At 35.4% G+C, this 72,089-nt stretch overlaps 5 protein-coding genes across 9 annotated transcripts; 3 read left to right on the plus strand and 2 right to left on the minus strand.

Moving 5' to 3' along the window:
- Positions 1-7,605: 7,605 nt before the first annotated feature.
- On the minus strand, positions 7,606-24,205 carry LOC120626918 (beta-1,3-galactosyltransferase 5-like). The gene is made up of 3 exons (XM_039894724.1): positions 23,977-24,205; positions 9,616-9,899; positions 7,606-8,749 (listed from the first exon to the last, which is right to left on the minus strand). The coding sequence occupies exons 2-3, from the start codon at positions 9,847-9,849 to the stop codon at positions 7,832-7,834; spliced, it is 1,152 nt and encodes a 383-aa protein (XP_039750658.1). The 5' UTR covers positions 9,850-9,899; positions 23,977-24,205; the 3' UTR covers positions 7,606-7,831.
- A 525-nt stretch (positions 24,206-24,730) lies between these two features.
- LOC120626895 (chromaffin granule amine transporter-like) lies at positions 24,731-32,347 on the plus strand. Of its 4 annotated transcripts, none has more exons than XM_039894701.1 (11): positions 24,731-24,748; positions 25,747-26,174; positions 26,422-26,538; positions 26,697-26,858; positions 27,662-27,835; positions 28,262-28,485; positions 28,607-28,774; positions 29,030-29,191; positions 29,854-30,007; positions 31,113-31,243; positions 31,816-32,347. In XM_039894701.1, exons 2-11 carry the CDS (start codon positions 25,910-25,912, stop codon positions 31,930-31,932), a joined length of 1,674 nt encoding a protein of 557 aa, XP_039750635.1. In that variant the 5' UTR covers positions 24,731-24,748; positions 25,747-25,909; the 3' UTR covers positions 31,933-32,347. The 4 variants fall into 4 exon arrangements, with proteins under 4 accessions (XP_039750635.1, XP_039750627.1, XP_039750619.1 ...); XM_039894693.1 differs by having other exon boundaries at positions 24,734-24,975; XM_039894685.1 differs by lacking the exon at positions 24,731-24,748 and adding an exon at positions 25,476-25,641.
- A 429-nt stretch (positions 32,348-32,776) lies between these two features.
- On the plus strand, positions 32,777-38,642 carry LOC120626925 (outer dense fiber protein 3-like). The gene is made up of 5 exons (XM_039894736.1): positions 32,777-33,004; positions 33,938-34,139; positions 34,883-35,161; positions 36,772-36,874; positions 38,293-38,642. The coding sequence occupies exons 1-5, from the start codon at positions 32,983-32,985 to the stop codon at positions 38,377-38,379; spliced, it is 693 nt and encodes a 230-aa protein (XP_039750670.1). The 5' UTR covers positions 32,777-32,982; the 3' UTR covers positions 38,380-38,642.
- On the minus strand, positions 38,639-40,773 carry LOC120626934 (39S ribosomal protein L54, mitochondrial). Its single transcript, XM_039894748.1, has 3 exons — positions 40,408-40,773; positions 39,730-39,875; positions 38,639-39,241 (listed from the first exon to the last, which is right to left on the minus strand). The coding sequence occupies exons 1-3, from the start codon at positions 40,562-40,564 to the stop codon at positions 39,080-39,082; spliced, it is 465 nt and encodes a 154-aa protein (XP_039750682.1). The 5' UTR covers positions 40,565-40,773; the 3' UTR covers positions 38,639-39,079.
- Positions 40,774-44,528: 3,755 nt separating this feature from the next.
- Positions 44,529-57,177, plus strand: LOC120626714 (classical arabinogalactan protein 7). Of its 2 annotated transcripts, none has more exons than XM_039894355.1 (5): positions 44,529-44,882; positions 50,305-50,437; positions 50,980-51,045; positions 54,492-54,734; positions 56,937-57,177. In XM_039894355.1, the coding sequence occupies exons 1-5, from the start codon at positions 44,829-44,831 to the stop codon at positions 57,005-57,007; spliced, it is 567 nt and encodes a 188-aa protein (XP_039750289.1). In that variant the 5' UTR covers positions 44,529-44,828; the 3' UTR covers positions 57,008-57,177. The 2 variants fall into 2 exon arrangements, with proteins under 2 accessions (XP_039750289.1, XP_039750298.1); XM_039894364.1 differs by lacking the exon at positions 44,529-44,882 and adding an exon at positions 48,017-48,113.
- Positions 57,178-72,089: the final 14,912 nt, after the last annotated feature.

Consider the following 72,089-nt stretch of genomic DNA (forward strand, 5'->3'; position numbering starts at 1 on the left):
GCAGTCTGAGAACGTGTTCTTAGCTCAATGACGATTTTATGCAGGCCCTAGACTAAGGACATTGCACCCATTTAAGATAGGTTATTTCACCAGCATCGCTATGTTATGTATATCAGTTTGATGTATAATATTTTAAAATGGAAATGAAGTTAAAAAGTTGGCCTAGGTTTAATAATTCATTTATGTTAATCTTTTGTATATATAGAAAATTCGATACTACCTATTTCGTGTTTTTTTTTTTTTAATCCGACAGTTTTATTTGATTTTTTAAACAGATTTGTTATAAATTTATTCGATTTAGGGCATGTTTCACAATCTCCCGGTAAGATCGAACAGATTAAAAATATGAGTTTTTTTTTTTATTTTAGCATTTGAAATCTGCAATTATGTCAGATACATACATCATTTAATTTTTTTTGGTGAATGCTAAACAAGCTCTTAGATTATTTTATATCCTGTATGTACTCGTAGATATTAACAAAACACGTAAGGAAATGTATAAAAAAAAATAGACACAACAAACCCATATTATTTAAAATATATTTAATACAAAACCGAATTAAGGTTGAAAGTTTTATTCAGCTCATACAATCTGAATTGTCTATTAAACAAAAATTTGTTAAATTTATTCTGTAATGTCATAATATTCCAACAGCTGCTTTTCGTTATACAAAATATCCTAAAATCCAATGTCGAGTTATATAATTAACTTGTAATTTACATTGTAATAAGCTGAAGATTTTCTACTGTCTGTAATCTATTGTAAAATAAAAAGCAACCACGTGGCTTTTTGGGTTTTGACGTATATTCCCAAGAATATTTATTGTATACAAGTAACAATTTATTATTCGAATAAGTAGAAAATCTTTTGTCACTTATACTAAAATCCTAGTATTATAATAATCAAGTCTTGTTACTTTATATGTAACTTAAGTTTGTAAAAGACATTATTTGAGTATGTTTATAAATCGATTGTATCGTAATTTGAGATTTTCGATTTTTCATCCAATTCTTTTTTATTGTCACTCCATCATTCTTATTCTTTATTTCCTTGAGAGTTTCTAGACAGATTTGCTCACTCGCATTGAACGATCAATCCAAGGATCAACTTCATACCGCTCAGTAAAAATAACTATGCCTTAAGAAAACAAGGTTGAGCTTTTGAGGAAATATGAATATTAATGTTTGACAAATTCACAAGCAATTTTCAATAGTCGCAGCGCTTAGAAACACTGATAAAACCCCGAGATGATACTGCGTTGCGATGTCGATTAACCCTATGAAATCGCTTCGATAAATTAAAATTGTATCACTATTTCGGTATATCGCTGTCGGGAGTAGGTAAATTATGTAAATACTTATTTAAAATTTATCATTTGTCACAAAGTTAAATATTGTTGAATAATTAAATTTTCTAGTGCTGTTATCTGACTAAACGCCAGGTTGATCTTGAGGCGGATTAGATATTGTTGTGGCCACAGGACTGTAAAAAAGGCACATTTGCTTTTATCAGAATATGTTACAAGCTTTCCATTGTAACCATTTTAATGGCGTAGTGTACCTATGAAATCGTTAGCAATAAATATAATATCCTATTTTGCAATAAATTTTAAAAACTGTTTATGTGTCAAACTTGTCAATTATTGTTTCATTCATTCTAAATTATATTTATTATACTTCAATCTCAATCTTACCCAATTACAAGTTTAAAACATTTTATTTAATTTAAAAATTTAAAACGCTCCTGAGCACAATATGTGACGCAGATATGGACTCCGTGTAAAAATAGTGTCAAAATTGACGGCACAAAATATATATTACAGTTAAAATTTCAAGGCTTAGTTGGTAGGTACATACATAAGGAAAAGTGGGAATAAGCTATGCTACGTGACTGGGCCATTGAAAGACAACTGACGACAGAGCAATCAAGAAGTTTTATGCATAAATATATGCCGTCTTAAAACTGAAGCGTATGCAAGAGAAGAGCACGGGAACCCCAGACCCCTGTTGTTTTCTAAAAGGTGAAATTGTCGCAGCGCATGCTTCCAACACACTTAGCACGATGGACAATCATGACGTTAGGGTTATTGTGGTAGGTAATATCAATAATTAACATTGATGAAATTCTGTTGGTATTTTACATAATAGTCCGTTCAATCTAGACCAAAAAATTAGAGGAAAGATACATAAAATCTCAATAAGCTGAAAATCATTAAAATTGTTCAAAACGTAATTATAAATAATATTTCCATCATTCCCGTCTATGATTTTTTTTTTAATTTAAGGTCAAAGGTCAAGAAAAAGTTTTTCGCGATTTTTAGCAAAACGGTAAGTTTTATAATAAAAGTACATTAAAAAAGACCATAAAATTATCAATAAAAAATGTATCAATACCTTTTTTTATTATAGTCATAATATGCACACGTTTCCACTCCACCTATGAGGTAGTGTACTTAGCGAACTATAACTTTTTGAATCGTTATATCTCAGAAACGGTGGCTTGTAGGAAAGTAATAGTATATACAGTCTTTACAGAAATGACGCTTAAATTCCTCCTATAATCTATTCTTTTTATTTTCCTAATTTTTGCACGACTCATGATGCGAAGCATCAGAGAGTGCTTTACGATCGAAAAATTTTTTCGCCTCATTTCGGCGGCTATTTTTATTATTATAGCCTTGTTAGTTCACGGAATCAAGATATTTTGCATACTATTGTCGAGATAATTTAATGGAGATTAATTCCATACTTTTAAAAAATTGATTTACTGCAATAGAATTGGAAAAAAACACCAAAATAGGTCAAAAAAAATTCCTTTCCGTCATGTGTGAAACCCGAAAACACTCTAACTTGTGAAAAAATCCCTTATTTGAGTTAAATTTAAAAAAAAATAATTCTAATCGACGCTTGTAGGTCACTGAATGCGAATGATTAATTAATTCAGTGTAGTTTCATTGCAATTAATAAAAAACGAAAACTGCAAGACTGTATATCTATATATATCCATGTAAAATTAACATGGATATATATATTTTATTCCACCAGGGGCGCCTGTGCATCACTTTCCTAGTACAGCTGTTTTAAATTTTTTTTTTTTTCTTTTCAATATTTGATAATTAAATGAGCATTATGAGTCGTGCACTTTTGGATTTATTTTTAAACTGCTAGCAACATTTTCCTTGGTGGATGGTCCATTTTGTAAAGGACACTACTAAGATGCTATCAGCGTTCACCCAGCGTCCCATCATCAAACGATCGAGTTAAGAAATAAAAATGCTTTCAGAAATTTATGCAAGAGTATATTTTACGCAGATAGTTTTTACATTTCAGACATGAAACAAAAAATATAAATGTGTACAACCGTTACAAGATCATTTTATGTCTGCTTACAATATAGTACTCTAGATTAAATTTATCTACTTATGATTTGGAAAGTCACGCCGCAACCTTACATACATAATGTAGCTTAAAAATTCCAAACTCTTACCGGTTCCTGCCGTATTAAAAGAGCTGTCGATATGCCTTTGTAAGCGTGTAAGCGAAAATATCTAGAACAATCGTCCAGGCCTTGTCCACTTTGGTAGTTCATTTTTATTTCAAATATAATCAATACTTCGTATAGTATGAACCCATATGCAACGGAAGCCGTTGAGAGTTACCAGCTGCCGTAATTTGTCCTTCACATCACACTTTTAAGTAATCGAGCGACGATCCCTTCCAAAAGTAAAATATGTACACTGTCACTCAATGCGCGAAACATTCCCCGCGCGAATAAAGAATAGTACAGGTGCGAACCTTTCTAATCGAATATGTTAACATCGACAATGGTATTAGAATTAATCGCAAAACCTTTAAAATTTCTTTGCTATGGGGCGCTGTTTATTTTCTCATACATAAATTGTATCTAATTAACTACTCTTTTTTTTAGTTTTTGACTTAGTTCATTTTATTCCAATAAATAAAATTATAGATGAAGTTCTCTATCTATTCTCTGTAATATATTATCTAGCTTCAAAAGTTCGCTAGGTTTAAAGGACATTATGCACCCGTTTAATTTCTTATGTACACGACCACAAGATTATTTATTTTAGCAGTCTAAGTATTTTATCCACCCCTCCGATGTTAATAAATGGCTCGGTGGCTTTGTTTTACCGTTCCGTGGTATAGATTAAATAAGCATTTAGTGAAGATAAATAAATAGAGGCACGTACCGAAATATCAAAAAAAAAAAAAACTAAATACTCTAGCCAAATTTAAACAATACCTCAAGTTAAATAAGAAAAGGTTACATTTCTTCAAATTATTCTATTCGCGGATTTTTATTGGACTTTAGTATGATACTTATACAATTCTTTATCCGTGCGGTGCAAGCCCATTCGCACAAAGAGCAAGGCGACCGCGAGCCTCATCTTGTCTACAACAGCTCTGACGTTTATAGAACATATTATTTCTCTCGGCACCAAAGACAGGATGAGGCTCAAATTAAACTAAACACAAGGCTCTGTTCAAACTGAAGTCTAAACAATACATATCGAGCCCCGTGTGACTTAAAAATCTCTGTACTTTTAAAAGTACACTGTAAGTTACAATGTCGCATATGCTGTTTTTATTACAATCGTACGTGCACTGAGGCTTAATTTTCTACATTGATTTGTCTATGTCGATAAACATTATTAATTTGTCTAACGGTGTTCAAAGTTACTTAATAAAACCATATAAGTTGTCTAAAAGTTTCAAAATGGCGGTTTGCGCAGTTTCAGATGTCTGCGGTCCCGCTAGGTTTCAATTTTGTACACCGCGCAATGCGCACGCGTTTTCAGATTTGACTTATGTTTGCGATCACTATAGCTGCATGTATAGAATAACCTTTGGACGGGTTAAGCAGATCTATGACATCGTACATTCATTACGGTAGAATTAAAAGTGACTCAGTTTTTCATCCACCTTGTGGATAGGAGTTTCATAGTTTCTTAAGTAATTTTGTACAACTCTTTATGGCTATCCTATTTGTATCATCGGTTGTGAAATATACAAGAAAAGTGCAAAACTGTTATATAAACCTGGATTACTCTCATTCCAATAACACTTCTTCGGAACTATTAAGCTAAATGGTATCCTGCGTCATAAAAAATATAAAAAATCATCTTTAATGCAATTATATCCCGGTTTGATGAAATTCAAAAATTAACTATTATATTACTTTTATCTCACAAGACGCGCACTACGCGTATAGTTACAGTACACATTTGTTCATTTGGAACAAATGTGCGTAGTACGTAGACACGTCGACGCCTGTTTCTCGCGTGGTACTGAGAACTCTTGTACTAACACACCCATTTACATTGTTTGGTTACAAACCAGTTAATCATGCGTCGCTAAGTTATATAAAAGTACTTTAGTAGGAGTTACTTTGGGTTCTCTTGCGCCGTAATTATGGGTATACATATTTTCAATCTCCAGATTCTACCCCATAAAGGCTACACAAAACGGAACCTAATAAGAAAAAATAATTGCGGCCCGATGCGAGAGTCCAAAATTAATCAAAAACAATTTTGCGCGAGTGTTTTACATAGTTTATATAAGTGCAAACCACCAAAAAATTAAAATATATTGACCAATTTTTACCAGTCTTATTATAAATGTCTAAAATTTAAACAAAAAAGAGTCATACTTTTTTGTTTCTAAAATAAAAACCAAAACATACATTCAGTACCTACCTAATTGTAAAAACAAAAGGAAATTATTCAGCAAACATCACAAGACACATTACACAGACCAAAAACGGTCATTTTCCCTTAACAAAGTAATACAAAAATATAATTTGTAATAAAAGTACAAAAATAATATCAGGTAATTCTGGTAATGCCGCATTTGAAACCATACCAACCAACCATCTTAGGCACGTCACACCAAGTTTTCGGGGTTTGCCTCACTCCATAAACAACAAAAATATACTTATTATTCTAATATAATATTTGTAACTACAAAAGGTTTGTCCGTTAGACTACGTCCCCACCCTTATCTAAGCGTGACGTAATCCACGGGTCCTAACTTAGCTGCTAAACTGCATACCTAATAGAATTTGATGATATTATGATATTTCTAGACTATGAATACAGACAAAGAAAGTATACTATAGTCGTAAAAATATAATAGGCCCGTTTTGACATTTGTCATCGCGACGTAACTAGTTATGGAACCATAAGACTCTGTACTCGATACTCACGATAAATCAATTCAAGTTTGTATCAGTACTGGATTGATATTATTATGTATTGTAAAGTGTTCGTTCGTTCAAAGTATTCCTTTAACTTCACAACCAATACGCGTAACTGGCTGTTGATTATACGTCCACTTTTCAACATGTTGAAACAGAGTTAGTACTATATAAAAACAAACACAAAAATTGAGTCAAATCACTATGTTTAAATTAATGTCCAAAATAGAAGAGCCATAGTCAACGTAAAAGTAAACAATATATATCAATATTGTTTACTTAAACGAGCGCACAGTCAACTTTACAAGATGAGGAACGAAAAACTGCGCAGTGCGCGCGGGGACGCTTCAGTCATGTGCCGCTTGGTCAGATACATCAACTCAGACTCATTATTTAGAACCCATTTTGAGAACCAAGCTCATTCGTTGCAGTAAAATAACTACACAATATATCATTTCGATATTCAGTAAAAAAAATGGTTACAGCTCTAGTATACAAAAAAAAAAGACTGAGAACGTAACTGTTTTCGGAACGTTTCGCAACAATTTTAAATTGCATGCTACTATGAAGTAAGCGCAAAAAGAATACTCGCGATATATTCTTTCGTATTATTTAACTTCCCAAAAAAATTTACGTATTTTTTAAAACACTGTATGTAATTGATTTTTATTTTTTTGTTTCTTTCAGTTTCGTTCCAAGTTACATTCTATGGTCTTGCACAAATGTCAAAACGGGCCTATTACATTTTTACGACTATAGTTACTTAACTAATATCATTGATTGAGTAGGTAATTGTATCATTGATTAAATAGAAAATATTTCGGTCCGGTAAGGAGCCTTTGTTTATAATTTTAATATCTTTACAAACTTTTCGAGCCAAATTAATGGATCGTTGGTTTAGCTACGTGAAAAATCGGTAGAAAATGATGTAGCCTGTCGATTTTGGAGCTAAGTTTTAAGTCTGTCAATCCCCATTTCCTGGAAATGAGATCCAATTTCATTTGCAAGCAAAAGTTCATAAACCAACATGTCAGTAATAACTTTTGGGTACTTATTTGCGTCTGTTTGCTGCTATCAGTTCTCTATTTCACTCTACCATATTTCTATTCTTACAATAAAAAGCAGATCTTTAAGAGAGCTCAAAAATTGTAAAGTAAATATAAAAAATAATTAAACACGGAGTAGGTATAACGAGATGCACAGATAATGTATGAACTTTTGTTCTGTTTCGTTCAGATATTCCTTCAGTTGCATCCTCCTATCGGTCTAGTAATATCGCACACGTTTGACCGGAGCCACAGAAAGTTATTTGCTTATTACAGAACGCATAGTTATTAATTCAAAGTATATATTTCATTTAATAATGTCAAACCTTTTCGCTTTTCTCATTGCTTTCACTGTTTAACGCATGCTAAACGGTAATCAAATCAAATAAGGATTTGTGATGATATGTACCTATGTACATATATCGCACGGGTGCGATATTTTCGAGCTAACTTAATAAATACTAAGGGTATCATTTACATTAAAGTCAAGTTGCTTCTCGGAGATTCCAAATGATTAGACGTGAACTCCCACGTCACACTGAGCAAGATCTCACGGACGAGATCGGCGCTAGCTAGCACATTTCGTTTTTCCGTCCAACAGCTTACGCCAAAGGTCGAATTGCTCATGGTATTGCACCATGTGTATGGCAATCCCGCGTTGCACGGCACACGGGTGGGCAGCTACTTTCTTATTATAAAATTCTGCTACGTGTTGTCGCTTCATACCCAACCGTGCCCCAAGTACGCCCGTTATAAAAACATCTTCGAGTCTCAGGTAAGGTTCGTTTGGGGCAGCCTCTAAAAGCGGTCTTATTGCGTCTGACGTTAGCAAGTATGCGGGACCTGTCGCAAAATCCGGAAACACTTTTCCGGGAAATTGCAGTGGAGAGACATAATACTTTGATTTCATTGTACGCTTTGGCAACGACTTTCGCACTACTTTGCCCCAAATAGTGCGCGTAACGTTTTCGTGCGTTGACACAAAGCGTAAGAGACGCGGAACGTTGATGAACATATCGTCGTCGGTTTTCAACAGCCGCGGAACACGCGGACAGTAAGTATCGGCCCACTCTAGCATCGACAATGTTTTGAGCGTCAGATTGGAATATGAATCGAATGAGCGTCCGATGACAAGATCACCGTACAATGCATCTTCAGCTTCGAGAGCGGCACGCATGGATTCCTGCGGAGAACCGAGGACGAACGCCAAAGCGACGTCGCGCCGCGCGGCGTAGTGCCCCCATGTGAGTCGAACAGCATCACGGGCTATTGAATGGGACGGCGCTGATGTGACCAAGATTAACAAGCGCAAATGTGCACCGAGCGCGGGACACAGCTCGGGGTGGGGTTGCTCGTGTCCTGCCACGTACAAGTCACGCGTGAGAACAACGCGCGGGTCGCGGCGTGGCGTTGCAGCTGTGGGGGCGGCGGAGGGCGCTGCCGTAACGTTGCGTACTGATGTGCCTGCGTGCGGAACAATGCGTACCTGGAATGAAATAAATAAAAGTATAGTAATAGTAATCATCAAGTTAAACTGTATATGCTTATTAATTAAAACTTGCGACGTTTTATTTTCATCCATACAATATACAAAGTAAATGAGACATAATAGACTGATATGCCAATTGGTATCAGTGCGGGGCAGTTTTTCGTCTTCAGTGAGTCCCAAGGAAAACAAAATCTTGGTCAAACTGCTGTGCCTCTCAAAGACGCAAGAGGGATAAGTAAGGAAACCGATCTCTCGGATTAGCCTCAAGAGCTTGGTGGATACCCGGGCACCGGTGCGTTTTCAGGATATCCAGTGACTCTAAACATACGGCTATCTATCAATCATCTAATCCAAAATCTCCAGATCAATTAGTAACAGCTAAGTATAAAGTAAGAAGTTAATAGAGCTGTCCTTATTGATAGGGAAAAGTGGGAAAAGTATAGATACTAATGTGTTTAGTGTGCGCCGAAGAACTAAGAATCAAATACCAAGTATCCCGATCTCTTGACCCCCCGGCAGTCATTTTCTGGAGGTTATTATAAATATATATCATCATATCAACAAAATGATGCTTAATGCCGATATAGGTCATTTGTAGAGGGTTCAAATTACTCGCTATACAGCTGTGTCTAGTGGCTGCAAAGCTTTCGGCGCGGGATCACCATTACAGCCAACACTTAGGGTCTCCAGCATCAGGCTTTGTCAGGAATTCAGGTTCTTACTCTCGTTACTACACTTCTCTAGACTTGATAACGTCAATATACGCCCTATTATGGGCAAACCCTCCCTGTGGGTCCCTGGTTCAGTCCAGCAGTGGATTGTCATAGGATATTGATGATCATGAATCATTTATCGAGACTTACCGTAGACTCAATCTTGGAGGGTTCTATCTTAGATGCTTCTAGTTTCGTCGTGTCAGCGAGCGGCTGCGACGGTGGCATAACATCTGCAGCGACGGGTACTGCTAGTGCGGGTCGGGGGCGAGGCGGCGGCGCGGGCGCTTGTCTTGCCAGCAGAAGCAGCAGCAACGCCGCGAGGGCGGTTAGCGCGGCGGCGTGCGAGCGCCGCAAAGTACCGCCCGCGCCTATAGCGCCCATCGCGATCAACCAGTCGACCCAACCGGAAACAGCATTTCACACGATCGCGTCTGAAAAATACAGATATATTTGTGCTATATCGATCAACGTAATAATGCTGAACGACTTATTTTTACACGTTTGTATTAGCTTCACCTGTATGTTTGTTTGAATGTTTATGTTTGTAACCGACTCCTTTGGACTTGATTTTAAGCCTCTTTCCAATTTGCAAAATAAGATTTTTATTAATTTACATAGTTTTCATCCATAGTCGATAAGGCAGGAATGATGTTTATTTCAATTTCCAACCATTATCTTAAGCCGATTTCTCTAATACCTAATAATAAATTTGATGGTGAATGGATGACTAGTTAATTTTGCTTTTCAGTTAAAAACGCCTACCGATCGCCGTGATCAATAACACCCGTCCTTATCCTTGAATAATGGATAGCATATATGCAATATTTTTTCTCAATATCCTATGACAATCATTTCGTAATTCATTGAGAACTCAAAACCTTCACAGCGTTTATATTATTTGTTTGGTAAATAAAAATATAAGACGTTAGGCACGAGTTTCTTAACATACGTTCATTTATTTAATAAAAACGCAAACGTGACCATATTACAGTGTAATAGGTATTATCACATTCCGTAGGTATGCGTGTCAAGGATACCATTATACAGGATACAGAGATATCTCCATTTTCTTCCTGTCAATATCACCATAGAGGTAGACGCTGGGGTTGAACATTGATATCTAATTTCTTCACTGTTAAATCTTCTTGGTCGTTGGTAGCCTTTACGGCCTATGCCTACCCTGTTAAAAATCCATTTGAATACTTATTCAACAGCAAGGTGAATAGGGTGGTACGGAATGGAAAATAAAGAAATTTAGAGAACTAGGCTATCACCGCTTTTCACTATCGTAGTAATGTAGATTAATATAACTAGCGTTAGCGACGCAGCAAATTTACACTTAACACTTAACGCCGCGGTATTTGAGTATATATCTAATTTTCATTCTGTATAAGCAAATAAAACTTTTCACACCTACCTAACCTTCGTCTATTAATTTCCATCGAGAATTTTAAAAAAAACCGGAGTTTCTTTTCTTGTATTTCCTCTTGCACCGAGCACAAGGTTCATCTGATCATGACATTACTCGGTCACGATCAGCCTAAACATACCCTTGTTTAGCAAGATGCTGAACACGGAATCCTCATTAGTTGTTTTAGTAAATTAATTGATTTTATAGAGGCCGCAACAAGGTTTCGCAAAAACAACAAATTCAACAAACCTGTTGCAAGTTCAAAAAATAATCTGGGTATTTAGTATAATTAATCTTAAAAACTACTTGCCCTGGTTGAGTTTTTATATTCCTTTCAAATCACGTATAAAAAAACGTAAAAAGAAAATTAGCAGTGGCAGAACGCAATTTTGAAATATTATCGTCGCAAGATTGCCTCTCTCTACAAGACCCATTTCGGAGAGCAAAGGTACTCAATTACTATTTAATTCAGTACCTCCCACACCTTCTAACATCGAACTGCGAAGCGTCGTAAGGGTAACAAAATATATCCTTAACCCGCCACGTTTAGTATCTAGAAACTTCAATCACATTGCAGTCAGAAACGTTGGAGATAAATAAATCAACAAAAAAACATGAAATTTAACAAAAACAATTAAGTAGTTACCTACAAGGTCTTGCTTAAATGCACGAAAAACCAGAACCAGTACTATTTTTAGGATTAAAATATTACCTATATACATAAGTAACGATGAACGGACAAGCAACGCAAGTACCGATTCAGACATCAATTTGTTTTTTTGTATAATAATGATAACAATCATTGATACAGGATTATCTCAGAATTGATGCATATCCACTCATATTTTTTTGTCTATCAAATTAATGAATAAATCTCGAACTTACGATAAATAATACGAACATATGGATAAAGTTTAAAAGATTTTATAATTACGTTAAGAGTTTTAACAGAAAAGCCATGAGATGAAACTTAAAATGAATTTGAATACGCTTTAATTTTTGTGGAATTTAAGTGACCGGAAATATCTGTAATGTCTTCACTGGTCTGGTCCCTTGAGATTCTAAGCTTTGCGCGACAAAACATTAGGTACCATACATTTTACCTAAAGAGATATATTAACTCATATATTAATCAGATGAATATATATTTACCATAAATAATAATAGATTCCGATATAGAGCTAAATAGCCTCGAAGGTTTAGAAAAAAGACTGAAATCAGAAAAATTTTAGGCTCTAAATAAGTCTCATAAATGGTTTACTTTTGTACAACTTTTGTCTTGATTAAATGGAAATAAAGGGATAACAGATATATAAGTTAGATGACTAATGTTTGTTATTGGAAGCCAATCAATTCCAAGAAAGCAATCATGAATATGAAAGTGAAACAAAAAACGCTGGGCTGATAATAATTCATCATTCAAATCATGAATCAGGCATTTAAACGAAGACCAATACATAACAATATCTATTTCGTAAGGTTTGTTGGAAACAAATTTTACCCCATGGCGATAAAAAAGATATGTGCATAATAATATGATTGAACGGAAATTTTAATTGTAACATTTAACAGCGATGTTACATCGTCAATGTTAAACATGTTATCAGATAGTTTCGCATTTCAGCTAACACAGATGCCCGCAGGGGTTTTTGAGTCATTCTCATAATAAACGGTTTTAAACAGTTATCACTTAGTGAAACTAACGAAATTTTTTGCGATTTCCTAGAATATTACAGTTAAGAGTTAAAACCATTAACAAGGTTTAAAAATATTAAATTACATTTTTCACTCGCTTTTAGCACATACAACGTGTAACCGAATTACGAAATAATGTTGAAGGATGCATAAGTATATTTTATAAGGAATCACCCTGTAAAAATATTAAATCAAAAGAAGCATATTAATTATTTTTGCATGCAAGCTAATTCCAATCATTCTTATTGTTTGCTTATGACAACCCTATTGAAAATAAAAGACCCACACGCGCGCTTAGTACCTATCCTACGCGACGCTTATCCATTAAAGTGACAGGAGTCACACGACTTTAATTTTGCATGTGATGCATGTGTTTTGATTAATTACCCGCCCTAAGGCTGTATCTGATTTCTTTCAGTAAAAATTATGGCAATGGTTTATTCAAAAAACTATTAGGTTTTCGGTTTCTCAGATAAGTCTCAGAGACAGTACATAATGTACCTCTAAGTCAGCCTGTGAAGTATTATTTCGGTTTTCATTTAAACGTTGTATAGTATATATAACACCCTCCTTGACGCAGCGGTGAGCGCTGTGGTTTTAAGTGGGATTGGTTGGTGGAGATGGTTCGATCGATTTTCACTGGTCTGGTCCCTTGGGATTCTTTAGCCGTGGGTTACCACCTGGGTTCGATTCCTGGCAGTGCAATTTGGATATTTATAATTTCTTAATTTTCTTTGGTCTGGGCTGGGCAGCTTCAAACATAGCTAGTCCCGACGCTCCGTTTAGCGTTCCGGTACGATTTCGCGTAGATACCTTTGAGGGGTGTGATGGTTTTAATATAACTGGCATACCCTCAAACGAAATATTACCAACCGAAACCATGAATAGGGTCTACGAAACCAATCTAGATTTTATGAACAATTATTGTATGAACTTGCCGTCGAGGGGTTCCAATCCTTAATCACCGAAAATCTTCATACAGAACTTCAACGAGCGAACGAGCTTGTGATAAGTTAAGAATTGACTGGACATGGAGTAATATCGCCAAAAATCGTTTCAAACTAATTGCCCCTATTTTAACATGTAACAAGTAGATACTGTTACAACGGAGAAAGGGAGTGAAGGTGGGGGATAAGTAATGCAAACTAGTTGACGTAATCAGAATAAGCTCCATTCTAACTTTATCAATTATTACGATGGTTCATTATCCGAAAAAATAAGAATTACTTGAAATAAAAGCGCACTTTCCTTTATATGAATGCCTCGTTGGTCTAGTAGTCGCCAATTTTGACTTTGGAATACGTTCCTTTGTTCGATTGTGGTTTTTTCTCTTAAAATCTTACCGTGACTGCCCTGGGTTAGGAAAAAGCGTGGCACATGCCTGTACCTCCAAAAGCAAGTTAAGCGTTCGTTCCCAGTTATCACCATAAACATGCGACAATGATCGTTACGCCCACAACCCCGTAGTGGAGCCACATAGTGGCTATATAGTCTAAAATCCTTTACCCTATGAGATATAGTTGGACATTTAAAGGACAATGTTGATGATAAAAACATCGAACCTGCTATAAGAATTTTGGTTTACTGATACTAAAGATAGCTAATGTGTACATGTGTGTAGTAAAGGTGTGTAGTATTGTATTAACCTTGGGTTAAAGTTCCCATTTCTTTCACTACACATACAACGCCGCTTGTATAAATTGTGTACAAAATATCTGCAGACATAAATTTAGTGTGGGCGATGTGAACAATGAAGCCGAACTGTAATAAGTACTAAATTGAGTATCGTAATAGCTGATTGTTAACTCATATTTGACTGGTTGTACTGGTATTAGATAGCTGGTAGGTAGGTACTCTATTTTTTCTTTGGAATATACAGGTTACTTGGTTACTTGTATTCAAGCAATAGTACTCACATTTTTTATTTCAGACATGCTCGTATCACTTGACCTGAGTATGAATGAGCGCCTGGTTATGAAAAACGTTAAGAATTCGACTCATAATCGTTGTTATGCCATGTGGTGACGACGGATCAAAATACATCTGTCACCACCCCATTTCTTGCCGCGGGTGTCGTACGAGGTGACTAAGGGAACATAACCGAGAACGGGCAGCAGCGCCCTCTGTAGTATCTACTGCAATCACCAACCAGCTTTCGCTTTACGCTTTTCTCACCAACGTGTTTTTTAAACGGTTTATAGTTATGGCAGGTTGAACAGAAAATTTTTTAAAGTAATAATTAACCAAGCAGATTGCCCACCCGATGGTAAGTGGAAAACCATCGCCTATAAACAGAGCTTTTCTAAACAGTGCATGCAAGGAACACGTCCTGCAACGTATCGCCCTGTGTCTATCAACTTGAGGCGTAAGTAGGTGTTAAGCCGCACTTGCTTGTTATTGAACCGGCAGACGCGCCCTTCAATTAATACTTTCCCAGAGGAGAGTTCTGCCACTAAAGCTCTGCCACTATTAATTGGGTTTGTTTGCAGGCAACAGCTATTTTGTAGTGGAATTTAAAGAGCCCATCCCAAACGATTCACTGATAAGGCGAAATAACTGGATGAACCACAAGACATAAGTCAGAGAACGCAACTGTAAGAACTGATCAATATCACGATAAAATTGATAATTAATCCCCTTTCCGATTCGAGCACGCCACATCTTATTGTAATTTACCTTGCCATAAACAATAGAAAATTGCAAAACATTGTCGTACAATACGACTTTTTAGATAATTAATTCCAACGAACAAAGGAAAAACATGATAAGAGGAAAGTGTGAATTTTTATTATACTCAACTCGTCCGGAAATTCTAGAAATTAGTAACAGAGGCTCTGGCGGTTTTGTGACACATATACAGAGATAGCCTAGTAAGTAGTAAGGAAAACAACCTGCACGGCTTGATTTCTCCATAGGTTTCGCAAAGGCTTGCGAAGTCTAGTGATCCGCACTTAGCTAGCATCCCATCAGATCAGCACAATAGTGGACACCATGATAGGTTGATAATGATTATCAACCTATCATGATCAATCATTTACATTGTTTACCAAGTCGTTCTAGCGAAGAAACTAATAGTTTTTATTTGGTTGAACTCAAATACGAAACTAAACTGACAGACTTCAAAGCAATACACAAATATAAAAGTTGTCAATATTTCTTAAGTTGGACACACATCTTTAAATAAGATTTGTGAACCTCGTTTAAGTAACTAAATATTTTGTGTTGTTTAAAGTTTTAGTTTATACAATCTTCTTTGGCGAGGACTAAGCTGTCACGATCGCTGTTGGTAATTTTATTAAATTACGTAAGAAACCTTAATTTTAACAATTTTCTTTGTCGGCATTAACAAAGCTAGTAAATGAGAATTTGCGTCGTTACAATCTTAATTCTTAAACATATTTAATGTTATGCGTCCCATATCATACGTCATTATTATATGATATTCAATAGTTCAAGTCACGAAGCGCATGTACTCATATCAAGGTTACGGAGTGGTATTGCTACTATAAAAATGATACAAATTATACAAGTTTAGTAATCAAATTAAAAAGTTAATTTTCACTTTGTAGCTTGATTCCAAACACCAGTATTGACAATCGTACATATATATTATAATACAGACCGGAACGGCTTGAAAAGCTTTAAGACCGGAAAATGTATACGTAAATACCATTGGGCCTGGAAAGCTCCAGGAACTTATAATATACAAGTGTGACAGTCAACGTGTTTGCATCTCAGCTAGGAAGCCATGCTATAAATGTACAGATGCAGGTAGTTGGTGAGTCAGTGGTGGTCAGAGAGGTCAAGGCCCTACCACTCGCTCCTAACGGCAACCACACACATGCATAGAATACCTGCGCGGCCATCAACGCCCGCGAGCAATAACAAGCAATGGCAATGCTGAGTGAATAATTGCGACGATTCATGTTACATAGATTTTTTACACTTTTTACAACATCAACTCTTTATGGAGCTCTAAATATGTAGCCCAGTAGCTTTAGTTGAGGCAGTGGTATGGTTTCTTCTTAATACTCTTTTAAAATGAAAATTCATGTTATGTCGACTTTGACACTTGTAAGTTAAAGCCTATTTACAGCTCTATATCCTCGAGCTTTGCATTGGGTCCCACATTTTCTTTATGTTTTACTACTTTCGAATCATAAAAACCAACAAATATAAACACAAATTCACTTACGCATTTGTTAAATGAATTTTGAATGTGGATTAACACGCAATTATTCAAGTCGGACGTAACAAGCATCAAACACGTTTGTTGAACAACTTCAAGGCTCAATCCAATTATGTATTGGTACAAATTCGGTCGTTGAACATCGTCACAGTTCATATGAAATCGATACAAAGCATACCACACTTACTACAATACCCAAAGGTATTATCCTATTCTAAGTTTGAAATTCTATCATGATCTTTACTACGTCCGTAACAAGATTAGTGGTAAATAATGGTGACAAAGTGGTGTCACGTTTTTCCGTAGTAATTGTGTGGTTATTCCAGTGCTCAATAATAATTATTGACTGATCAGAAGAGTGAATTCTCTAAAAGGGCGCAATAATTGACACTTGGCAGCGTGCTATATCAATTTTTTATATGTTTCCGTTCATTCTCCCTAACTTCGTCCATTATCTTAACTTCATTCTACCATAAAGGGATGTCTGTAGGAGATCGCTTAAAGCGATGAGACCGCCTTTGCGCATTATATATATATATATTGCTATGTATTTTTTTTTGTTTTTGTTAGTTCTTGTTTTCACTTTTAATTTGTGCAATAAAGGCTTTATCCATCAATCTATCTATCTATCTTCCCCTGATGATGTACTCAAGAAATAATCATGTTTGGACTACAAACCTCGAGGTGTTCCTTCGAATTCCGGGGCGCACAACGAACATGACTTGCTATACTCCTCGTGCGCGAAAATGAACTTTTATCGAGGAGTATAACAAATTAAGCTTCATGCTCATTGTACTCGTATATCATGGAATACCTCAAAGTTACGCCTGCTTTCATCCAATACCGGGGCGTAAAACATATTGTTAGGTATTGGGATTGTCTGTCGGTAGGGTTTATTGAGGAATTGGCGATATGTCACCCTCGTGCCTCGGAGAGGTTAAGCCGTCTGTTCCAGTTATTATGACTAACATGTGAGAATAAACAGCAAAGCCCGACAGCCCGCATTGGAGTATGTGACCAGCGGAACACTATACGTTAAGAATGATTATGATTATAAACTCGACTCTCCAGAACTAGCTTCTTAGTGGAAGTTGAATAGTATCCTCACAATTCAAGTCACGCGAAACCGCCTAGCTTTATATATATATACAAAATGCATTTGAAAAGTATTAAGTTTTCTGGATGGCAAACTCGCGACCGACTTAATCGCTCAAGCAAAAACACTTCAGGGTTGAAATACTGACTCTACATTTTTTCACAAGGCGGATATCTATCTCGTTAGTAGGCTCAAAGCTATAATGTAAGATATTTTTGCAGTACTATGAGCTACTATTACTACTAATGAGCTAAACAAAAACTATTCTCACCACCAGGCAGCGGTCGCTGTTGATTTGAATACGAGTTAATTAACTAACTCAAATGAGGAGGATCAATTCGACACGTCTTTTTAATGTCATTTCAATGATTTCTTTGAGCTTTGTTTGACTTTGATTACGTAACTCTTTTGTATAGGAACAATATTGACTTCACATAAAAAAAAAAATAGTGAATTAAAATACTGAAATGGTTTAAAAAAAACTAAATCAACCTTACAGCAGTTATAAATTCAAAATTCATTTATTTCAAGCAGGCCTAATATAAGAACTTTTTAAACGTCAAGTGTTTCTAGTGACTCTACCACCGGTTCGAAAGGCAGATTCTTCCGAGAAGAAGCCGGCAAGAAACTCAGCAGTTGCTCTTTACAATCATCATTTTACAATTTAACAATCATTGTTCTATCTATGTGTGTGAGATGAAAGCGGAGTGGCTTGCGTTGTCATAAAGAAATTCATGCAAGGCAACCTTGTCATTAAGAAATTCATCAATAGTATAGTAACCTCAATGTATTAAATGTGTTTTTATACATTCTTTAAACTTATGTAACGATAAATCTAATATTACCTTCGGTATCATGTTATAAAAGCATATACTGAGCCCCACAAAGGTTGTCTGCACTTTTCTAGTCTCCCGCAGTCAATGAAATACTGAAAGTTTACGTTTGAACTTGGTGGAAAGTCTGAGTATGATCTCCAAAACTGACGAAATTTATTTTATTTTCATTAACATTACAAATTCATTAAACTTAAATGAAACTACAAATAACAATTACTACAAATATTAAATAATACAACTAATAAAATTTCAAATGAAACAGATATCATAAAAATCGACGGAGATTGATTGCTATTAAAAAATAATTTATCGGCATCGGAAAGTTATTTATTTTGCAAAGGATTGCAGACGAATTTTATAAGGATAAACTACCTACGTATATCTCTTTTTTTAAATTGGATCGATCATTTTTTATTCAATTTCCTATTAGTCAACGGCACCGTCTCACATCTCCGGGCTAGTTTTTGCTACTGCATTTACAAGTACAACTACTCGCCGCCTTCTCCAATACACGTACCTACATGACATTGCCACTGCAGAGGTAGACGACCATCCACTACGTCAGTCAATCCAAACAGGTTTACTGCGACGCTAAACAGACCGGTGAGACATAACTAACTGAATGGTAAATATTACTAAGTTATTTATACACCAATCGCTTTTGTCCGCGACTTCATCTGGATTAAATTTCTGTTTCTGATACAAGAACCAACACATAACTATTTGGAATCAAAAGTTTTCTATTCCCCGGCTCTGTAACGTGAAACCAGGAGGGGCAGGAGGTCATAAAGTTAGTTAAATGAAGTTTCCTCAGGTCCCCCTGAGGGTACTTCATTCATTGAACATGAAAAAATATTCCTCATTTATTATTTCAGTATCATTATTATTTTTAATATGACTTTTAGTGAAAATGCAACCGTTGCACCCTAACACTATGCACTGTCTTTGTTTTCTTGTATTGTTTGTTTGACTTTTGTTGCAATTAAATTATTCTATCTATCTACCCTATCTACTTATCTCAAATATCTACGTATCTACACCCTCATGTACTTGATATTCTATGGCAACCTCCCGTCAGATGTGATTGCATTTAAGCACTGGTGTAATAAAAAAATATACCATCATCCTCCAACTTTTAATGCCTAACTCTATTGCTTTCAATACTTAGTCTAAATAAAAGAGATGGCTTCTTCTTTTAAAAAGGGTTTAGCCTAAGCTAATCTAAAAGCCTAAGCTAAATCATTTATTGTTCTTCCCTTGTTTGACTATCTAGACTGATCAAAGCAATAGCAGTATGTTAAATATTAATAAACCAATAGTATTTTTTGGGCTTCAAGAAACTTTTGGTTTTAATTATCCAAAGTTACTCTTCCGGAGTTCGCTACACTTTTTAAGAGTTGAGTAAGTCAGAGGGGAGTCGATAAGCAAGAGATCGAACCTAAAGGCGCCTCCTGCGAGGCCAAACAGGGGAAAACAAACAGATAGGACTGAAATTTTGTATCTATAATTCTATTAAATCAACACGAAGTGCCACATAAACAAAATTACCAGCGCGCGTCGGCTCTCCGTAACCCGGCCATTCTTCCTGATTGACCCACCCTCTCGTATGATATCCTTTCAAAAAAATCACATAAATCCATTAGGTACTTCATGAATTAAGGATATTAAAACATATCGACCAGCAAAGAGGGAGTGTAGTTCAATACTAATATAGTGATAAAAGGATCGCGTGAGTAAATATTTTACCTAAATTTGGCAAAAAATGTTGTCCTTATAATGAAACATTAGCATGTAAGTATGAGTTATTAGTTACCTACTGGGTATTGTAAAGGTTTTCACGAAGGAACAAGAAATATTTAATAGGCAAAGTATAAATAGCAATTGCTTACAGGGCGCAGTGATGTGTTATCAGATTCGATCGCACAAGTTATTTTGCACTTGCTTATAGTCTGTAAATGAACGTGTCTCAGTGTCTCGATCATCGAAAGCCGATAAAGTTTCGTAACCGAAAGTATACGTACTATTTACTAATTTGAAGACAATAGTTAAAAAGGCTAGAGGCTGTACCTTTCTATAACATTTATGCATTTCATGTTTTATTTTTTTTTGGTTTTTGAACTTTCGTAACATTTTTGATGCTCCCAGGACACGGAGAGCACATTAAGCCGTCGGTCCAGGTAATTATTCCTTGCATGTAATGAATCGTTACAGCATAAACTTAGTCTTTCTGTCCTTTGGAGAGTGATGATAAATAGGTATGTATGTTATTTAATTGCTATACGTAAGTTAACGGGGGTTGCCCCTTTCTCGCTGCTACTCAAGTCCTTCGCAACATAGTTGCTTGACAGAGATCGTTTAGCAGCGAAAAAGCCGCCAATTCTGTTCTGCCAATTGATTCTGTTCGTTGGTCACATCTTTAAAATTACAAATAACATGATAAACAGACGATCTTTTAAAGCTACAGGCTGCATTTGACTCGAGAATATAAACTCTGCTTTTCTGACTGTCAAGATGCTCACCAACTTTTAACTGATCTGGAGTTTATTATTAATGAAAAGTTACTTAATATTAATATTGATCGTTCTGCTTTGGCAGTATTCTTGTTTTTCCGTATGTTTGAGCAGAACCGGTATTAGTTATTTAAATTTCGAAGCGGTGAATAATGTTCCTAGCCCACATATCATGGACAACCGGAAATGTACTGTCATGTGCCGGTTTTTACAACTAGAATACGGGCAAACCTCTAACCTTTGAAATGTCACACATATTATTATGAATATTATCAATTTCTAGTTATTTACTTGGAATCATAAGACCTTGGAATTTTTTTTAGAATTTTGGCTTAGTTAAACATACTTGGAATTGGGAAAGAGGAGAAGCAACTTACTAAGAGAGTTAGTTGGGATAGTTTGATCGGCTACTCTGCGGAAAAATAAGGCTCGTAAGATTTTTATCGCAGGAATTTATTTGCACTTGTTGGCGAAAACGTCGCCTATTGCTTGAGAAGATACACTTTTATGAACAAAGAATATGTGAGTAGTGTGATTCTTTATTGAATATCAATTAACTTAACAATTTCTTTGCGTTCCCGTGTTGTTATAACAGATCAGAAAACCACCCCTCCTCTTCCTTTGAGTATCAAATGAGGAGACTAGGCTAAAGGCCTTTAGCCCAGCAGTGGTCAGTGGACTATTATAGGCTATTGATGATTAAAATATTCTTAGAAAATGCAAGAATGAGCTTAATTATGAAACCCAGAAACTTAATTAAAATAATAATTATAACTTTTTTTACATAATTAATATGCAATCGATCTCATATCGAAGGCTCACTTTACTGACGGTCATTATTATTTTTAATAAGTACCTAGGTGCTTTTAAAACGTATAATTGTAATAAGCGATAAAGCTAATTAACGAATAGCTACTTTCGATTTGGTTTAATAATAAATTCTAGCTATATTATATTATTTAATGTTTTTATCAAAGAACAAAATATATATTTAATTTTTACACGCATTAGTACTAAGGCATACCTACTGATTTATTTATTAGATTTATATAAATATTATTGAATACTCCAATTTACGTAAGTAATACATATAGTTTGTGGGCTCAAATGGTTTGCGCGTTTGGAAAGTGGCCGCCGCTTCATGCCGAAAGATAGGGTTCGAAAACTCGACAAGTACTGTACACCCTTAGTGTACCTATATACTCGTATGTGTACCTACCAATATTGATGTGTAGTGATTCGGTTTAAAAAAGCACTTCTTCTTGGGGCAGTCACTGAGCAGGGCACAAACTACCAATGTCACGTTGACTGTTGCCAATAATTTATTGCGATCGCCACTATGAGTTCCCTACCAATACCTACCTGTTGCTGTTCAACAATGAGTTCAAGTAGAGCTTGGACAGAGATTAATTTCTGCTCAATTAAGCGTTTTGAAAGTTATACATATAAAGCAATATTGGAGTAGGATAAGGGATATAGTTCAAGAACCAGATGACCAGATCACTCCTAGATTAGCACTTTTACCTCCGTCTTAGACTGCATCATTAACCAGCTGCCCAAGTAGATTACAGACAATTTACTCAAAGTAATGGTGAAACACTTACTCAACTGTTTACAATGAAGTTTGAGTAAAATGCGTATGTCCTCTTTAAGTGTGGTCCGTGCAAAATATCTTCATCTTCAAAATTATAAATAAACTTTTAAAACAAGACCACTGAAATCGAAGTTGGTAATTTTTTTTGTATTGTACATTTGGCACATGAATGAGTTCAGTATAAATGTTATGTTAAGTATGTTTTTTATAAAAAAAAGTTGTAGAGGTTAAATAAGCCTATAAGAAAGTCAACAACAACATTTATCTACATCTATGTCAAGGTTATTTCACGAATTAACACTGACTTCATAAAGGGGAATCTGTGGGACATGCCTTTTAATAAATTTAATACACATGCGATTAAGACTTAGTAAAAATATTGTTAGCTCTCCTAGAAAGTTTTGTGCTGTGGATCATGAGGTGTAAGTCATATGAGAAGATTATGTATTATTCTATGTTTTACTTAATAGTGAAGCGTAACACAGTGATTCTCAAATTATCCATGTAGTGGTAACAAAAATAAGTTAATGTGAGTGTCAAACCAAATCCTCTAAGCAAAGGCCTTGAATGATACAAAACAAAGGCTTCAATGAAGCATGACCTGTCCCAAGAATTAGGACCATTGTTAGGGACTATACAAAATGAGAATTGATGACCATGTTTTATAATTTGTTCTTACAGAGAAATATAAATCTTTATAAACCTCACAAAAACAAAAACTAAAGATAATTTCATACTGTTAACTGATGCTCAACTAACCCTTAATTTTGTTTATTAATGAAAAATTACGTCAACAGTTACGAATGGGTAGGCAGCTTTAATTGAAGATATATAAACATACATAAAAAAATTGCACACAAAGTATGTCTATGCCAACATACTAACGTAATATTATAATCGCTATGTTGAATAAATCTATTATCAGATTCGAATAAGATTGAATATAGATTTAACTTATTACCTAGCAACAAAACAAGCAGCAGGTGGTCCACTAGGAGCTTTTTTTGGAATCGTAAATAAAAATGTGAATGAACTTGAGTCCTAACGAAAGCCCTACTAACATGCAACTTAAAATTATAATTTGAGTTAACAACCTTCCCAAGAGTAATAAAGGCTAAGCATGTATAATGTTATTTAATTAAGTATACTAATTATAATTAAAATTGCAGAAGCTTACCATAATTTCGTAAGGAAGCAGTAATCAGTGCATGGGGCCAGGCAGGACGTGAGATTCGTAGACAGCGACTGATTTTGAACAATCCACAGGCTACGGTTACCTATATATATGTAAATTATTTTGGGAATCTACATTCCCCTGTTATAAGGTTATGGCGCAGATGCAAGTACCGCTTTATTAAATAAAATAAATATCACAGATTCGCGGACAAGTAATACCGAGTAAATGAACCGCGCTCACTGACTGACTGGTGAATATTTTGCATTTTTTACGTTGAAGACATTGACAATGACAAATGCATGTGACAACTGACAATCACTTGACATTGACGTTTAAGATTATAGCTTGTTGCGTTTAATTTTTACTTTCAAAAATTAGTTGATATTGATGTGAAACATCTAATGCGGACAGCAATAATCATAATAGTTGGTGTGTGCGCCGCACACATGACACAACGCACCAGCTATTGAGTATTGCGTCGGCAACACACAGTGTACGGAAAGTTGACGTGCCTTTTCAAAGTTTATTTATCTTAAAAAAAAAGATTAGGTTCATTTTATTTACTTACCTATTAAACAGCTCTTTGAAGGCGTATTTTCAATACAAATTAGTTTTGATATTACACATTTGCCAGGCGTAGCGTAGCTCAGTTATTTTAATCAAACATTCCAGTTATATATATTGTTCTTAAATATTCATAGATTATACTATATCGTGACAATTATTTAATTTTATCCCTTTAATATAAATACAAAATTGTAACGATGTATTCGTAAGTCTATAATTCCTTATGATTATTTCATTAAAATGGGCAAAATAATAATATGTAAACTAATCAATAGCTTTTATCAGTCTACTGCTGAACTAAAGGCCTTAAAGAGAATTTGCGCGGACTGGTTGTTGATCGTAGTAGACGTTAGTAGACATATAGTAGAATGTATTAGTAGCAGACATGTAGTAATGGTAGTAGCAGACGCTTCTCCGTTAAATCATAATAAGGTAAGAAATGAAAATATTGCTTTTTAGATCGGTTTTAGTAAATATTGAATCCGCAATAGACAAATGGCATTTTCCTTGCTTATAGCATTTCTATACCCGACCTAACTTTTAATTAATATATATATAGGTCCAATTTGAATAATTTAAACAAAAAATTGCAAGTACGTAGTCAATCTTAATTATAAAACTATTTATTTGGATAAGGATTAATATTATGATAGTAATGTCACCATATTTTAATTGTACCCGTTTTTTCATTGACAAATTAAAACAAAAACGGTTATTGTGACTTGAGCATAATAGTTAGACATAAAGCCTCGCGGACTTCTTTGTAGATAATAATGATAACATTAAAATGTAGTTGATTATTTTTATGTATCATAAATCATTATCGCGGCGTAACCGTATGAAAATCCGTTCGGTAGTTTTTCAGTTTTTCGCGCCCAAACAGTCAGACAGACAGACGCGGCGTGGGACTTTGTTTTATAATATGTAAAGAAGATAAAGATAAAATAGAATAGAATTGGATTTGTTTATTTACTACAGAACACAAACAGATTTAAATACGGAGTAACTTAAAATTTCATACCAATTAATTATTAATAGTTTAAGTCTGTGTCGTGCCAATAAAAAGTTTCTGACTCAGAAAGGGTCTGATACTACAGTGTAAGACATATGGTTTAGCTAAATCCTCTTTGGTATAGGCTAGGGTATTAAGTATGAAGACACAATGCATAAGATTAATTTAATATTATTGTTTGTGCCTTTTAGAAACCCAAAAGCAAGTTATATTACTGGAAATGGAATCTAATACCCATAGAACTAAGCGACAGCACACAATTGCACCAGAACATCGTCAGGTTTATTGAAATTGGTTTAAAAGTAAAATCCATCAATCCATCAATTTCCCCAGTTATCTTGTAAGTCGCATCCGATGGCGTTAAATTGTAATAAAGCGGCGCACACGCGCGAACGAGCACTGATTGAAAACAAATTGGTTCTTATCGTCGAGACACACGCGACACAGGGACACAGATGGGACTATGGATGGAACAGTTTCGCGTCCCCGCAGTCGTTTCCCAACCCTCAACGCATCGAGTGCCTAAGGATGCAGGAATACACGCAGACTTCGGGACTAGTTGCCTTTGCCTTGGTCTACCTGACATTTTTTCTGGACAATGTTCTTTTGACTGTCCTTGGTTAGTGGTTTGTTATAGTCCTATTTCTATCAAATAACTATGAAACGGCGGTAGCCTAGTGCTTAAAGCACCGGTCTTCTATGTTTTTTTGTTTAATTTAAATAAATATTCTAAGCGTCAATTAGAAAAGGAATTAAGAAACCAAATAACAATAATGTTGTTCTGGACAGAGATGAAGAAGAATCAGTATCTAAGTATAATTTAACAGAATTGTACTTACTAAAAGTTTCGATGCAACCATTGACAGTGCCCATAATCCCGGATTGGGTGCAAGGAGAGTCGTTGGCGCTGTGGACGGAGCACGGCGCACCGCTTGCCAAGCTTCTGAACACCACTGTGCATCAGATCACTCACCAAGATTCTGGTAATAATATAGCTTTGTGTTTTTGCCGAAATTCATCTGGAACAAATATCTTTATTTCTCTTGAATACCTACATGTTGTAAAGTTTCGTGTTTTCCATGTTTTCATTCTTATGTGAATTTAATATTCAATCAAGATTTTCTCTTGGCTACCCATTCAGGGAGAGGCGTAGGGACATCACAGGCAATAGTGGGCGCGGTGCTGGGTGCAAAGGCGGCCACACAGCTCATCGTGACTCCTGCCGCCGCCACCCTAACAGCCTGCCGCGGCCCAGCCACTGGATTGCGGCTGGCCACAGCATTGCTAGCTACTGCTGCTCTCGGTTTGATTATTTTCTTCTTCTTCGTTCTTTAGGTAATTTTCCTCAGGTAAGTTATAAGTTGAATAATAGGCGATGTACCGGGGTTCCTTTTAAAGCTAAATCTTTCAATTTCATGTTTTGCTATTTGAAAATGTTATTTCTTAATCTTCGCTTATACCTCTTTGCTATCAGTGTGTATATCATCAAAGCTCTACAAGCTTGGACGGGGCTTGGCTTGGTCAAGCAAATTTTTCCACCGCAGTTGGTTAAAATTCTTATAAGTAGCCTTCTTCCAACACTACACTCTAAATTCCCAAAACCCTCTGGCCTGCATAAATCAACCTGCGCCTAGGATTTCCAAGGCCTCAGTGAACTCATTAACCTTCATAGTTGGTAACTAGTCCAACAACTAGATCAGTAGTGTCATCAGTGGGTATAATATAATTATTATATACACAAACATACAGCTACTTATTGTTTCGTAAAACTGCGTTTACATTTAATTGGGTCACATTTTTCTTTCTGACATTCGCAAGCCGTGAGACCACAATTGAGACCAAAAATCGGAATGTTGGCGTTCGCAACAAAAATGTCTCAATTAAAATAAAATATGGATTGTAATCATACCTTAGATACCTGACCTGCGAATACATTGTATAACGTTTATGTTTAAAATATAACCTAACCAATACGTAATCTAAATATGGAAGAACCATGTCCCGCAGATAAATATTAATCAGCTCATCAGTGTGGTAAACATTTGCATGCTCGTTCGTCACCGTGAAATTCTAAATTAAAAGGTAAATCTATTTATACGTTTGCAGTATTTGGTTGCTGCGCGGGTCGAGGTGGTGCCGTATGCGCTGGAATTGGGCGAGCATCACAAGGAGCTGGGGCGGCTCTAGGTGGTGTGGCAGGGCTCGCTCTGGTTGCACGAGCTCTTCCACCTCATCGCCGTCACCGAGCACTCGCGGCGCTGCTTGGAGCTGTTGCACTTGGTAAAGTTCTAGAAAAATTTAACAAGTGCCAGGCCGATTCCATCTTTAGCATTTTAGTCAAACTGCACTAGCCAAACACATAGCTTATCCAAGGGGAAAATAAATTACCTTCTATCAAACAACAATTATGTCGATCAAAAGTGCCAGTTTAAGAAACGATGGACCTTAAAACAATAAAACGACGCTAAGTTTTTTACTGGTTCTCATATACCAGGACCGCTTGCAAAAAACTTTTTGTTGAGAATTTGAATTCTCGATTTCCCTCAAATGTGGCTATATCTGTTTCACATATGACGACGTGTTTTAAAACTGGTTACATGAATTTACTTCCAAATCTCACCTTTTATAAATTCCTACTATTAAAACGTGGAAATTAACATTAAAATTGAGTGATCATAGAACTGTTATTTTTATTGTTATTTGCAGGAGTTTTGGTTGGATACCCATTTGGTGGTGCAGCATACAAGCTATGGAGCCCGGCTGCACCGTTCCAACTTATCGCGACTGCATTGTTGATTAACCTTGGTAATATTAGGATATTATGGAAATATTTATGTGAGTTTTCAAAAACGGTGACATGCCACATGTTATTCACATTTATCGTTTTAGTAATGCAGTACATCTTCCTGAGTAAAGAGGAATACAATACGGTGAGTTTACGATGTCTCTTGTTACAGAACATTAATAACCTAAGTACTATTATGATATTGCTGAGTAATTCATTACCAACATAATGGTTTCTCGTTGTCGAGCATCAGAGATGTTTTTAAGGGTACGAACGAATGCAGCGATGCCGGTGTCGGCACGAAGGTCATGTGGGCAGAAGCACGTCGAGGTGCAACAGGTGCTTGCGCTGGTGCCGTTCTACTTACTACGTGTGTGATGGCAGCTCTCGAACCGTGCTTGCCTCTCTGGATCATGCACAAATTTCATCCCGAGGTAACCTTTCTTTACTAAACGTGATTAAATAAATATAAAACTTACTATCCTCGTTTTAAAGTTGCAAAGTCCATAAAACAGATATTTATTTTTAAAATGTTTTGCTAAAAAATTGACCTTTAAAACGGTATATATATGCCCCATTTTACTCTGATGTTCAAGTATTTTCATCCTCGAAAACGAGTCCTCTATTGCGAGTAAGCAAATTTTCTACTAAGGCTACTGACCAGTTTAATGATCCATTGGTTCGTGCAGCGTTGGGCCTTAGGGGCAGTGTTCTTGCCGGACAGCGCGGGTTACCTTGTGGCTGCGAGCGGGCTGGGTTCGCCTGCACAGCGCTTGGGGCCGGAACGCGTTGCCATCGCTGCTGTGCTTTGTGTCGGCTGCTCAGCGCTGATTGTACCGCACGCTCCTTCGGTTTGTATACCTGTTCAAGCTTTTGCCCGCGACTTCATTCACGTTACTTACCTACAGTATTTTACAAGTCGCATCCAGTTCTCCCGGGGTTTGTTTAAAAAAATAGTTATAGCATATGTTACTTCGTGATAATTTAGCTTTCTTTTAGAAAAAAAATGCTTAAATGGTTAATGGTTAGGGTCTTGTGGTTTTGGAGCCTACTGGGTAAAAACTGAGTATAGATTAACAGGTTCTTATCTTTGATTGTTCCGAGATAAGCGATAAGACAGTTAATGAATTATGACGGGTTACTAATGCTAAGTTGCTCAGCGTTGCCCAGGCAGGGTCAGGTCCACAATATTTAGACATCACCATGATCAACCCATTACCGGCCCACTAAAAGGCACGGTCCCCTCTCAGAATGAGAAAGATTTATGGCATGGTCCTCCATGCTGGTCAAGTTTGGATTGGTAGACTTCACAAACCTTTAAGATCGTTATGGAGAACTCTCAGGCAAAGTTTCCTCACATAGTTTTCGTTCGCCGTTAAAGCATGTTCATCGGTCAGTCCAAGCCTTGCCCACTTGGTTATCACCGCTTAGATCTTTACGTTTAAGTTTTATGACCAGTTGTTGGATTACGGTGTTGGAATGTAGGTAAAGAATAATTACCTCCTGCACGTAGGTGGGCTGGTTGATGTTCCCGCAAGCAGCATTAGGCGGAGGCCTAGGCGCGGCGGATGCGGCACTGGTTCCCGCATTGCTGGCAAAAAGATCGCGCGCTCTACCGCACCGCGCCGCTTTACTCCAAGCCGCTTCCAGTGCGGCGTATGCAATTGGTAAGCTACTGTTTATTACTTCCAACTGCCCGTTAGTCTAGTGGTTCGCATGTTCGAATGCAGATCATGATCGATCGGTTCAATCCCCGGGTCGGGTCATTCAATATTGGGTTATTCTACCAAGAAATTCTCAGTACCAGCCAGGAGTTTGGAAGTTGGCGGTGCCTCACCCACGTACCGTGGAGAGCACGTAAAGCTCCAGACGAACGGTGCCCCAGACGAACGGCGCCTGATGCTTTTCGTGTTGGAGCTGCCGTTCCAGTTCAAGAATAGAGTGGTTACGCACACAATTTTGTGCACTATACTCTCTGAGTAATGAAAATATCTGGTGACTGACCACTATGACAAAATCGGTCTGGGAAACTGTGATTTCGTTGTTTTTTTTTAAATTAAAATAATTGCACCAACCGCCCTACCACTTGAATGCAATAGAAACAAACAAAACTCACCGATGCGCTATTTAGGCCAACACAGTTCTTCCAAATTACTAGTAGTAACTTATAATTATACTGACGTACTCATTTATAAATGCGAAAGTTTGGAGGAATGTTTGGTACTCCATCACGCTAGAATGGATCTGGCTGCAATTAAGCACAGAGATAGATAATAATGCACACTTACTTACTCACACTTACTAACCGCATACTTTTATCCCGGAGAAATCAAAGCTTCCCTAAAAATCAAATACTTATATTTGATTTAGTTTTTTTTCAGAGCAAGAGATCGGCAGGTTTGTTGTATACTGGTAATTCGGGGTTCGCAGAGTAACACGCAGCAAAATTTTACACTCCAACAAAGTCGATCGCCAACCTTTTATATTAAGTACCAACGGTTAGCAACTGCCAATAAAGTTACTGAATAAGGAGCAGGTGGGGCAAAGGTATTGTTATGTGAGTTCGTCTCTCATCAGAATGCTACTTCGTCGGAGTGTATCGTGCATAGAAAGTGTTTTTTGGATGACATTTGGAAGATATGTGCATTTCGTTTGCTTATATTGCACCTATGTTAGTAAAAAAGTCGGTTTGCTACACAATTCAATCTGGTCTATGTAAATCTCAATGCAATAGTTTCAAACAAATATCATAATATTATTGCCAACCCGCAGGTCCAGTGTTGGGAGGTATAATATCGTGGTGCGCGGGATTTGAGACGGCGCTCCGATTCCTAGGCGTCGCGAATATTTTATACGCTGTCTACCTCTACCGAGTACTATCTGAATATCCGCTATCAGAAAAGGTAACGAACCAGCCTCTAAATAGGTAGTAAATCCAAACTCAGATACCATCTTATTAAACCAGATACCAATAAGCCATACAACGTGAAGTGGAACCATGGGCATGTCCAGTTCTGTTAGAGTTTTTTTTTGGGCCAGATCGTCCGCGGACATTTTGTGAAATTGTTTTTAATGGGCCCTCTTTAATCGATACTGAAGCCAAAACTGTATTTTTTTCATTTCTGACGACTGTCTGTGTACCCATAACATTTTAAAATGTGCTCACACATAACTAGGGAAGCAGCGCTAATTCTATAGTCCTAGACAATATTATTACAATAATTTACACACAATACATGTCATACGAACACACATACACGTGTTAATGCGACTTCAAGTCACTAAAATTTGTTAAAGAGTTTAAAAAGTACTATTACTACTTTTTTAACTACATAAACGTTCTTTTGGAAAAATACATACCATGTAAATACTCGCTCGCTCTTTTGTTGGTGACTTTGTATTCTGTTCAGCGTTTACTTTAATAAATCACGTAATAATAAATCATTAAGGAAACTAAAATTTATGTTATCGATAGTGGGGAACATGCATCACACCTGAAGAAGAAAGTGACGAAGAATCTGACGAGCTAACGCCGCTTGGGATCACTGCACAGCCACCGGCAAAGCAACGCAACACCAAATGTCCGCCATAATGGCAGCCCCCGACTCCTAGTTAAATCAACCATTCTTATATAATGTATGCAATAAGTTTGTCAGTAATCAAAGAGAATAAGGTGCATTTTACTCTGACTTTTTACAGATAGATATCGAAAAATCATTGAGAGTTGATCTTATTCTAAGGATACAATCATACAACTCATGGTTAAGGTTAAGTCCTTACCGGAGAGTTCACATTACAAAGTACCTTGCTAGGGAAGTTATTATTGTGTAGAAGCTATCGTTATCTATATTCTAGAGGTCTTATTTATAACCGTGGCATAAAGACGAAATAGTTATACAGTATTTTTTCCTGAGGTTTTCGTTCTCTGATAACTTGTTCCGACGTTAGATATGCCAAGATCGTACCTATATGTATAAAGGAAATAAAACTGAAGTGTCTGTCTTTGATTTCAAATTTATTTTCTGACTCTTGTAATAAAAACCTAGGTAAGTATTTAAAATGTGTATTTCAGTGTGACGCGGTGTACCTAAATGCGCAAAAGCACTGCGTGCGCTAAAATGTTTGTATAATACATATAGGAGGTATTTTCCATTTTATGGCCATTCCTTCTTTGTGCACGACACTGGTACGAGCCTTTGACTCTCAATATTTTTAAAAATATTCTGAATATCCAGAATAGTATAGCCAGCAGTATGACAGCTATATAAAATCAATACCCATCTTTTTCTATGAGACATCGCGGAATGAAAAACGCACTTAGCGGCTCTAGGCACGCCCGAAGTTTAAGATTTAAGTGCCACACAAATCGGCAAAAAGAACAAAAACGGAGTGCTTCAAAGTCCTTTATCGGTATCGATAAAGGGACAGTAGAGGTGCAGTAATGTGTAGCGTAATATCACCTGTATGAGGTTTATATCCTATTTAATAGTGGCCAGTAGCTAACATGTTTCAAAAATGCATGTTCGATGACAGTACACATCAAATTTACAACAAACAGGCTGAGGAATGTGAACAATATGCTTAATTCAAATTAACGAAATTTTTGTGTTTCATACTCTTATGGTCTTTCTTCCAAATTATAATGGCATGCAAAAAACCCCTGGGTAAGTTATTATTGTTAATCAGCACAAATAGAACAGCGGTACAGAAGTCTTTGCCTATTCGTGGGACAGTAGGTTACTTCAGCTTCCATCAGTTCCATCCAATAATCTGATCGAAGTATTTGCCAGATGTAATAGAAAACATAGAAGTTAATTGAATATACTTTCAAAAAAAACCGAAATATACTCTAATAATTCCGAATAGCGAAATTTTTTTTGGAGGTTATTTTTTTTTAGGTTTTTTACTCAGTAGTTGATTATATATAAGTATAGTAGGTATACATGCGAAATTATGTATGGTTATATGTTCTTGAACTGTGTTTTACGCCATTAGTTGGGTGGAACAGATCGCTATGTAGCAATAAGGCCGTCAAATTGTATACTCTGTGTTAAATTTCTATTTACAGTTTTTCTGTATGTTTATGTGGTGTACAATAAAAGTGTATTCATTCATTCGGTAACGTTTTAATGGCTGAATGGATATGAATGAACTTTAGTAGTTACATCGATATACCATATCCTGAATAAAGCAAGCGGATCAAAATGTTATGCTATCGACATCGCAGTTTGTTATTTGAGATTGTAGCTTTGTTACGAAAATAGCGGGATGAAATGACATAGGTTTAGGACAAACCGTCAACGATTAAAGTTTTATATACATTCAAGATGCCGTTTTACACAGGGTTCTAGGTACATGTGTTTAGAAAGTTCGACCTTTTCTTCGAGCGGTACTAGTTGTTAATTAATTAATTAACTAATTCTTACTCATATTTTTTTTTTATGAATGTATTTACTATGAATTGCTGGTTTGTCTTATGAATAAATAAATAAATTACCTTATCGTGTAATTAAGCAGTACGTTACATGTTATTGAATTTGTTTCTCCTAAGTAATAATAACTTACAATTCAGGACCTACTTAATTGTTTGAAATCAGGGCCCGGCCCGGGAGCCTATAGACTCCCAACAACTGTCGGCTTTAACCTACACGACCCGTCGCGTTACCGCAACCCAATGTTTTCATTCGGTACACACGCCGGCTTTCGGTTAAAGCGGTTGAGCCCCGGACCAGCGTACCGGATAGATAGAATCACGCGCGAAGGTTTGATGACTTCACCAGCATGGAGTTTTGGTGCACGGTATGTAGCTATTTATGGTATATCCCAAAAATATCAGTCTAAAGAAACAAAGGTGGATGTGCCAATCTCAAACAAATTTTTCACTTCACAATGTTATTATGTTAAATATTTTCGATATTTACCTACGACTAGTGTTTCATTTTTTTTATTATTGGTTTTTTAATTTAAAATTACAAATGAATAGAAAAATCATTAAATCTATTTCGGTTTATTTGTTATTTCACATAGAATTCACATAGACGGCCGATTGGCGCAGTGGGCAGCGAGCTTGCTTTGGGAGGCCAAGGCCGTGGGTTCGATTCCCACAACTGGACAATATTTGTGTGATGAACATGAATGTTTTTCAGTGTCTGGGTGTATATCTATATATTATAAGTATTTATGTATTTTATTCATAAAAATTATTCATCAGTTATCTTAGAACCCATAACACAAGCTACGATTACTACGGGACTAGATGGCGATGTGTGTATTGTCGTAGTATATTTATTTATTTATTTAATTCCAAAAACTAGAATGTACCCATTCTTTACTAATAACAGTAAGTACCTGGAACTAGCTAAATACTAAAAGTGCTTTAAAGTTATTTTTATTTTAGTTCCTTACAGCACCGGAGGAAAATGGCGTCATTTAATGTGAGACAAAAAAAATGCCTGCAGCCGTCCAGTGGTTTATTAGAGGTCAATGTTACTGCCAGATTTAAACGGGTTTTAACAAATTAAACGGTTATTATATGATAATAGATTCCCAACTCGAGGCATACTTCGCACGCCTGGTCCTGGAGCCCACGCGCCAGAACGCTGTCCACAAACTCGCGAGCCCCGTGCACCACAATATTCAATGGGCGCCCGCCTTGGATTCGGGTTGAAGAGACCAGGTCCCGCGCCCAACGCCTATGCACTTAGACTTGGCCCTGGAACACCCGCCTATACCATGGGAGCACGAGTGGGCTTCAATCTCAAAGCTAAGTCGCCTGGACCGGCGGTCTACTTCCAAAGGGACGCTGATGTATACAAAACCAAGTTAGTTTCCACTTTTTCATTAATGTATCTTCTATGTGCATTTAACTACTTTAAAAAATATTTTCTGTACGTTAACTTCACTACTTCACTAAGTAGCTGAATGATGAATGAAAAGCGGCATACATGTCAAAATATCCATACAATTATGTATATTTTTTTAACTATATCTAGGTTGCTAAATAATAAATTTATAGATCACGGAACGTAGGAAATGGATACATGTAGCGTTTTAATAAAGAACGTTTTGTTATACTTGGCCCTACTTTGTTTCTAATATACATAAACGATCTGTGTGAATTGGAGAAAAGTGGAGCCCGTATTTTTTCATACGCCGATGACACAGCAGTCGTATTCACTGGCAATGACTGGGAATCTGTACGACGGGATTCGGAATTAGGAATGTCGCGTATTACTCTTTGGTTGAATAATAATTTGCTAACAATTAATACTCAGAAAACAAATTATATGTGCTATTCTTTAACCAAAAGGACAGAACCTAATATTAGCTTCTCTGTCAAAATTCATAAATACAGTTGTAGCGGTGATTGCGATTGCAGTTGTTCGGTTATCCAAAAAGTGGAAAAAGCTAAATATTTGGGTATAGTTTTAGATCAGCGACTCTCATGGCATAATCATATTGATTTAGTAAGTACGCGTATTAGAAAACTTATTTGGATTTTTAAGAAATTAAGGCATGTTGCATCAACTAACATACTTAAGACAATTTACCTTGCTTTAGCTCAATCTATTATAACCTATTGCATCCCCGTTTGGGGTGGTGCTACTAAAGTAAAGTTTTTAAATGTAGAAAGGGCCCAGCGTGCCTTACTTAAAACCATGTATTTTAAGCGTTATCATTTCTCCACTGATAATCTTTATAAGCTTTGTGACCTATTAACTGTCAGAAAATTGTATATCTTAAACTCTATTTTGAAAATGCATAAAACAACAAAGTTTGATACTAGTCGACTAAGTGGGAATAGAAGAATATGCAATGTTTTACTCAGTCATAGAACAAGGACTGCTTTTGCTCGTCGACAATACATCACGCAAGCCACCACTCTTTACAATAAAATAAACAAAGAATTAGCTATATACCAAAAAACGTTTTTTGAATGTAACAAAACATTGACAGCCTGGCTGAAGACACTAACCTATGAGAAACTGAGGTGCTTCTTCAGTTTATTTCTATTTAAAATGTAATGGATATAGACGCACTTAATAACATGTACACACACTCACACACAAACACACACTCACACGCGCACACACACACAAACATAAACACACCATACACACCAAGACACACTACTCAATCGTTTTATTTTAATTTTATCTTGTTTTTGCTATGGAAGAGTAAGGCCTCCTGACACAGGTATTTTGATGCTTACTAGGAGGTCTTTACAACATGTATCATTTACAATGTAAGAAACGAAATAAACGATTTTTTTTTTTTTTTTTTTTTATTTACCTATACTTCAACTGAGCGCACCATTCAAATGTCAGAGCGTGACCAAACACTGACTAACCAATTCCGAAGTTATTCCTCGTTTATTTGTAAGGGTCTATAAGCTTGCTAAATTTTACTTTTCAATGTTATCTTTCTCCAGATCACCACACTACAGTCTAGGGGCACGAGCTGAAGGCGCGGGTAAGCCGACTAAGACGCCGGGCCCCGCTACTTATCCACCGAATCTATACAACATTAAAAAGGTCTAGCTACCTGCTCACTCTCAATGAATAGGCTTGATGACATTAACAAAGAATCGCTAAAATGTTGTATAACGAAAAATCTTATTTTCTGCAAAAATAGGATAAGTTTTGTATAAAGTAGATACTTCAGAAAAACATAGGGTGGAATACAACATGGGGCAAATTAGTCATTATGCCTATTCTCTCCATTTTTTTATTCCGCTAGGTACAAGTTAGCCCTTGACTGCAATCTCTGCTGCAGGGCTAGCACAGGCAAGAGACAATAATTATATCCCCCGATTATGTCCCCTGACGGGATATAATTAAAGTGTCCACCTGCTAAAGCACGGGTACGTGGAATAGGAGAAGTTTACCCCCGTTTATTATTACATTAATATTATTTCCACTTGTGCGCCAATGCTCTCAATGTTGATAAAGCTGTGGGAGAAGATAAATCTTTAACCTTGCCACGGGGAGATAATTTTCTTTTAGCCATGCTAGTCATGCTGCATGGCTTGTATAAGCGTGAGACAAAAATTATATTGCCTGACAAGGGATAAAATTTTACTACAGGAAATAGAAAAAAATTTCCCTTGTTTATTATTACACTTTATATTATTTCCACACGTCCGCCAATGCTCGGAATGTTTATAAAACTGTGAGAGAAGATTTTCTCTTTTCCCCGGGGAGAAAAATATGTCATAGCTGTGCTGGTGTTAATTAATAATGCAGTCTACGACGGTAGCGGACTAACCTGTTAGGGGTATGGCAGTTATATTAAAACGATAACTCCACTCTATCGTCCGGAATAACTAAATCGTTTGGTGGCAAGTTTTTGTCCCTAACAAGAGTTAATTCAAATTCAATTCCCAAATGGACTTTATTCTACAGCGCTCACCACCACAGGAAGGAAGGTCGAAAAATTTAATTTAATTTTAAACTAGCCCCGGCTCGGGAATCGAAATCAGGACAGGAGGGTAATGCACTTCCCTTCTGGAGGATGCTCAGTTCCAATGGAGCAGAAGGATATGTAGGACTTGCAGGCTGATAAAGCATCAGCCAGAATACCCACTAAAAAGTTCGCGCGGCGTTTTAGTTGTTTTTGACACAATGAGGGTTCTATGTGTTCTTAATTCTGTATCTGCGTCTACTGCCACCAGTTAAGTCGTCTAGTTCTCCTTCTGCGGAGGGGAAGAGTATTAGCCGTCTGCTCTGTCTCCCTCTCTGAGGCCTCCATCAAAACCATTGCCCTGCTCGCTACCAAGCATCAGATTGAATCTATAGGCCTAACCTAACATTAGAACAATAGATGATAAGATGCAGTAGATAATAAATTAACTTGACCATTCTAATTGTAGGTTAGTATAATATGGTTTGGATAGGGTTGTACTTAGATAATGATGATATAATAGTTTTTTTCATGTATATTCTATTTACAGAACCCGTATTCATACTCGTTCGGCACAAAACACGGCGACTACGCGCCACCCTTGATCGTCAAAGAAGACACAATGGACTGTCTCTGAAAAGCCGAATAGTATCACAGACGATTAATAATGACTGGACAAAATTTCCCCAATACTAAATCTGATTGTTTGTTTTGCACAAAAAATCAAAATGACTTTACTCATGAAATATCTTACTACAAAAGAATAATATTGTGAATTTTTATAAAAATGTATTGCAATTAATATTTGATGTTGTTTCGGTTTTTTGATATATTTTATGTGAAATTTGTAACATGCTTTGTTCTTTTAGAAGTCGCAAGTGTAAATAAAATGTAGGTAACCTTGTAACAAATGTTTTTATTGCTAAAATTTAATAAGTTATGTACTTTTAATCTACTACCTAACATTATAATATCATATTTCTATAATAGCTTTTTATAAAACCTAAGAATATTGTTTGAAATAGTATAATATAAAGTTTTTCTAAATTCAGCTTTGCTTGACCAAGTTAATATGTATGTTTATTTTAGTACATTTCTAGGCAACCGGTGACAAGGTGACCAGTAATTAGAATTCCCGCATAGGGAATCCTGGTTTTATCCTGATTTTATCTCTGCCCAATAATTCAATACAACTTTGTACCTGTATATATCTTTTACTTTTATGTAAAATTTTCATACTTGAAAATTATTCAACGAGAAGTTACTGACTGCAATTAGCTGTGTGTTTATATTCAACATATTATGTAAGTCTAGAATAAGAAGTTTAGCAGAACTTTCTAGAACTTGCGCATAGATCTTAGTTTGTTGTTCCTACGCATGCCAGCAGCTCTCACACGGATCCAGTACTGCTTTGTGTTAGGGTCTAGGTCTTCAATGCGTGGAGGCTTTCCTGTGTTCAGGGTCCAGAGCCAATCAGGATACTCACTGTCATCTTTTATCTGAAGAAAAAATGGAATTACATATTGTTAAAAATTGATATTATCACTTTCACAAATGAATTACTTAACACATGAATTTGAATGCAACAAGACACTATTTCTGTGCCATGTGGTGATGGCAGATCGGAATATAGTTGTCGCCACCTCTCCTTCTCCTCTAATTTGAAATTGAATATTGAATTTGAACTGAGAATTGGAACAATAAATTTGATGCCTATACAATTATGGGCAAACACTCTAGTTAAGAGATGCCTGTAGTCCAACAGTAGATTATTGAAAAATTATTGAAATATTCCTTTATGTAACATATTTCTTGAACCTACACTCTCAGAACCATTCCTTCATATAGTAAGAAACTCTTGGTTACTCTTTCTTTGCTAGAAGGTATATATAGGCTCATAACTTGAAGTTGTTATAAGGATAAACAAGAGCATCAGTTTTCAATCTACATACATAAACCATTTACATCATAAATCTTCTGTAATTACCTTAATATCTTCACCAGTTGTGTAAATATTTGAACCACATACATAGTTCACCAGTTTTTCAGGATCTGTTTCAACTGGTAGCTGCTTCTTCTCCATGGATCCCAACTTGCTGAGCTTTTTCTTGCCTTTGCCCAGGCCTAACACTCCTGAAATTTTTTTTATAATGTTATAATGAAGTATTTTATGAGTTGGATTGGTGACATAAAACTGTCTATCATGATCATTAGAACTTTTAGTTATCAAACATACACATGCTATTCAGCACCTGAGGTATGTTTGCGTACTTTTCTAGCATGCTGTCTATAGTTAAGGATTGCATTATGATGATATTCAGATCTCACTCAATAAAGAGACCAAACATTAGCATATTCATCACAATAGGTATCAGCTTTATAATTTCCTAGGAAGGCTTTTGTTTCATTATAATAGATAACTTAAATTAATATTTATTAAACATAAATTATTATTTTTTACTAATCCTTAATCTGTGCATTGAACAGCTTGCAGCAGAAGGTATCAGAGCATGTGGAAAATCACTGATGAGATGGATGGACCAAATAAAGGCTACTGTCAGGCAGGAGTCGATCCAGATTGCCAAGTTGTCCACAACATTCAAATAACTACAAACTAGGGAGAAGAAAGGCAGAATTACTAAGATATGGAAAACCCATGCCTCACCTCCAGCAGCGGTTGTGGTTTTTTTCACTGCACAGTTCGGTAAATGTGTATGAAGGTTTGCATTTCTTAACGAATTATGACAGATTAACATTTTAGAACTAAATATTCGCGGCCCTACTTTGTTGTAATTTAGTAAAATATTCAATATTTTCGACATTATTATAACCTATAAAACGAAAAAACATTCAAATTTTAGCGACCAGAATAATTCTGGTTTATACTATAATTATTATAGTCAGGCTTTCATTAATTTCTTGGTCAGATTTCTTGATTTTAATTTGTCACACACGAACATAAAGTTCAGTACGCTTACTTTATGTAAGTACCTAAAGAATATACAAAATATTTCTAGTACCTAATGTAAAATTACTATAGTCGTAAAAATGTAATAGGCCCGTTTTGACATTTGTGCAAGACCATAGAATGTAACTTGGAACGAAACTGAAAGAAACAAAAAAATAAAAATCAATTACATACAGTGTTTTAAAAAATACGTAAATTTTTTTGGGAAGTTAAATAATACGAAAGAATATATCGCGAGTATTCTTTTTGCGCTTACTTCATAGTAGCATGCAATTTAAAATTGTTGCGAAACGTTCCGAAAACAGTTACGTTCTCAGTCTTTTTTTTTTGTATACTAGAGCTGTAACCATTTTTTTTACTGAATATCGAAATGATATATTGTGTAGTTATTTTACTGCAACGAATGAGCTTGGTTCTCAAAATGGGTTCTAAATAATGAGTCTGAGTTGATGTATCTGACCAAGCGGCACATGACTGAAGCGTCCCCGCGCGCACTGCGCAGTTTTTCGTTCCTCATCTTGTAAAGTTGACTGTGCGCTCGTTTAAGTAAACAATATTGATATATATTGTTTACTTTTACGTTGACTATGGCTCTTCTATTTTGGACATTAATTTAAACATAGTGATTTGACTCAATTTTTGTGTTTGTTTTTATATAGTACTAACTCTGTTTCAACATGTTGAAAAGTGGACGTATAATCAACAGCCAGTTACGCGTATTGGTTGTGAAGTTAAAGGAATACTTTGAACGAACGAACACTTTACAATACATAATAATATCAATCCAGTACTGATACAAACTTGAATTGATTTATCGTGAGTATCGAGTACAGAGTCTTCAATTCAATTCAATTCTTGTTTATGGCTTTTGTCTGCGCCAACTGGGCACAAGGTATTTCGCCAATGTCTTGTAGATGAAGAAGGCACGAAGGAGATTGATCGGTGAAACTAATGAAAAGTTAATTTTGAATTTGTACCAAGAAATAGTTGTTATTAGCTAGTTAGCTCTTTAACCTAAGGACACAGACAACACATGCATATATATCTTACACGGATATTTTTTGTACATTATACTTTAATTTTATTACTTACTATATATTTACATAAAAATCTACAATAAGGACTGAAAACAAACATTAAAAAACATTTAACACTCAAAGGACGGGGGACTTTGGGAGGAAGAATGGTGGGATTATGAAGGTTAACTCATGTTTCTTGGGACGTAAACTTTTACAGTTCCACTGTAGCAGGGTTATTGGGCCCATTTTGGAGTAGTTTAAAAAGTTGGCTTAAGTTTTTGGCAACGTTGGGCGGTAAGGGAATTTCACTACATGGAGCGACAATACTAAGTAGAAATTCGGAGATAAACTCAAGCATTTTACCTTGGGAGGGAGGGTTCTCAACATTGTTGTTGAGAGCGCATCCATTAGGAAGGGATGAGGAGTAATCACCGACAATAGTCTGAACAGCTTTTTTATCGTAGCCCTTTGCTAGAGGAGCTCGGGGACGAGGAGAGCGGAAAACTGTTTGCCGGTAGGAGGTTTTGGAGGAAGTTACATTAGTAGGAGTAAACATTTCTTTTGTTATCTCAGCATAGGACCTGCGGACAGGAGGAAACTGAGATGATGCTTCAATGTAAGATTTATTATTCTGAGACATGACCATTTTAATAGATTGCTGCCTGGAGAATTCTGGGCAGTCTTTATCAGTAGCAAAATGACTACCAGAGCAGTGTAAACATGTAGATAATTCCTTGATGACCAAACATGAGTCACCTGTATGGGGCTGAGCACATCTGTAGCATCTGGGCTTAGATCTGCAGATTGTTTTAATGTGGCCAAAACGGCAGCAGTTCTGGCACTGTATTGTTGGAAGTTTATATGTTTCAACTGGCAGTGAGGTGTGGTATGAATATACCTTAGCAGGAAGCATTTGCCCCCTGAAGGTTAGGACAACAGATTGGGTAGGCACCCAAGTGATGACACCCTCTGTGACAGATTTTCTGTTCAGTCGCCTTGATTTCAGAACCTCACCACAGCCAGGCGGGAGCTCTAGCGAATCAACAAGCTCGTCCATCGACCAGTCCACGGGAACTCCTTTCACCAGCCCCATTCTGGTTATGTTGTATGTGGGAATTATAGCTCTATATTTGCATAACTTCAAAACTGGACTAACCAGAAAGTTGTTGGCAGCTTGGGCAGAAGTAAACTCTACAGTAATTTTGTTGCGGCCTATATTTTTGACGCCGTCGTGGATAATTGAACCAATTTTGTGTTTGTGCAAGAATTGACCGAAATTTATAGCCCGTAATGACGCTCCAGAGGATGGGTCCTCCACTTCCCGTGAGACTTGGACGATAAAAGGCCCATTATCATCGTCAGAGTATGACTTGGCGCCTTCGGTGAAGGAAGGATGTATGTAAAGGCTTTGAACGGATGGGTTTACCTGAGTAGGATCAGTTATAGTTTTTTTGGCCGCATATACGTTGGTATCCTCTCCTTGTCGTTTGCGAGACGAGGCTGATGCCCCCGGGTCGGGCGGCTCAGGAGGTGTATCTAGATCCATTTTACTGGAAACACTATAACTACAGACACATAATAAATATTTAACCAACACCAAATACGGTTAGATTTATACGAATATCACCAATAACAACTATTTCTGCTGCTGTGTAAATTCACATAAAACACCGAAATTACACCGGAATCTCACTAACACGTGTGCACAAATTGACAGGCCAAGTTACAGTTCAATATAAACAACACCAAATCCTTTTCAAGACGAGTTTACAGTAAAATCAAAGAAAAATTTGAGAAAACCGCGTCCGCCATGTACGAAGTTTCCCGCCGAAAAAAAAAAAAAAAAAACAAAAAAAAAAAAAAAACGTACAGAGTCTTATGGTTCCATAACTAGTTACGTCGCGATGACAAATGTCAAAACGGGCCTATTATATTTTTACGACTATAGTAATATTGACGTTTAAATGACATTTAGAGTCAGTGTGGTCACAGATCCGAAAATAAATTGTATCAAGGCTGAGAACCCAAGAAAACCTATTTGTTTTTCTTTATTCCTATAGGGAGAAGGCTATATCTTAGAGAAGGTTATAATCTTATTAAGGTATCTTTTAAAAAATTGGCACTTAAAAGCTTTTATTCAGAGAAAAATACACAGACCTTTGCCACAAGGGCTCTACAACACCTAAAACAGGACAATAAATCAAATCAAATTTACACAGTTTGAATTGCCCATTCTTGTTTCCAGTGCCAGTGTTCTTTATTACGGGAATGCGTGGAGGTATCAAGTTGAAAAGATATATAGTAAATAGTTGATAGGTACTCAAAATTTATATGGTACTTTCCGTTGACCTAAAGCTATAAAAGGGAAGTAATATCGTATTTTACTACATTTACAGGCAAAAATCTGAAGACTATATCACATTGAAATCATAAAAAAACGTGTGGCATACTTTTTACAAAGGCAGGTGGCAGTAGGTATGCAGTATATTTCATTTTATCAAATGGTCACTGAACTCACTGATGGTTGGCTAAACACTGTCCAATTTTTCGTGGTTCTTACGAAGCCCCGAAAATTAGCATATTAGACTAAAATGTCACATATCTATTTCTACTAGGTCTATGTTAATAGTTTTGTAAGAAAATAATTTAATGCTCCACTTTAATCGGAAGCTACTTATTTAAAACAAGTGTAGAACCGAGAGCCAGAAACGCAGATGATTAAAAAAAAAAAAAGTGACAATCTCAAATACCTAACAAGTGACAGCTGATTATAAGTTGTTCGTACTTCGTATGGGTTGTTCGATGTGCAGAGATTTCTCAAATCTCAAGTTAATATTTTTAAAATACGTCACAGGTCCTCTTGAAGTGTAGTTCAATATAATTTATTGATCTCTTTAATTGATTTTGTGTAATTTATGGAAAACATTATTAAAGTATATGAATTATTAACTTTATAATATACGGATTTTAGATGTGCCCTAACGCTGTGGTAAATCCCCTGTGGCTGTGACTCATAAATATTTATTCTGACCTGAGTCTTGACTATTTCTTGGTTGTGAAATTAAAACCTGATGATAATAATGTGTTTACTTGCATAATATGTTTGGACGTACACAGTACGACGAAGACGATTATTTCGACGGTTTCTTAGAGGTGAGTTCTTCGGGTAGTTTTTCTTTACATTATAGGATCCTGGCACAAGGAACACAGATAGCTGGAGGCTCCAATGCTAAATCCCATTTTTTTACTTCTTTACTACAAAATAAACCAGTGATGTATTGTTTAGAAGCATCACCATCATCATTCTCAGCCACTGTCCCACTGATGGCAACAGGCCACATTCGTTTCAGAGAAGGGTTAAGAGTAGGCCCACCATCCTTTATTTCTTAAATAAAAGTATTGTAATACTTAAAATGTGCTTTATTACAGTGATAACACAAACAGACCAATAAATAGATAAATAATAGATAATAAACATCACCATCTAGCCCTAAACTAGGCGTAGCTTGTTTAATAATATGACTAATGAATATTTTTAAGAATAATTTACATAAATACTTATAATAATATTGAGACTCATTCAGATATTCTCATTCATCAAGCAAAAAAAATCCAGTTGTGGTGATCGAACCCACAGCCTTGGACTCAGAAAGCATGAGTGTTGGCTGCTGCCCAATGCACCAATTGGCCCTCAAAGTATATATGTATAATAAAATATTACCACTGTTGTCCATTTAAAAATAAGTAATCTCTAAGCAACACTTGTTGCTAAGTATATCTTGAAACAAAACAACAGCCAACAGTTGTATACAAATCACTAAGCTATGCTAAATTGACAAGTCTCAATATAGTGGTCTTAACACACAATTAACATATGAAAGGAATTGGCCTTTTTATATTTGTGTATAACAGAATTGCCATTGAACTGTATGATTATAAGTTTTGACTTTTATATCTGATATCAAAACAGTTGTGCAGTTTTACATTTATAACTTAAGTATTGCTATGCTAGTCCATCTCCCAGGGGGTAACAAAAGTTCTTCTTGGGAAAAAGAAGGTACTGATGACACAAATAAAAGCTTCAATTTTAAATGAAATGAAATGTGTTAATGTACTAAAAATGAGGTTCTCATATTATGTGGTGAAATAGTATGATGGTGAAATTGCAAAATCATAAGTTTTTAAAAGAGTGGTCATTGCGTTGAAACTGTTTAATAAATAGCTATAATAAAGGTACACTCTGAAAAAGTTACAGTAAACATAGAACCCATTGATATGTATGTTCTAAAAATATGTTGCCAATTATGGTTTCAAAGACACAAATTGTTGTGTATGTATGTAATAAATAAAAGTTTCTCAAAACCATGCTGCATGGTTCACATTATAAGCTTTGTTCTATAATCTCACAGTCTATAATAAAATTTGAGATTATAGAACAACGCAAATAAGTAATTAATTATGAATATAAAAATAATCAACAAGCAAACAAAGTTAGTAAAGTCATCAACTTCCGCTGCTGTAGTTATAATTTTGTATCTAACAGTGTATGTAGAGTGCTTGTGTAGTAAACCAGGCCTTTATGTGCTTTGACTGAAATAATATAGAACTACTGTGATAGGCAAACAAATAAACCAGTTTATAAAATTGTTTCCAACACATATTATGATAAAATGGGTATACTATACTTATATAGTTACCATTATACCACTGTACAGGCAATGCATGATGTCACCACTGTGATATAGAGAAGCACTTTTATAAAAATCATAAATAAGATCTTAGAAATGCAGAATTAATACAGGTTGTTTTTGGCTTCCACCATCAAAAAGTTGTTATCCTTTTCCTTAGGTCCCTTCCTAAACTATAACTTAATTTATGTTCTAACTAACAGTTTACAGCGACTTTGTCAATGCACAATTTCTGATAAATTTACTTTGTTAGCTCTGCCCATATTGGCTGAAAACCTTTAGAGCTCTTATATTATTTTAAATATCATGTCTTCCAGAAAAAAAAAGAAATAAAAGATTCATAGATGCTACTGTTGAGATTAGTGCTTTGAAACTCATTTGGATCTGGCAAGGTTTTTCTTGTTTTCAAATACCTTTATTTACACTTAAGAAATTGATATCCTGCATACTTTACATGGACCTGGCATAATACAAGCTGCACTATAAGTTTGTTTTCTTTTATGTAGTATGTTTTCTTTATTTTGTAAGTAACAACTCAATTTATACAATCAAACTAGTAAATATGCCTACAAAGTTATATTTGTCCCGTGAGTCATTATATCTTAATGTATTAAAATTTTAAGCATCTTCAGTCATTATTATTTCATATTTATTGTTTTGTCTTTTGATGGATTATTTGCAGGGGCAAATAATGTATTGATAGTGTTGAATTTTGACAGATATATGAAACAGTTGTTTAAATTCATGCCATATGTAGTAAAACTTAGCAACTGCAAACAGTATCTTTTGCCTGATTTTGTAGCTAAACACATCAAAGCCACACCCGGGTGGAGAATTTTTCAGACTTAAATATTGATAAACAACTAACACACCTTAGTCATGGAGATATCTTTGCATCGTTCGAGTCCATGTAGGACTGAGGTGCATCGATAATGCAGTCATATTTATATCAGAATACCCATCAACTCAATGTCATGAAGATTTTATAGTTATCAAAAGTTTAATTATTTACCTACTTTATAAATTTACTGTAACAATATAGCATTATCAGAAATTGCACATTTATTGGTTGGTTAGAAAATAAATTTTAGTGGCTTTCATTTATTGTATAAAACGGCAATGTGCATATTTAAAATTATATATTTCTATTGGATGCTGTATCACATTAGAATCATTATCATTATCAACCCATTAGCAGTGCACTACAGGGAACGGGTCTCCTCTCAGATTGTACGTAGCCCACCCCTCTTGTATTACTTACTAGTCAACACATGCTTTTGTGAATTGCAAAAAGGACTAATCTCAGGCACCATTAAAGTAAATGATATTTAATTGTAATGAAAGTCCATATTTCTTTAAAGTGAAAAGTGTGTGCCAGGGATCATGTCAAATCATCATCACTGTGAGAAACGAAAGTGAGGGTGAAGTCCTAACCACTATTATCAGATGTGTTGTAGAATGACTCATTTATTTTGAGATAAGGTTAATAATATTATGTGTTCTCAGAATACGCAAATAATAATATTAATTTAAGTGCCTATTGCCAACCCTAGCGTTCTCAATGTTATCTCAACTAATATTAATTCCACAGTCGTAAGTCTCGTAGTCACTAGTCACTAGTCAGTACTCAGTATATTGGTTCACTTCCATTAGTGCAGTGTACTCCTAATGTAAACAATTCTTGACCTTGAAACAGGTAATTCAAGTGATTACGATAGTGTGACAGTATTTTATTGTGAACCTATTAGGAGTTCAGTCATGTGTTTCATTTAATATTTGAGCCTTGATTTCTTGTTACTGTACATAAATAAATATAACGAATGTATTTGTAATTGGCTCTTACCACATTTATGTACAATAAAGGCCAAAAAAAGTGCTTGCTTGGGTTTGGACAAATCCTGGTGTGCTTACTGTATATCTAGATTAAATGATCAATCCACATAGTGCGTTTTTAAAGGCGAGCGCATAATTAATAACACAAATCTCTAAATTGGCAGCCTTTAAAGTTCTTGCCTAGGATAAGGATTCTGTTTATTTAAATAAACAAGATGAGACTATAAGTTCAGTAATTTTAGTACCTACAACATAACTAACACCATTATGTTCTTACATAAATATTTGACTGCTCCTTGACGCAAAATTTGACCCCTTCGGGTTTCTGGGTGTTTTTTAAATTACAGTTTGATAATCCTCCCGCCTATCGGGTATAACTATCATAATATTGTGATAAAGATAATCGTAAACACATACTTACATTTTTCTCTATTTATTTATATAGGACTAGCGTACCCAGCCCGCTTCGCCGGGCTAGATTTTGCTTTATTTTATTTAAACAATAAACTTACATCATTAAATTTTTAATTTAAGTCTCATAATCTATTAAATCATTTATTTCTCTCCGTATTCATTCTCTTCTATTCTCTTCTCTAGATAATAATCTTCACCCCCATGTACACCCAACAATAAAATATCATCATAGTAAATAAAAGCTGTATTTGACAGTTTGACAGTTCAAAAATAGGAGTGCTCCGATCGTCACCAAACTTTACAGGATTACTCGCCTGGTCAATCCGGAGATTCCCTGAAAGTTTCATTGAAATTAGTCCAGCCGTTTCGGAGCCTATACGGAACATAGCCACACACTTTCTCTTTTATATACGAGTATATAGATTGACACTGTGCCAGCGTGGTGGCCAACGGCCTTAACACCTTCTTATCGTAGGAGACCCGTGCCCTGTAGTGGGCCGGTAATGGGTTGTATAGGAAAGCTTTAGTTAGAGATTAATGATGACATATTATGATCAAATATGCTTGAGGTTTTAATAACAAGTGCCACTGTGTAAATACAAGAGGCAATAGTTAGTGGGTAAGACTTCGGCCTCCCTGTCGGAGGGACCGAGTTCGATGTCCGGGACGGATCTCTCACTCTTTGAGTTACGTGCGTTTTAAGCAATTTTATACGTATTTAAGATACGTTTATACGTATCTTAAATACGTATAAAATTGTATTTATACCACTTTATACTTAAGAACCCATAGCAGATCAAGGGCTCTTCTAAAGAATTTACTACGGGCCCCCCGCTTACTTATATAGTGTAATGTGAGTTACATTAATATTTTGTTGTTACCCGACATTTTTTTTTATAGTAATAATTGACGGACCAAGCAGATGGTCCACCTTAAGAAAGCCATCGCCTATTAACAGATTACAGAGCAACAGTTCGCGGGGCATGCAAGGAACACTTCCTGCAACGTGCCGCCCCGTGTCCATCACCTGAAGCGTAGTTGTTAAGCCTCATGGGCCTATAATTACGCCGGCCGCGGCACCCACGCCCTTAAGACCGGAACACAGCAAAGCAACAATGCTGCTTTAACATACAAATATTAAAAGAAACAAAGAATTAACAAAGAAATAAAGTTATGAAAGGGTCTATAAGCACCTTCTGATAAGTGTCGTGTAGCTTATTCAAAAATGTTGTCCTTGTCTTTTGACAAAGTTAGAGTGTCAAAAGTGCATTCCTTAAAATGATTTGTGCAAATTATTTAAATTTTATATGAACATACAATAGTTTACACTTACATACTCGGCGAGTGTGGTGGACTATGGCCGAAACCATTCTCTTTCTGAGAGGAAACCCGAGCCATGCAGGGTTAGCACAGACGCGAGGCACAAATTATATCCCCTGACAAGGGATATAATAAACCTGTCCACCTGCTAAAGCACGGGAATATGGAATAGGATAATTTTACCCCTTTTTTGGAATAGGAGAAGATAATTTTTTATTCTTTCTCCGGTGACATAATTGGCTCCTGTCCATGCTAGCCGTGCTGTAGTGGGCCGATAATGACATGAAAATAATAATGATGATTGTTGTTTGCTGTTCCAGAAAATAACAACAACTGGCAAAATGAGCTCCGAACCAGCGTTGTATATAACTGGTATCGGTGTGATGTCTATTTTGATGGTCGTTTGCTGCTATTTCTGCTGCTGCCGTCGTAATCGCGGACAAGTGTTATCGCGTAAGTATATTCTTTGTAAAGCAGAAGGCCAGGCTGCTTTATAACATCGCTTAAAGCAGTATTATTTTAATATTGTTAAAGTTTTTTTTACAGAATTTTAAGCCTTAAAAATAAGATTTCAAGGTATGTCAAATAAAATGTTTTGACGACCTCCAGTGTGTGTTTGAGATCGTACCGGGTCCGATCTCAGGCAATGTCTACTTGAAACTTATAATTACTGATTTTTTTCCTTCCTTAAAACCCAAGGGGTTCCTTAAGGTGTTTAAAAATAAAAATATTTTTGAAATAAATGGAGAAAGAAAATTACATTTTTCTTTCTCCATGCATGTCGTTATTAACTGTGAAAGAACTTACGGAAACTAAGCGAAACTAAATGTTAATTTAAAATTTTAATAGGCTCCCGCGGGCCACGGTACGCCGGTACCAACAGAAATTGTATTTGTATTGTTAAGTTGTTTAAAGGATTTTTCATTTTTTTCTCTTTCCCTTTTTCTCCTCAATCCTCTACCAATAACTTACCGGTTTCCATATTTGATTCACAGCGCCCCCGACGAACGTACAAGTGCAAGTGCCATATCCTCAGCAGCAGTACAATGCGCCTTATCAGAGTAAGTACTAAAGTGCCGATTAACTATACTATGAATATGGCAATAATTTCGCCAGGGCCTTAAATTTAAAGTGCCGATTATACTACAATCGATAAATAGGTCCTAACTCAGCTAGGGTCTTAGATAAAGTGTCGGTACACGATAAATAGGGCATTTACTCGGCTAAATTAGTAAACTTACCCTGACTAGGGAGATCGTCGGAGTTCCTGCCCTAAGTTCTGAATAGTGCGAATTAGTTAATACGAGTAAACTTTTTGTTTGCGCCGGGATTGGGTTTTTTCCACATACATTTTGAGCATTGTCATTTCCAGAGCAGTTCCCTTTCTCAACTAAACTTTTATGTGATATCAGTATCTCTGGAAATTATATGATTCGGTATGCCGAATAATGGTTTCTTTTTTTGTATATATATTAACATAACGTTCGCATCGGTTTATCACTTTTAAATATTATGCCAATCTGTTACGACACAGAACTCCTATCTACCTAATAGTAGGTACAAGTGTTAGCTACAATGCATCCTGGCCATTGTAGATAGTGTGCGATGAATTGCTAATGCCTTCACAATAGAATCGTTATTTATTTTTAAACTAAAGTTGAAATGGCTGATAAATCCTGAAAATTCAATCTAAGATCGAAAATGTTCTGATTGTTAATAATCACTATACATATTGTTCATGAAATAATAATACCATTATGTTTGACGTAATAACACAGTACAACAACGTTCTCAACAATTTAAACCGTTTTTTACTAATATAATGAATAATTTAGGTCCCATTACATAATAGGTAAGTATAATGCGGTCTGCAACGGTATTTCCTGTAATAAACGAGTATTACTATTATTAAACTGACAGATTAACTCTCTTAAGACTCTTTTCCTAATTTACTGAAAGAGGTTTTTTATGCAATTTGTCTTTTTAAAAATCTGGTTTTTATTTGCAAACATATCTAAGGTGTTATTTATTTAAAATAAAATTTTTTGACTATGTCCCTTTCGCTTTTGACCCTTTGTCCATGTTAATTTATATTATACAGTAAAATAGTCATATCATACAAAAATGTGTACATAAAACTTTTTGATTAAATACTCCTTCATCATCCAAATCGATTCGACGGCCGATTGGCGCAGTGGGCAGCGACCCTGCTTTCTAAGCCAAGGCCGTAGGTTCGATTCCCACAACTGGACAATGTTTGTGTGATGAACATGAATGTTTTATAGTGTCTGGGTGTATATCTATATATTATAAGTATATACGTATATTATTCATATAATTATTCATCAGTCATCTTAGTACCCATAACACAAACTACGCTTACTTTGGGGCTAGATGGCGATGTGTGTATTGTCGTAGTATAAATGTATGATCTATCTATGATTTATCTTAATTTGCTTTACTCCGCGAAAAGCAGGATAATCTGTATGGTGTAATTTATAATTTCTTCTATCTTTATACTGCACACCAAACTAATCTTCAGAAATTTACCCTGTACGCAAATTGCGCTCCGACACCGGAGCATCCTCAGGAGATGGTAACTTAACAGTTATTCATTGTAAAGTCATAATTAATTTTCATAATGTTATTTATATATTTATTTATATCCTTAGTATACTTACAGTTAGCCAAAGCGTATACTTAGGCATTTCTTACAGTGCAGTCTAATATCTTTATTTTTTTGGGGACTTTTAATATCCTCGAAGACATGCCAGCCCCAACTTAACCTAGACAGTGAGATCCTAAAGTTTAAACAAAATGCGAACCAAATATTACAACTAATTCTTAAATACTATTGTACGATTCAAGTCCATCGCGATCGCAGATGTTGGGCTACTCAAGGCAATTTGCGCAATACCTATGACGTTATAACTGAGGTTGTGTCGGCTCATAAGTAAAACCCTTCCACTTTTATTCCGATCACACTCCATCAACAAGCGTTGCACATCTTCTAGTCGTCCACACACAGCACAGTTCGGTGAATCAGTTCTTCGTCTATTAGTTGGTGCTGTGCAATCGGATTATTAAGCAGAGTGCACGGAATGTTCGAGCATAATGCGTACGCAATGACTCGAGTTATAGAAATGGTAATCTTCTTCATCAAACTCATTCTCATTATGCAGGAGGAAAACACAAAGTTAGTTTGGACCAGATTAACTTTTCTCATTAAACACACATGTTAAAGTTTATTTTTGAGCGAATGTATTGAAAAAATGTTTAAAGAACACACTTATTGGTTTACAAATTAATTACCTACTTATAATTAAATTAATTTTCGACATGAGCCAACATTAGATTCGTTTGCACGTCCCGGTTTTGTATAAGGAAAATGTATTTGAGTACAAATTATTAACATTTTAGTAATATGTTATAACGTCACAATTTTATCATCATGCATTAAATATTTAATATCGGACATGTTTCATTACTCATAGATAATAAGATATACAAGCTGTTTAGTTTTATCTATTATTATCTACTCTCGACGTTGTTACTACAGATTACTATAAAAAATGCAAAAATAACTAGGTATTTACTTTTATTATTTTTATTTTATTATTTCACTGGCATATAGAGGTTTCTACGTGGCATCTCGCTTGGCGTGCCGTCTTTATCATTAGGGCGGTAACTAGTCACAGCCGAAGCCCGTGTCCCACCAGACTAATAGCAGACGAACATTTATATGTTTTTAATAAACTACGAGGCAGGCAGGGAGTATGAATAAGAATATGATTTTTGAAGTTTTCACTTCACAAATATCACCTCCATCGCCGTGTTGGGAATGAACACTAAGTGAAATTCGCCTGATTCTAAGCCGGACCTTGGGCATTTCATTATCACCGGGTTCCATTTTCTTTAAATTGAAGTTTGGCGGTTAAAACCGAAAAGTATTGGATAGAAGCAGGCGTTACGTTGCGGAAATCCATGTTATATTATCAAAATTAAGCTTAATTTGCTATACTCCGCGAAAAGCAGGAGAATCTGTGGTGTAATTTATAATTTCTTCAATCCTTATACTCCACACCAAACAGATCTTCGGCAATATACCCTCTACGCACGTTTCGCTCCGAAACCGGAGCACAATGAATAATTGTTAACAATTATTCATTGTAAAGTCAACATCTGAGGATGCTCCGAAAAGCCTTCCTATTAAGTGTGGCTTTCTTTAGATCTGGGTAAATAATTCAGGTCCATCCCTTGATATCTTCCAACCATTTGCGTCTGACGTCCTGGAGATGTCCACTCAACAATTTTACCTTCTCGTATAAGTCTTGGGAAGGCAAACATGTCTCCTCTTTGTAGATGGCCAAAGAATGCTACTTTTCTGCGCATAACGATGGACATCAATTCACGGTTCTATTACTTTCTTGATGTGAAACTGTGCCACTAGAGCTTTTGAATTTGTAAAAATAATGCCAGTGTTGTAATACCTGTTTGTTTTTTATAGCGCAAGTGGTAACGACATACCCAGTGCACACAGGGGCACAAGTCGCATACCCGCACTCCACGGGGCAGCCCTACCTTGCGATGCCCACGGCCAGCCCGAACCCGGCTCCTGCGCCCTACTCCTCTGCGCCCTACCCCACTGCGGCGTACCCCACTGCGGCGTACCCTGGGGCGCCTTACCCCGGGGCAGGGTACCCAGGAGGAGCCTACCCGCCTTCAGCACCGAGCGCGCCTGAAGCTAATGGTAAGCACTTTATAAACGTATCGACATACAAGACGTAGTTTGCTGTCCGAGTTTGAATTTCGAATCGTAGTTGTGTCGGTCTGTAAATACCTGAACACATAAAATACATTACCTGGGTTCAGAGCTGTATGGAGCCAGGACATTTTCACACACACACAGTACACACATATGAATCACATACATACAACATGATTTAATGATGAGCATCTAATAAGCTCACCATGTAGGACAATATAATACTATGTTCATCATAGCGCACATATATCCACTAAACAAGAATAAAGACTAATATTTGATAATTAGGAAGATATAATATAATTATGAACTAAATGTTTTCTTACTTTTAGCTTGGCTCGATTGAAATGACACCCATGGTAGTATATTAAAACTTAAAGAAATTAAGGTCACTCAAATTTAGATACTTAACCCAAATTCCTAATATAAAACTAGAAATTTCCATTGATATTACGGTTTTCCGACAGTTTTCTTTGGAATTGCCCCGCCCGGCTGGAATACGCAAGGTCGATCGATATTACTTATAAAACCAATAACACCTGTTATCACAAACATTGCATGATCGCATGAACATTGTGCATGAACACAGTGTTAGTTCCACCAGTAACACTATTGGTAGACATTAATTAGTGACATCTGCATATTAGGCTGCTACATAGGTGAAAAAGTCTTTAATTGGGTTGAGTATACACTTATAACACATTTCCGAAGGTGATTCTAAACCTTTTTTTTGTTTACTTTTTGTGGCCGACGATGACGACATACACTCGGTGAGCGTTCTCAGAACATATTGGAAAGCGCAGAGATCCTATAAAATCGGTACTTCCCTCCCTAGGACGGCGCCTTTCATCTACGCTCTCATTTTCCGCGATACAGAAAAATATTATTACAATGTTGATGTTGGAAAATAGCTACTGAGTTTCTTGCCGGCTTCTTCTCGATAGAATCGGCCTTCCAAACTGGTGCTAGAATCAATTCAAACAGATAAACGTGACGTTTCAAAATTGCTTATAAAGTAGTTTAGTACTTTAAATATATGTTTTTTTTATTTTTTTTATTTTGATGATTCGTGGAACTTTCAGTTCATTTGGATTCGCTGTGAGACATGAAAGTAATGTTTGTGAATACGATTGTTAGTCATTTAGCTTGTCTTATTGATGCATGTTGCTTCATTTCACCATGATATTCGGATGTTTTTCCTCGTTACTAGAAGTAATTCATTTTAAAAGCTAATTCAACCGCTATAACTTTTGTACCCTTGTCGGTATTGTCTTACCCAATCAGTAAATGACCGATGAATAAATCCACTTAAAGCATTATTTGACGTCATTAACGGATCGTTAACTAGTGTTTTTACTAAAAGCATGGTTATTTTTATGCTTGACGAAAGAAAGAGAAAATTTTGAGGTTACCTGCATAGATTACAACCGTTTTTCGTATCAAATAAATTACGACGAAGACCCTGGCACTGTGGTGAGCGTTATGGTCTTATAAGTGGAGGTTCCGGGTTCAATTACCGGCGGGGGAAATTTTAATATTTATAATTTCTGAATTTTCTTTGGCCTAGTCTGGTGGGAGGCTTCGGCCGTCGCTAGTTACCATCCTACCGACAAAGTCGCGCCGCCAAGCGATTTAGCGTTCAGGTACAATGTCGCTTAGAAACTGATTAGGGGTATGGGTTTAATAAAAACTACTAGTCACCTAACAAGTCAGCACACTACCATCTTAGACTGCATCATCACTTACCACCGTGTGAGATAGCAGTGCTAGACTGCTAGGCAGTATATAAATATTTAGTGAATGCGTGCGTGCAGATAAAATTAGGAACATGTTATAGGTTAAATAATTTAAATTTTGCCATTTTATTTTGAAGTATGCTGCATTACTTATGCTTAACTTTAGTTTTCAGGATTACAAAATCATACTAATCTTTCTATCTTGGTTATTTACGATAGAATTGGTAGAGCAGCTAGAAAACCTGTAGTCATTATAGATTTTGAACCACACTCGCAAAACATACACAACAAATACGTGGCACCCAATATTAGTTTCCCCGCGAAACATTTTTAAAAATTTAGCACGCCCGAAATGGCAAGCTCTTCGGATCATTTAGTTGACCCTTAATTGTGTACATTCATATACTATATAAAGCAATCCACTTCAATAACATTCGTTTTAACATTACAGCGATGCCGCCCTCATACGATCAAGCAGTGTGTGCCAAACCGCCTCCGAACAACCCGTACGCCTCGCAGTAGAGATGCAATACAGCTAATGTGTATGTGATATAACCACACTTTTGTCCTAAAGTGCTATCTCTGTACTCTATTCGATCCTTCATTTATTGCTGCTTGCAAATTATAGAAATACAAGCAATTAAAATGTGGGATATTACTCCATATCTTCAATATATGTAAACTAATTTCGATGATTGTTTTTTTTTTGTATGAGAAAGTGTACTGTTTTTTTTATCCTATCTAAATATAGGAGGAACTCTCTACGATCGATATAAAATTACTCGTAATCCGCAAAATGATGTTCCTCGGGCAATAATGTTCTAGATGGTTCCATACAAAATCGATTACACAGTATCCGGTGCTTTAACTTATGGGTCTGTTAAATGTTTTTTAATAATGAATATAACTTAGCCCGGTTTGATGATAACCGCTGTCTACTGCACTCCAAGTACACACCGGAAACAGATTGTATGGGAACCATTTTTTAGTGTTTAAAAATGACATATAAATCACTTGAAAGATTAATAGAGGAAAAAGTTCACTTTTTTTTGTTTCTCAGCTCTAATGTGTAAATAGTATTCAAAGGGAATGATCCATTACATATGGACCAATTATTTCAAACTTATATGAAGCAAATTGTTCGATAGATGGAATATTAAGATACGCGGAAGAAAATCGCGGCGAATCAAAATGTTGCCATAATTAAACCATTATTTTGATTTCATGAGATTTTTTAAGATTCATCAAATATATTGCGTTAGTATCTTGTAGATTAGACACTGTTAAAAATAACTTTATGAATTTAAATAAATTCAAAATTTGAATTTATTTCAGTTTATAAACTAAAAACGTACTTAAAAAAAGTCTATATTTTAAGTTAATAACTAAAAAATATAATATAATCAATTGCCATTTCACTGTACCTTTTACTAAATAAAGTTAGTTTCCATAATATATTGTATGAAACGTGTTGAAAGTAGAACTCAATTTTATTAATAAGTTTATTATAGCATATGGCTAAAGCAAAGGCAAAACCAAGGTACGCGATGGCATGTAAATTTACGACCAATTACGAGATGCGGCGGATCGACCAAGTGTGTTCTGATGGTCGCATATATGAGGGAGATCCTAACATCACCGCGGACTTGGGTCTGAATACGTTGATGTGGTATTTAAAGGTAAATAATAAAATGGACGAATCCTACTCCAATGTGAGTTATGAAAAAAAAATCGTTAGGCAATGCTTTTATGAATATATAGACCCTGTAGTTTGTTTTTCATGTGTTTTGGAGAAGAATGTTTCCATTTTATATGCTGTCCTTTGCCCTTAACTTTGACGATACCATGAACTGCTGTCAGGATGCTCTTTGAGTTTCACCCTTCACTGAGCCAGCTAAGTAAAAATCAATGTTCCATAGCAGATATAAAATGTTGTTCCAACAAATTTTCGCTGTCGCTCAAAATGAACGATTTTATCTATTGTAGACGATTATAATACGAAAACATAATTAATGTAAATATGTACTGACTATCTTTATATGTACAATCGCGGGTTTGTACGTTTATTACCGGTGGATTTAATTGTTATGTTGAAGCAGGGTTTTATTAATTCTCTTATAAACACATTTGCTCGTAAATTAGCTCTTATTTCACTATTCTAAGTAGTACAAGTATACCTAGATTTCAGGCATTTTGTGCAAAAAAATATTACCACAATTAAACGTCTATGCGGTTAATTTGTATTGCACAACCCGTCTACAAAGACTGCTGTAATAATTTACATTTTAATTGAAAAAAAAATAGTATTACGTATGTGCATTGATATATAAATAAAATCATTCAACGTTCGGAGCTTTTAAAAATTCTTTCCTAATGCTCGGATTGAAACTCTGCGTCTCGACCTTAATTACTAAATGACCACATTTGTAAATTTAGTGTTTTTTTTTGTGCATTAAACAAAAAAAAGTACCTTCTTCGTTATTGAAGTAATGTGCTGGTTTACAAAAAAAACTTTTACGAACAAAATTTATTTTGTAAGTAGCTTGTAAGACTGATATACTTTATCCCATGAAATCCCATAACATGCATCTCTGGACAGCAATTTTTTTGTACGAAATTTGAAATTTTAAGTAGCCACAAATTGCATTCACTAAGACGCATTTTGTGTACAAAATGGTTGCCTGTGGCTCGACCAGTAATGCACGAAAAGCTTAAAACATTGTGAATACGTCTTTCAATTCGTAACTGCAGAAACCAGGGCTCGAAACCGGTTTCGTTTCGGATCGAGTATACTGTTTCGGGAACAAAATATAAAACCGCTCTTTACCCATTTTTTGGTAAGAGTACACGGGGTGATAGAAACATAGAACAAGAACGCGAAGCGCGCTCCTCTCCGCGCTCCTAGGTCGAAAATGAGCGGGCATTCAACCGAGTCAACTCACACAAAGAAACCGCTCATTAACCGGTTAGTGGAATTCTATTTAAAGCTATTAAAGCGAACTTTTGTAATGAACTGGTTGTCAAGTGGCAGTGACGTTGCCGTACTATAACTTATAAAAAAAAGGAAAAGAAAGGAAAGAGAGTATTGGAAGAAACAGCAGTACATAGAATTGTATGTTGTACATTTAGTATTACATACAGTTCCTTGTTCAGAGTGAAGTTTTAGCTTAAATATGTAACAAGTAGTATATTTTATCCTTAAGAATAAATGTGTACCATTTTCCATATTATATAATATCGATTATAAATTATTCATCTAAATTTATTATTGTTAAGACCGCTCAAAACATTCCCGTCGTAAATTTGTGATTTCTAATAATACTTGTGTTAAGCTACACATATATTATATATACGCTACTATATTTTATATGTAAATTCATGCTGTTAAAATTATTGCGAATTCGAATGTATACTAATTTTAGTATGTCCAAAGTAATTTTAAAAGTTAGACAGTGTTGTGTATACCAATATAGAAAAATATACTAAAAATACCTTTAACGTAGATATGCCACGTATATTGTAAAATTAGATTGTTTTCATTTTATGAAACAGAAAAAAATACAGATTGATATTAGAATAGTATGAGCGGTCTGTATACTCTTTACTAGGCTAAACCTGAATACCGGAAAAAAACCGGAAAACCTGAAAAAAAAATTAAAAATAAAAGTATATCGTTCCTGTTGAACTACTTTAGAATAATTAAAAAAAATACTCGTTATTAAGATTTGATGGTCTAAATAGAACTGATAATGATAAAATACGCCATACGAAAAGTGTACCCATGGAACGAGTTTTCATATTATCATAACGTAAAAGCTTTCGTCAGTTTCTGCATTTATTAAAAACTAAAGTGCCGCCATAAAATTGCAGTACATTGAGCGATTTTTCTTTTTATTTAACGCCGGTTTCAATCTGAAGTTTTAGTATAAAAACTTTAGAAACTTTCAACGTTTTCGATAAGTGTCAAGTCGTTCTTGGGGTATAGAACAGGGTTTCAAATAAACAAAAATTATAGTTTGGTAAATAATTACTAAATAGCAATCAGTTTTTTGACAGTTATAATATTCACTAAGGCTAGCCTTCTAGCTGCTGTTGCGTCAAGAATATATCTGATTCTAATCGAACTGTTACTGTAGCATTCTTATAATCTATGCAGACCATTCGTCTGCATAGATTATAAGAAAGATCTTGTGCTTATGAATGTCTTAGTGTTGACGGTGAACATGGTTAGACCGACATTAATTTTAACAACTCGTTAAAGTTAACTGAAGACTCTGTTGTAAATCTCTGTTATTATTTTTAAATAAATTGGTTCTCAAAGCGGTGCTGTCTTTTAGACACTTGTCTTTTTAGACCTGTAATTTTTTTAAGTTAGAGATTTTTTACAGCACAATTGGTAACATTCGAGTTTTAACTGAACATGGGTTAAAATTGAATATTTCCATCTTTTGTCTTCGTTATTAAAACTAACCCTTAGAAATTTAAGATGAGGATGTAAACGAAAGGATATTCACAGTGACATAAAAATGTTTGTCACAGTGAATATTCACTGTGTACTTTATATCCATTGAATATATTGAATATTCGATGAATGACTGCAAATGGTAAAACGACATATCGTTTTGATATATCGATAACGGTATGTCGATTTAATGAAATTGATTGATTGATTAGTATCAAACCCACAGTTAAGTTAGGTTGGGATGGTTTCAATTTCAATTTTAAAAGCAATTTCCAGATTGATACATTTTATAATATCAGATTTCTCTATACAATGTAGTATATGAAGATCCAGTTTTTTAGTATAATTTTTATCCCTACCATAAAGTATTATTCTTACTTTGAAAGATACCTAGACGTAGAAGGGAAACCAATTGCATTAATAGTGTTTTATTAAAATAAAACATTAACTGTTTAAAAAATTTCTTTATCAGAAAATTTATAATAAATATTTTTTTATTTGGTAAAAACAACCCAAAAAAACTGTCACTACTAATTTTTATACAATTTTTTTTAAAACACATCGACGTCTCTTCGCTACGCTTAATAACGGATATTTACAGTAACATACATGCTTGAAGGATTCTTCGATTTACTGAACTGTCAAAAAACTAATGACTATTTGATGACAATGAAAACAGGAAATATAATTAAAAGCTGTCCGAAAGATCTTCATTGTAAATTATTGTTTAGTCATTTTACGTTTTGTAGTTTACGAATTTAAAACCTGCTTACTTTTATATGTAATAGCTAACATTTATTTTTGATATAATATATAATTAAAAGCCATGTTAAATTAACAAGTAAAAATAAATTCTCTATTACTGTATTATTATTAATAAATATAATGAATATTTACTTTTCTTTACACAAAAAATACAAGTTGAGAAGTAGTATAATCATTTTAAAGATAAGTACACAGTAAATATTTAACATTAAAATGACATTTTAAAACAAAGTATTATGATTATAAATTGGAGTTTTAATTTAAAACTTGTGTATTCTTGTGACTGATTTTAGTCATATAATATGTCGATGAAAATTCCGTGATACACACATGTTTAAAACTAAACTTTTATTTAGTTTAGAATTAGTGTTAAAACGAATATGCACGATTATTATATTACTAAACAGTGATAGACTAATTTTATAAATTATATCCATTGCAGTGTTATAAAATTGATTGATACATAGTATTATTTTGTGTTCACCTATTGAATTATGAATATATTTAAAAGAAACATCCGCACTGTTATAAACTATTTTGTATTGTGATTTACGTTTTCCTCAAATAACACTGGTTCAAATTCTGCTTTACGTGCATCTAAACGTAACTATAGTGACGGGTCTAAAAGGAGTTATAAAGAACATCGCAAAAAGAATGGCGTAGTCGATATGGTATGCCACTATTAACCATAACGACTCAACATCAAATTTACTCAAATGAAAGTATTGGAGTAACAGCTTTATATTATGTGACTAAAGACTTCTTTAAAATGCTGTGCCAGTAGCGCGGCGAATGGACCACTCGCTGTCTATGTGGCAGACACTTTAAACAACACTTCATGTCACATGATATGAAGCTAACATTTCATTGCTTTAATTTTAACTGGTCACTTCAGTCATGTGTTATGAGCATATTATAGAGAGTCAATTCGGTCATACTTATTACACATTTATTTTATGCTTTGGTTCCGTAATTTGTGTATAACAGAATTTGCACCAATGTTGTTTTTTTATCATCATTGGAGATCAGATATTCGGGTGTATATTTTTTTGAAGTTTATTTTGGCTATAAAGTTATGGAATCTGCATCTAAAAATATATTGTTCTTTTGATAATAAATCTCGGAATGGTAGGAAATCTGGACATGCATAATGGGAAGCATTATAATGAAATATAATAATTTTAATTTGAAATAATTTAAGAAGCCACTTAACTAGATACAGAGCCTTTCATAGAGATACTTTAGGTAAATAAAATATATACCTACGTCCGAATCCCGAATATCGAATCTCTATAAATAATCATCATGCATTGATATTATAGTCGTAAAAATGTAATAGGCCCGTTTTGACATTTGTCATCGCGACGTTACTATAGTCGGAAAAATGTAATAGGCCCGTTTTGACATTTGTGCAAGACCATAGAATGTAACTTGGAACGAAACTGAAAGAAACAAAAAAATAAAAATCAATTACATACAGTGTTTTAAAAAATACGTAAATTTTTTTGGGACGTTAAATAATATGAAAGAATATATCGCGAGTATTCTTTTTGCGCTTACTTCATAGTAGCATGCAATTTATAATTGTTGCGAAACGTTCCGAAAACAGTTACGTTCTCAGTCTTTTTTTTTTTTTTTATACTAAAGCTGTAACCATTTTTTTTACTGAATATCGAAATTAAATATTGTGTAGTTATCTTTACTGCAAAGAATAAGCTTGGTTCTCAAAATGGGTTCTAAATAATGAGTCTGAGTTGATGTGTCTGACCAAGCGGCACATGACTGAAGCGTCCCCACGCGCACTGCGCAGTTTTTCGTTCCTCATCTTGTAAAGTTGATTGTGCGCCCGTTTACTATTACGTTAACTATGGCTTTTCTATTTTGGACATTAATTTAAACATAGTGATTTGACTCGATTTTTGTGTTTGTTGTTATATAGTACTAACTCTGTTTCAACATGTTGAAAAGTCGACGTATAATCAACAGCCAGTCACGCGTATTGGTTGTGGAGTTAAAGGAATACTTTGAACGAACGAACACTTTACAATACATAATAATATCAATCAAGTACTGATACAAACTTGAATTGATTTATCGTGAGTATCGAGTACAGAGTCTTATGATTCCATAACTAGTTACGTCGCGATGACAAATGTCAAAACGGGCCTATTACATTTTTACGACTATAGAATACCAACTATCATCTAAACTTACGTAACCTGAGGATAGATCTATACAGGTCACAGATTAAATATTTAAGTTAATATTATCAATTATTTCTTATTCTATATTTAGTTTAAATACTTGTGATTCTAATATTTGATCTTCCATTATTCCAAATGTTCCAATATTGTTGCTTTTTATTGCAGGTGCATTTTAATGATAAACCATATTATTATGACTGGAAGTTCTATAATTTTGTATTAAATAAAAAAAGTTTCATTTTATGTACTGTTTTTATTCTCTATCCATTGTTTTTTTTCTATCTTCGTAAGTCTAGGTAGTCTGAAGTAGGACTATGTGAATGTATACCAAGATAGCTAGCGAAAACATGCTCGCTTTGCTAGAAATCTAGCTTATCGTTTGCTAAACCGATGTTTGATCGTGAATAAAGAGTTTAAGTGTCTGCTGCTAATTTTTTTCATAACAAAGAGAACTGTACTGCTATTTTTTCTTTGTTAATGCCAAAGGCAACAAACAGCTTGGTTTGGGATTTTTTATTCCACTTTAATTTAAACATACTACGACAATACACACATCGCCATCTAGCCCCAAGGTAAGCGCAGCTTGAGTTATGGGTACTGAGATGACTGATGAATATTTTTATGAATAATATACATAAATACTTAAAATATACATATAAACACCCAGACACTGAAAAACATTCATGCTCATCACACAAACATTTTCCAGTAGTGGGAATCGAACCCACGGCCTTGGACTCCGAAAGCAGGAACGCTGCCCACTGCGCCAGTCGGCCGACAAATGATTATGCAAACGAAGATGGTAGTCTATATTATGGTAGTATAGTAGATGGGCTAACCTAAGGGGGTATGGCAGTTATTTTTAACTCATACCTACCCTTAATCGTTTCGCTAAATTGGCATGTCTTTGTCGGTTGGCTGGTAAGTAGCAACGGACGAAGACTCGCCTGACCAGCCCGTGCCGGGGTTCAAATCCGGAGCCTCCAGGTATAAGACCATAGTTGTCACCACTGTGCCAGGGATGTTTAAGTTCTTTTTCGAGATCAACGATGGTGGTAAATTTACAGTAGGTATCTACTTCAGAATATTAAGATATCGTGCATCACGGGAATCAGTATTAAAAGGGCACCATGAAAGTAATTTGGAAGTGAAAACATTCAAACATTTATCAGAAACAAATAGTCAAATATTTTCTAAAAAAAAAGTATTTATTTGCAAGCGGCTGGCTTGTTTACATACCGTGACGATACGGTTGGTCATATGCTAGGTATAGCACGATATTTATTCTGAATAGATTTGAAATTCGCATCGGACGCATTTGTGGTAAAAACAGCTCTATTAGTAGAAAAAATCAGCAGCGAAAACGGTGTACAGGCGGATGCTTCGAATATCCTGGAGAGACGTAAGTTCTCAATACCACTGTTTCAGAGAATGGGATATATAATGCGCAATCCAAAGTACGACCTGCTCCAACTCATTATAAAAGTCAAGATAAAAAGCAAGCGTAGGCCTGGTCGGAGGCGAATATCCGGGATGAAAAGTCTACGTTTCTGGTTTAATATGAGTACAAGGTCACTTTAAAGCAGCTGTCGATAAAGTTCAGTTAGCCCTAATGGATGCCAACCTCCGATAGATTGCACTAGAAGAAGAAGATACAAAATACAAGTTAGGAAAAAAGAAAAAGTTATCGAAAAGGGTTATCGAGTCTTCCGGTGATCCTAGAGCGGGCAGTTACCTTGGCCAACAAATTAGTTTGGCCATCCAAAGGGGCAATGCTGCCAGCATATTAGGAACTGTGCCTCGCTGCGGTGGTTTCGAGGACGTTTTAGATTTTATTAAGTTTTAAATAGTTTATTTTATGTTATATTTATAAAACAATTATATTAAATTTAGTTAAGGAAATAAAAGAAACACTAAAAGAGAAGCAGAATACAAAAATTAGCTTTCAATAAAATGTACCCACCTTCCTACCTAGTACTAACTATACGTTATAGATTCGTTGACCACGTTTTTAAAAGAATCTTAAAACGATACTTTAAACCTTAATACACGTTATAGGTCTAAGATTTTCAAGATTTTATATTATTACTTTGACGGCGTTTTTAATGTCTAGGAATACCTAATCATGCCAAATTACAGCTTTACACAGTACAGTAGGTAGAAAGAGTTTCTAAGCTAGACCGTAGGTGGAAAACACACATAGGCATAGAGTAACTATAGGTACATAGGGGTTCCTTTTTGAACACGGGAACCTAGAATAATCCTATTAGGTATACTTTAGGTACTACTTTAGGTACACTTGGCCAGTAATGGGGTAATGGGTTAATGTTGATGATGATGATGATGAGGTATAGGAAATCCAGATTTTTTTAAGGAATTGTACCTACCTAGTTGGTAGCTACATAGTATTTGACGACTTTGGAAAATTATGAGAAATCATGGGGATTGGGAAGAATCATTTCTGCTTGGCATCGGGTTCCGAAAACTTACGCCATGCCACTGATATACTTACGTCGTAGTTATTACAATATTTCACCTACTGTCTAGACGAATGTTATTGTGTCGAGTCATCAAGCTTCTAAGTTCATTGCCTACTTATAAATGTGTATAATTTTTTATCACTTACTTATACATAGGCCTTGCCTGCAATATCACTTAATGGTAAGTGATGATGCAGTTATAGATGGTATCGGGCTAACCTGTTAGCGATATGACCGTTGCATTAAACCTACGCTGAATCGCTTGCCGGAGCGTATTTGTCCGTAGGTGATAGGTAGCCACAGCCGAAGCCTCCAGCAGGCCAGGAGGTAAGTTTTTAGGATAGGGATAATAAGGGGACAGTAATTTTATAATTAGTTTGGCATACACTTCATCTGAATATTGAGTCTATATTAACTTTTCAATTCCATAGACTATGCATAGGTTATATGACTTGTTACTATATAATACGGCTTCTGTTGTGGATATTTACAAAAATCGTGGCTTGTATTCAGCGACTGCCTGCGTCTCGCTTGCAGTTTTTTATCAATCGTAGGGTAGTAGTTTAAAATAAAAATACTTTGAAATAAATACACGGTTCATCAGGTCATTGTGCCGGGAATACTATTCGTCATAGCAACCTCATAGATGATCTATGGGGTGACGAGCGCGTGCGTGATATAGCCGACGCGACGGCGACGTCTCGTCCTTTGGATAGCTAGGGTTGACACAGCTTTTATCTTCTTGTTGTTGTTTCTAGGTTCTGGGCTGTCTAAAAAGCACACAAAATTCTCAGAAGGACACTTTTGTGTTAATAATAGCGCTTTGAAACAATAATGCCCGTTTTCACTAAACCTAGGACACGCTTAAATCGGATGTCTAATGATTTAGTTGATGCGTAGGGAAAAAACTTTTCACTAACTCTTAGTTGATGGATGGAAATATTTTAAAGAATATTGCAATGATTTTAGTTAGTGAGATTAGCATATACCTACTTGTGAACATATTCTAGGCAAAGATGACTAGAAGATCGGTATTTATCTATTTAGTTTTGTAGTACTTAGTTATTGAGAACCTTAGTACAAGTTTGCTATCTCAGAAAGATATACTGCGGGTTAAACTGAGAATATCTTCATATTACAAAACAAGTTGAAAATAACAAAACATGTAAAAATAAATTGTAATGGGCCCATCCCTAAGATGACATCCAAAGGCGCCTGAGTGTCGCTACCAATTGTTGCTCTTGCTTCCCCCTATTTTCTCACCCCCTTCCCACGCAGCAGGAGCAGGACGAACACACGTGTTTTCCAACTGTCGCAAAACAAGCACTGTGTTAATTTTGCCTCTTACAGATTCCACAAGATCCTAAGAGCAAAAGCACTGTGTCACTGTGTTTTTAGTCATTCAATTAGAGACGACTTAGGGATAACTTTGTTCTATCACAGTAATCATATCAGCTGTGGTGGCTAGACCAATGTTAGAATCACTAGAAATAATAATAAAATCAGTTTTTTATAAACAAATAATAATTTGTAAACACATTTCAATAATTCAGATTTGTTCAGTTAATAATTTACCCTTTTTTCTTATTTATAAATTTGAGAAGTAATTATATTTATATGACAGTGAGCTTGGAGTGTTTAGACTTTTATAACGTTTCAAAATATTTTATAAATTGCATTGATAGAACTTGCGAAGAGTGAAGAGTGTTTTGTGAAGTGATTTGAATTGAAATAAAAGTAAAAGTAAGTAGGTATGTACTAGATGTTTAACAATTTCATCGTCGTCATTTCATGAACCCAATACCGGCCCACTGTAGGGCATGGGTCCCCACGGGTGCCATAATGAAAAGGGTTTGGATTGCTATTACTAGGTTATATTTAACTAACAGGTACAGTTGGGTACATCAAAATACAGGTAAGTAAATCTACTAGTAAGACCACAGAAATAATTTCTGCACAGCGTCTAGCAAATTCTAGGTTTTATATTTCTAACGTATCGTACTGGAGCTATGGGGTATGGGCTGATCCGTAGTCCAACCAACCCAATCACCCAGGCCATTGTTAGTTGAGGTCTAATGTCACATAGGAGGCACCTTCCGATTGACGTTTCCCGATATTGTCAAGCTAGGCGTCTAGTGATTCTTTTGAAACCCTTCACACAAAATCTAAACAGAAAACAAAAACAACTGTAAATTTAAAATAATATACAACTATCTTTTTGTGGGTGTTGATTCTAAGATATTTTATTAAGATATTTTGCGAGAGACCCTAACGCAGAAGGGGTTTGTTGGGATTTACCTGGTAGGTATTTCTATATAAAAGTAGCGGTTGATGTGATGGTTAATGATGAGATGGTGGAATCTAAGTGAATAGCATAATTTGTTGCGGGCTTCTTCTTACGCCAGGGTGCGTTTGGAACTTAAGTATATTTGGGTAGTTTAAATTTATCGAATGAAGAATCATCTCATTTTAATGAAAAAACGTATGAAACCTGACAAGTATGTACCTTGTTTCGTTTATAGAATATTGAAATTAATTTGTTTAAAGAATTGGTAACTATGTATTAGCACTCAGGTTTTCGTTTTAAACCCTGGTTTCCGCTATCTACATTTTGTTTTTGCAAACAGATGGGCACAGTGCGAGGCGCGCAGCCTCCTTCTCAAACAGCTTACTTCGTGGCCCTGGCCGGTATACTGGTGCTACTACTGCTTCTGCTGTGCTACTTCTTTTACTTCTGCGTGGGAAGGATCAAGGGTTAGTTCTGCATATGCAATGTATATTTTGCATTCGAGGATGACGACTCCTAGAGTTATCTTAAAGATAGACGATGAGTTCATCATAAATTTTATTTTATACATTTTTTTAAAGTTTTTTTTCCTATACTTAAATTGGAATATATATCAGCATAAATTACTTAGTAATTAAAAAAAATTAAAACAATCAAATATCAAGTAGGTAAACAGTAATGTCGAGAAATTTTGACAAAATTTTAATAAATAACTGATGAAAACGATGTTTTATTCTATCAATAAAATTATGCAAAATATTTTAAAGCAAACAACCATTCAACTTGGTAATTTTTTTTCAGACTATTTCGCTGTATAGAACTACATCGATTAATTACTAATAAGTAATTTAAGTTCCTTCTACTTCATCCAGCAGCACTCAGCACCTTAAGTAGTTTCGTCTGGTTTCAGAATTATCTCATGCAACGTTTCCTGAGCCAGTCAGGTCAGTAAGGCCACCGCCTGCACCGCCCAAGATCACGTCGCAAACGTATCCTGTACAGCCAGGTGAGGTTTTCATTTAATTTTTCCTAATTCTTCAAATTATTAATCATCGGACGATTCACGTAATGATTGATGTTTGAATTTTGAATTTTGATTCCAAATCGGTGGTAACCGGAGAAAGCTTCACCTGTCTTGTAAAATGGGCCTGTTTACAAAGCGGGCCGGTGCAGCTAACACTGCATAGATTATTTGCAGGGCTATTCTGTATCTCAGTTGACACCAAATTTAGCTAGCCACTGTAGAAAGTTGTCAGGAAACTTAGCTTACAGAATGCAAAATATGGATCGATCTGGTTATTCAGTGGGAAATTTCCATCTCATTTGTCTGATTTTTTATCTGACAATTCCAAGGTTGTTTAATCACTCAAGTGTTCTTCATTTCTGATCGAGAGAGTATTTTCTGTACCTTACTCGAAGTTTTAATTTAAAAATTGTAATTATTCAGGGGTACGTGAAAGTGCGACTGCTATGGCGCGATTGTGTAAACTACCTCCAGCTTCGACACAAACGGACACCGTGTTCCCCTCGGGTCGGTCCCCAGCTAGGCAGAGTACTATGTCGCTGCCTCCACCCAAGATCGTCTCACAACCACAATCACCAGTTGGGAAACAAGCCGCTAGTGTTGTCGTGCCACCCAATGTGGTTGCTTCAAAGTGAACACACGTGCTCAATTACATATTTACAAATTTATTCTAATGGAGTTATATAATGTTATCTTTTAGAACTACTTACATATTGTGTCAAAAACCGGCAGTCTCGCATGTAATTTGAACGATGTCCACCAAAATTGGGGTGGATAATTCATTTACAACGATTTTGCAAAGACTCGGTTATAAATAAAGTTTCATACTATTATAAAAGACTAATAATTATGACGAAAATAAAAATTATATTCGAAATTTCGTTTCTTGCTAAAAAAAAAAAATTAATTTAAAATAAAAATTATTTACAAAATCTTATATAGTAATAGCTGGGGGCATATTTATCATTGTAGCTGTTCAACTTTTCACAAGTGATTTGCTGTTCACAATAACTATTTACCTGCATAATATGGTAAATAGTTATTGTGAGCAGCAAATCACTGATGCTGAAATAATAATTAAGACATGACTGCTGTATAATTACGTGTCACATGAATTTGACTTTTAAAAATAGCTTGAATGATTCTATAACGATATCATTCATCCAAATCTATTCGGGTATTTAGAAGTAAAAAAATATGCGTCGAATAAAATCTATCTACCTCATTTTAGAAGTCTTTTGAAAATGCGCTACGCCGCGCTACGACTGATCCATAATCGTAGCAATGTGTACTACTGAATGGTGACAATGCTCTTACAAAAGATTTGGACAACCGCAATAGTAGAGTTGTATTTTCGAGTATCAAAACATAGTAAAATGGTTTTAATCGTTTTTGACTTCAAACTCAATTTCGTTTACGTTTATACAGCTATTGCAGTTGCTGGTAGAATAAAATCTTATTTTTAAATATAGTTAATATAGAATAATAATATACCAGCACCTTTGGTATTTCAAACCGCAATTCTCTTCCTGTAACGGTTTGAGTGCTTTGCAAATTAATACTCAGAAATACACGTAGAAAATAGGTTTTATGTATCAGTCAGCAGTGTTACAGGCGCCATCAGAAATACTGATTTCTATCTATTTACGAGGTCCATATTTCATTCCGTCCCTTTAAATGAGAGATGGCATATTATTACTATTTTTTTTTATTTTATCTAATATTTAAGAAACTGCAACTTATTTAAGATATTCATTATTGAGTACTTACTCTAAAAAATCTCTTTGCAGCTCGGGCAAGATAACATGTTTAACGTGAGCCTTAAAAGCTTTCTCGGGGATGATGGGTCCAACACATGGGGGCTTTAAAACGTAATCGTAGTTGAAGACTTAAACTTAACTGTAAATGTGTGCCAAATGTAAGAAAGACATTAGATAAAAATAATAATAATTTCTTTATTTCAGGCAAAGCCAATAGTAATCCATTTAAAATTACAAAATTAGAGAAAAGAAAAAGAAAAAAGGAATGAAATGAATGAATATAAAAAAAGTAAAAGTACTGATGGTATTATTTTAATATTATTGTGTATTATGTTATATTGTGTTATAGTCTTTAAACATATTATTTTATTTATTTAAGTAAGAAACAGAGAAGATCTAATAGAAGACACATAAAAATAAGACAAACTAATGATAAGTGCCCTTATCATTAAGAGTGATCTCTTTTAAGCTACCTATATACACTAAAGGATCACAAATTAGCTAATGTGCTATTTACTATGTTATTATTAACAAAATAGTTACAATTTAAGAGTTCTATATCTCAGTCAACACCAAATTTAGCAAGCCACTGTAGAAATTGCCAATAAATAACCTGCTAAAT

This window comes from Pararge aegeria, chromosome 1 (assembly GCF_905163445.1).
Source record: "Pararge aegeria chromosome 1, ilParAegt1.1, whole genome shotgun sequence".
NCBI classification, from domain to species: domain Eukaryota; kingdom Metazoa; phylum Arthropoda; class Insecta; order Lepidoptera; family Nymphalidae; genus Pararge; species Pararge aegeria.

Coding starts and splice junctions, on each gene's coding strand:
- LOC120626918 (XM_039894724.1), bottom strand. CDS start 9,849: ATGGGCGCTATAGGCGCGGGCGGTACTTTGCGGCGCTCGCACGCCGCC. Junction 8,750..9,615: donor CCTCCAAGATTGAGTCTACG/GTAAGTCTCGAT, acceptor ATTTCATTCCAG/GTACGCATTGTTCCGCACGC.
- LOC120626895 (XM_039894701.1), top strand. CDS start 25,910: ATGGCGTTAAATTGTAATAAAGCGGCGCACACGCGCGAACGAGCACTG. Junction 26,859..27,661: donor GCTAGCTACTGCTGCTCTCG/GTTTGATTATTT, acceptor ATACGTTTGCAG/TATTTGGTTGCTGCGCGGGT. Junction 30,008..31,112: donor CAGTGCGGCGTATGCAATTG/GTAAGCTACTGT, acceptor GCCAACCCGCAG/GTCCAGTGTTGGGAGGTATA.
- LOC120626925 (XM_039894736.1), top strand. CDS start 32,983: ATGGCATGCAAAAAACCCCTGG. Junction 33,005..33,937: donor GGCATGCAAAAAACCCCTGG/GTAAGTTATTAT, acceptor GTTTGAAATCAG/GGCCCGGCCCGGGAGCCTAT. Junction 34,140..34,882: donor GCATGGAGTTTTGGTGCACG/GTATGTAGCTAT, acceptor ATATGATAATAG/ATTCCCAACTCGAGGCATAC.
- LOC120626934 (XM_039894748.1), bottom strand. CDS start 40,564: ATGTCGAAAATATTGAATATTTTACTAAATTACAACAAAGTAGGGCCG. Junction 39,876..40,407: donor AACCACAACCGCTGCTGGAG/GTGAGGCATGGG, acceptor AAAAAATTTCAG/GAGTGTTAGGCCTGGGCAAA. Junction 39,242..39,729: donor CAACTGGTGAAGATATTAAG/GTAATTACAGAA, acceptor TTTTTTCTTCAG/ATAAAAGATGACAGTGAGTA.
- LOC120626714 (XM_039894355.1), top strand. CDS start 44,829: ATGTTTGGACGTACACAGTACGACGAAGACGATTATTTCGACGGTTTC. Junction 44,883..50,304: donor ATTTCGACGGTTTCTTAGAG/GTGAGTTCTTCG, acceptor TTGCTGTTCCAG/AAAATAACAACAACTGGCAA. Junction 50,438..50,979: donor TCGCGGACAAGTGTTATCGC/GTAAGTATATTC, acceptor TTTGATTCACAG/CGCCCCCGACGAACGTACAA.